Genomic DNA, 72,089 nt, shown 5'->3' with positions numbered 1-72,089 from the left:
CTTAATCACAAGACAGTTTAGGGATCTTCTGTTGAAGAGAAGTAAACGGTTTTAAAGAGACAAGCCTAGGTTGTCAGACAAACCTCGCGGTCGCATCCCTCCTAAAAACAGGGATGCTGACGAGGCTGATGACGAGGACATGCCTCAGTGCTTTACGTGTAAGGGTTTTGGTCATTTTTCTAATGAATACCCAAATCGTAGAAAATACACTGAGAACAAAGGTCTATCTTTAACACTTGATGAGATGTCTGAAACCTATGACTCCGATGAAGATAGGAAATCAAGTGTAAGGCTTCTTTGTGAAAACATCAATTTTGATACTTGTAGCAATACATATATCAACCTCGATGGGTTTGGAGGAGAAGAAGACCCAATCAAGCTGGAAGATTCAATTGACTCATCCTTTGGAAACTCTATCTGTGATGTTTCAGGATCTACTATGTGTTTAGTTGCTGACGCACCACATATGCCTGAATATTATCCAAGTTTGACGTGCTCGTTTTGTTCGATGAAGGGACACAAACTATCAAGGTTTTACAAGTACAAACATCAAGTGAGGCACGCCAACAAACTTCAACGAAGAGCAAATCATTTATCAAGAAAGATTAAACTTGCCCAGAAGACTGCTGAGGTATGTAAGATTTTATCTTCGTTTAAGAAGCCAGTTTCCAAAGCAAGACCATTTGAGAAGAAAGTATGGTCAAATCTTTTTGATATACAGAAGTCTGTGGATTCCTCTCTTGAGGAAAATGGTGGATAAATTGTTGTTCACCACAACACAGATTAATTGTGTTGTTTGGTAAATCTTGTCTCATGTGCCTGATCAAAAGAGACAAGATCATGAACGCACGGGCTTTAGGAAAGAGTGTTTTCTTAGATTTGTTGTTTTCTGTCTATCAAATAAAAGAAAGGGTTATTATTGACAATTCTACTCTTTATAGGGTTTAGAGTTGAACGACCACGAACCTGTTTTTAGGTTTCGAACCCTACATTTCTTTTTTCCTTCTTGACACTCTTTTTATCTCAAGACTGCTTAATGAGATTGTGAATTTCATCCAAAAAAATCAGTTGGTTATAACTGTTCTCAAAGCATTGTGTCTATGGAGAGAAAAGATGTCAACATGATTGCTAAGTCATCAATCAAGGAAAAAGAAAAATCTCATGGTTCTAGGTCTTTGAAAAGAAAAAGAACAAGAAAACCAAAGGTTGTACCTTCTAACTCTCAGAAGTATTCTGATGTTCTTGATGAGTTAAAGGAAGTAAGAAAGGAGATTCATGAAATAAAGGCTTTTGTTTCAAAGTCTTTGGAGATTCAGAGAGCCCTGGTTTGACATAATCATCCAAGACAGTTCGTTGATATTAACTCCTATCTTCGCGAAACATATGTTCCAATGGCTGTTGAAGACAAGGAGTTGGGGAATGATGCTGAATATCTCAAAGACATTATTGCCTAGGAAGTCTTCTTTTTCGATTAGTTGGAAGAATAGCTAGTGCTTTGAATAGCGACGATTGTGACTACACATAACTATTTTGTTTTCATCTTCTTATGTTTTTTTTTTAGGTTTTTTTGTTTAAAAATTCTAAAAATATTTGGAGGATGATTATGATTGCAGTATTATAATAGTTTGATATATTGTAATATTGTTGTGGGATATGTATTGTTTGCTTCCGTGAACTTGAAGGTCCCATATTGTTGTCAAAAGTAAAGTCGTTTATGATCGGTATTCTTTTATTGGTTTAAGGACGAATGGAATTTTGACAAATACAAAAGTTATGCCTATGCAGTCATGTATTTGATGGAAAATAGGATTAATCTTTTGTTTGTCAAGGATAAAGTATATTATATTGTTATGCATATAATGATGGAAAATAGAATAGATCCTTGTATGGTTATCCACGGTATTGATCTTCATTGATCCATATTTCTTGTTACCGTGAAGCCTCCATTGTGTATATTATGTTGAGCACGATACGACTAAGTCGATTATTCTTATTGGCTTTGTTGGTTGTACTGTAAGATGCTATATGTCGAGCATTAGGAACTAAATTAATCAACTAGTTTGGTTATTTAGTTTGTACTCCATAAGTTTCTTTCTTTCTTATGTTGAGTACATGTACGGTTAAGGTTGTCATATTCTATGATAAACTTAGTCGGGGTTCATAATTCTCTTATGTTGAGCCCAAAAAATAATTAAATTGATTACTTCGGTGATTAGTTTGGTTATTCGTATTCCAATTAGATTAATTATAGGTCCTCTTGTAATTAATCTAGTTGAGTTTTCATATATTCCACAACTCTTTATGTTGAGTATATGAATGGCTACACTATCATGTTTTATTGGTTAATGTAGTCTCGAATATTCCGTAAGGTTTTCCTTATATTGAGTATTCTTATCTTCCGTAAGGTTTTCCTTATGTTGAGTATTTGAACGGTTAAGTTAGTCACCTCCATATGATTAACTTAGTCGTAGCTTGTTTCTCCGTAGGTTTACTTATGTTGAGCACAATCAATTAAATTGATCACTTTTGTGGTTTGATTTAGTTGTGTATTCCAATTGAATTAATCATGGGTTACTTGTGATTAATTTGGTTGAGTTTTGGATATAGAAAATCATTCTTTGGTTTTTGGTGTCCAATTAAAAATCCTTCCTTTCTTTCGAAATTAAAGTCACTCTTGTTGTTCTCTCGGGAATGACATCAAATGGGGGAGAGTTCTTTTGAACTTGTGCTTAATGGTAATATCTTGCGGGGTGTGCGGCTGTGGAATTTTAAAGGGGTTATCTTGTATCTTTAAACTCCTTGATGAATGCTGTTAGCTTCATCTATAAGATTGCATCTAAATTAAGATGATGTGTGTTCTTTCTTTTGGTCTATGAAATGTCTTTTGTGGAAATTTCATTATGAACCCGTTCTTTTACCTTTGCCAATTTTATTGACAAAAAGGGGGAGAAATATTGTAGTTCATACTACTAATACATATGGTTTTGGATCATTGTGTAAGGGGGAGTGGTTTCCATGATCGAGGTAGAGTATTGACTAAGGGGGAGTGATATGTATCACCATAGTATTATTGTTAAAGTCGTGATGCAATTGGACTTTGATGTTTCATAATAGTACTATGACATTGTATAATAATGATCGAGAATCTTGATTTCTCTCATTGTTATTGCTACGGATCTTCAACAACGGTGATGCTAAACTTACAACCTTTGGGATCATTGGAGTACTTGGAAGGACGAAGATTTCAAGGAACGTTGAAGATTAGACTATGGAATAGGAGCCACTAAAGTTTATCTTTTTTGTATTCCATATGTATTAATACTTTTGTCACTAAAATTGACTAAGGGGGAGATTGTTAGAGCATAGCTCGGTCGACCTCGCATGTGTTACTATATCAAGCATGTTTGTCAATGTTAGTGATCAAAACTATAATTCTTGATTTTTAGCCTATTAGCTAAGTCTCGGACTAGGATAGGAAAAGTTTAGTTGAGATCAAGGACTTCATGGCGATTCAACGACAACGACAAAGATCTACACAAGGAACCGTGGAACTTCATCAACAAAAAGGTATGTGAAGACTTGAACTTATCTATCACTCAAAAGTCTATCTATTCTATCTCCTACTTCTTATGAGACAAAAATCTTATGCTATATAGACTAGATCATACACATTTGATATTTCGAGCTGAGTATTCAATGCTTATATTTTTCTCGAAATCATGTGTTGGTAAAGCGTTTCGCTTTGATCAGGTTTATCTTCACCTAGTGACGAAAGTCATGAAAAGTTTCAATCACTTTGAGAATTGCTCTGACGTGAATCGGTCTATGAATAATGGCTATATAGCGTCCTCTGAGGATGTCTCAATGGTTGAAATGAGAGTTTAGATTACATAACCATGTATTACTTGAACCGAAGTTTTCGAACTTTGTTGATCAAGAGAAGTTTTCGAACTTTGTTGATCAAGAGAAATCGACAGGATTGTGGAATTGGCCTTGCCAAGTTCGCGAACTCAGTTTTCAGATTCAGGTCTGCGAACTGACGGAAGTTTGCACACCGAAACTTTCTACTGGGATTTTCCAAAAATCGTTTGTGTGCTAAGTCCGCGAACTCAGTTCGCGAACCCAGCCCGCGAACTGGCGGAAGTTCTCGACCGAGAATTTCTGCTGAGTTTGGAAAACTCAACCGATTGAACTTAAGTCCGTCCGTCGACTTTATAAATCGTGAGGGTTCAAGTCCCTATATCCCCACAAAAAGTCTCGTTTTACTCCCTAAGATCTCATAGCAATTGAACAACTCTTAAATAGTTCATTTGAAGTCAATTGGACTAGTTATGGTGAAGAAGAACCAGGTTAATATGATATGCTCATATGGTTAACCTTTTGGTTACTGTGTTGGACCAACATACGCGTACACGTTTTGGCTTGTGTTTCACATACACAATAAAGGTTTACCAAGTGTGTATGACAAGCTTTGTTTTTCGATCTAACGGTTGAGAAATATTAGATTGAATCTAAATCAGGTTTTCATCTAACGGTGAATAAGGATTGCTTTGTACCTAAGGCAAAACCCTGATTTGAAAGGCTATATATAGAGTACTTCTAGCTAGAGAAAAACTTGATCCCCACACGTCTGTGTGATACTAGTTCGCTCGCTAGAGTCGATCTCCATTAACCTTTGATTTTCTTCTCTAAAATCAGGTTAACGACTTAAAGCCTTCATTGGGATTGTGAAGCCAGACCGATACTACTTTTATCGTAGTTGTGTGATCTGATCTTGCATTTTCTATCGTACGAGTACAATCGAAACGATTGGCTTGAGATTTGATTATCTCCGGTAGGCAAGATAAATAAGTCACAAACATCTTCGTCTCACTGTTTGTGATTCCTCGATAATCCGCTTGTGTAGTAAGGAAGGATTATTGAGAGGTGATTGATTAATCTAGGCTGTTCTTCGGGAATATAAGACCGGATTATCAATTGGTTCCTGTTACCTTGATTTTATATCTAAAGATGGAACAAAACCTAGGGTTTATCTGTGGGAGACATAATTATCCTTTGATAGACTTTTCTGTGTGAGACAGATTTATTTATTATCAAAGCCTACGATTTTGGGTCGTAGCAACTCTTAGATGTGGGTAAGATCAACTAAGGGAATCAAGTACGTAGCATCCTGTTGGGATCAGAGGCGTAGGAGTACAACTGTACCTTGTATCAGTGGGAGATTGATAGGGGTTCAACTATAGTTCAGTCCGAAGTTAGTTTGCAGTAGGCTAGTGTATGTACCGTCTTAATACAGTGTGTATTCAATCTGGACTAGGTCCCGGGGTATTTCTGCATTTGCGGTTTCCTCGTTAATAAAATTTCTGGTGTCTGTGTTATTTCTTTTCCGCATTATATTTTTATATAATTGAAATAATACAGGATGTGCGTTAAGATCATCCATTGGAAATCCAACCTTGGTTGTTGATTGATATTGATTGATCCTTGGATATTGGTCTTTTGTACCATCCAAGTTATTCCTTGTGTTTGATTAAAAAGACTCGCTATTGTTTTAGCTTGAGTATTAGTCAAAACAAGTGAGAGATATTAACTCCTTGAGATACTTTATTCTAGATTGAGTCTGACTGTCTAGTTGATTCTCTAGCAAAGTATTTCGGAGTTAGTCCATACAGATTGCTAATCGAATTATTGGGTGGTGTTGTTAGACCCCCGCTTTTTCAGGTTTCGCTCCCCGCACAGTATACTAGACCCCGTTGGTCGAAACCATGCTCAGCCAAGCTAGGCAAAGCGCACAAAAAGTGCGGTCGCGCCCTAGTACACCAGCCCTCTTTCCATCGACTAATCAGGCCGCTTCAAATCCGCCATCGCGCGTTAAAAGTGTGGTCATGCCCTAAGCTTGACGGTCCCCTACTTTCATTGACTAATCAGGTTGCTCCAAACCTGTCAGGGTCTCAAAAGAGGTCGATATACTATGCTAGCTTCCCAAACACGCTATCTTCCCAAAAACGTGCCAACTTCCAAAACGCGCCAAACATGTCGCACACGCATACTACACCCACTAATTAGAGTTTCAACACGCCAAACCCTAATTTGGGCAAGTTGCCACCAAACCGCAAGACTTGTGGCAACTTTTGGCCACAATGCCAAATCCCTTGGTTTGTGTCGCCAAACCCTAAATTGTGCTGATCTTATTCTTAAGATGGTAATTACACTAACATGTGATGATTTTATTATATGGAAACATGACAGAAAAGGTAAGTTTTCTGTTAAGAGTGCGTATAATACAATTTGCTCTAATGATGTTACTAATATGTTTCTGTGGATAACATACCTAGGGAAGTTTGGAAAAACGTATGGCAGAGTAGAACCCCACATAGAGTTTAACTTTTTATTTGGATATACATTAAGAACATAGGTGAGATCCAAAATTGTTGTGTACAAACCTGAAATCCATACTGAATGTGCTTTTAGTAAGTGTAGTCGTGAGACTATGCTTCACTTAATTTTTGAATGTAGATTTGCTAGAGATGTCTGGATGGTTGTGAACATTAACATATATCAGATTGCAGGTAATTTCTCAAGTGTTCAAAATTGGATTATAATGGTGTTATGGCTTTATGCTTAGATGAGAGAAACTATGTTTGCAGGCTAATGTGTACAATCTGGTATATATCGAAAGACATGTGTTCTCTTATATTTCATGGTACTAAGCCTAATGAGAATAGTAAAACTTCTAGAATTCATAATATGTTAAACTATTGCACTGAAAACTCAGGTATGCAAGAAAGTAATACGGCTAAGCTGCAGATTAAAGAATGGGTTCCTCCTGATAAGGAACTTGTGAAAATCAATATTAATGGTTCTTATATACATGGTATTGAAAAGGAAGTGTTGGACTAATTCTGCGTGATTTTGCAAGCAAATGTCTAGGAGCCAAAGGAATAAAGTTTCATGAGGAAGTGGATACAGATTATGGACCTGAGCGTTTTGAATGTAAAGCACTGGAGATAGCAGCAGATTGGATGGAGGAATTGAATATTGAGAATGTTATATTTGAAATGGACTGTGATAATGTGATACATTGTATGATAGGGAAGGAATCACAAGTACATAGGTTCAATTCAAGTATAATTGAAAGAGTTCAAATTAAATGCAATAGAAGTAGAAAACTTTGGTTTTCTAAATCTATTCATACGCTAGGAAATAATGTATCTCACTCTTTAGCTCGTAAAGTAAGAGATGAGGAAGCAAACTTTCAGTTTAATTCTGATGTCCCAACTTTCATTAGACAACTCCTGGAAGGGGATTACTGTAATATTTTGGAGCACCATATAAGAATTTCTATTGGACCGCATAAGGGAGAGTATTACAGGGCCTACGACCCATGGATGTATGTCCCAACTAGATATATAGGGTTTACCTTTACATGTATATAAAGGATATTGTATCTATATAACCCTATTACTCTAATAAGTAGAAACTTCTCTCTGTCTCTTTACTTTTCCTGTACTTCTACTGCAGTAAGTTCCATTTTTCATGGGATTTGTTGAGAGTGAATATTTAAGACTAGTGAAAGGGGAATCAAGGGACATTAATTCATTTGGAGGCAGGCACTTCTAAGAAATTGAAAACCAGAAGCATATCATACAATAAGTTTTTGAAATTGTTCAAATTTTTATTTCAATCTTCGTAGTCCTCCAAATTTGAAATCGTCACACCTTCTACGGTATAACTTGGTTAAAATAATGCTCGGTAATATAATATTTTAGCTAAAAATGATAAAATCATGGTCCTGATTCGTACTTTTGGTGATAAATAATAAATTCGATTTTCATAAGCATTAGTAAGTCCCAAATAATACTACTAAAAAACCAAAAACAAATTTCATAGTATTAAGTTTTCTCAAAATATGATTCAATATTGATTTGTTTTTCTTTAAAATGCATCAATTCGTAATAATTTGTAGTGCACTCAAAAAATCCAAAGTCACGTCGTTGTATTGCAACAAGAAAGTGTTAAAGTGTGATTGATATTTGGAGTGTTTGTATTTATATTGTAATAAATCAATAATATAATAATTTATGTAAAATTAGTCGATATTATAAGTATAACCTATAACTATTACTATTGTTGAACCTCCAATCGTGGAATTACTCTTTAAAACAGTAATATATTACTTAATCATAAAATAATAACTTATTAAATTACTGATAATATAATATTTTTTAAAAATAACAATTTTTTGGTTACAAGTCTATTATTTATAAACTAGAGAATGATCCGTGCCGTACCGGCACGGGTTATTTCACATTGTTTTATAATGGGGTGTTAGACGATATTTAAAAGTTTGTGAAAAAGGATCACATCAATGGACACTTAGAAAATGCTGTAAATTAAAGTAGTTTTTTGTATTGTTTTCAATGGACATTAAGAAGATCATATCAGTTTCATTAAGTTTAATTACCTTCCCTCTATTTACTATCAGTTTCATTGATCTAAATCAATGGAGGCTTCTGATCATTTGAGGACAGTTGATATGCAGCAGCAAGTCTTTTGCTCTTTTTCGTGAGTTAATTGTAACTTTCAGGGACTGCAAGTATTTTATTTGAAGTCCGCGATGGATACCTTGATACGCCGCACAAAGTAAAATTGGGTTGTTTTTTTTTGTGATTATTTGAGGGGCATTTCATTGAATGGGAGTGCTTTGGCTATTTCACATGGCAATCAACTATCCGTTTGTATACTTTATGATCACGGTGTTCAAATTTATACATTTGGGTCATTTAACATCTCTGAGTACTCTCTGTACATTTTATACATTTGGGACATTTAACATCTCCGACTCTCTGTACATTCCGGTTGAAAGGAGAAACAAAATACCCATTTGACAATGGTTTTTAGCAAATCCCAAATCGGAAAACAACACACATTAATAACTTGGTTAAATAAAGTAATTCACCACGGGAAGATATCAAAACACCTCCACTAAAAAATTCCAGCATCACCTCCATAAAAAAATTTCCAGCATTCACTTCCCTTAACACCCATAATAATTCAGTTTACATGGTAAAATTTCAATCAAAACCACTGTATTTCAATCAAACTTAGGTTCATACTTCAGACTCCAACTTCAGATCTGCTAAAGCTTACCAAGGAACTTTGGTGATTGGTTTGCAGTAGGCGAAATAACCTACATTACATGACAACAATATATTCGGAAATATACAAATACTAAATATGTGAGGGCGAGATGCCAGATACCACAACATCTTTTGCCACATCCTGAAGAATATAAGTCCTTAGTACTTCTGACTGTTTGTTCGATTTAAAATAATATAGTCTAGTGTTCTAGAGTTCTAGAGAGTAAGTTAATACCCCAGACCCTCTCAAGAGTTTGGATGCGCTGGGGCGAAAATTCCACGTTAGTGCAGACTGCAACAGAAAAATGAAGGAAGATAAAATTACATGAAGAATGAACAGAAATCAAATACTAACTTGAACTGAGATTTTTTTGAGCATAACATTTTGAAATATAATTTCTAGCAACCAAATAAAGAAAAACAGTATAACATATTTAAGGTCTTCTAGTTTAAAAATTAAGAACATAGACTAACATAATGAAGAACATGGACTAACATCAACTTGGTATTCTTAACATGTACGTCACACCCATCTTTTATCTCGTTAGATGAGTTCCATCAAGTTGGGAGCGGTCAGCTATTAAAGATCCAACGGTCATAGCTTCTAATGAAAGTCCATTAAATTGTAGTTCCTTTCGTCACCATGGCAAAATCAGGTTGGTAAATTCATAACTACCTAACAAACAGCAAGAACTATATTTCCAAGACCTACAACAACCGATGTGCCCTGCCAGGATCAACTTTTTTATTTTTTTGTGGTGGACATGTTTACCAAGATCCTTAAAAACAACATGTTAAATAAGTAACAACTAATTAACCTGGAAGTATCTAATGTTGTTCACTAACCTGACATTGTGCGTGACAATTAGAATCTCCTAAGATGTTCTACTCTTAGCCCTTGATTTTACTGTCATTCTTTTCACAAAGTATAACGTTCTCGGGTGTACGCTTAATGGAGATACATGTGATGAGCATTGTATTTAGTCGAACTTGTATATAGTAACTGCCGGAAGCTTCTGTTAGATCATCAAGGAATGTAGGATTGGTACCTGAACTCTTGAGGCTGTGGTCTGCATGTCACCTCACCTAGAGCTTGAGGTAGCTGCGTACTCGAAAACACAACACAACAGAATGGTTTGCAAAATTTTAAATCAAGAGAATAATTAGAAACTTACTATGATAACACAGAGCTACTTACGCCTACTTACGCAATTGCTGATGGAGTTAATTAATATTTGGGTCGTAGATTTTGGTATATGTTAGTGTTTGGGTCCTAAGTTTGTCTGTTATAGTGTTTGGGTCGTTGACCCTGTCAGTCAATCCGGTCAAGTGGTCAAACTGTTACCTCCGTTAGTTTACTAATTAAAAGACGTTTCTCTTCAAAGGTTCAGTTAGACCTCAACCTTACAAAGGAATTTATTCTTTCTTTCCCTCTTTTTCTCGAATCTATACTCAAAAGTTTGTACAACAGATCTAATTTTTTCGATTGAATAGAGATCTATACATGTACTTCATCTTTTTATACTTAAGATAGTTTATGAACTTCCATTACTAAAACAAGCCTCATCTTATTCGCATCTGAATTCTAACTAAAACTACTACACTGAAACAGAGATTAAGATGGGGTTTTGAATCTGTGTGATAGATAAGGAAAGTTGGTTTTATCTTAAACACAAGTTTTAAGCAACTTACAAGAAGTGTTGTAGCTGAAGATTTCATGGATGATTGGCTGAGATGAAGTCATTAGAATCCCTAATTGATTTGAATTAATGAGTCATATACGGAGTCTGAATTAGTTGAGAATGGGTTCTTTGAGTATTGATTGAATAGATGATCTTTTTTGATTTTTTTTTAAAGAATGACGATGATGATGATCAGGAATTTTTGAGCTCGGTTAATTAAGATTTAACAAACTAAAATTAACCATAACTAACAGTTGGACCAAAAATGTTAGTTGACTTAGTTGATTAACGGGATCAACGACCCAAACACTATAACGGACAAACTTAGGACCCAAATGCTAAGGAGTACTAAAATTCACGACCCAAACACTAATTAACTCTTGCTGATGACAGAGTTATCTAACTGTGCTTTTTCGACCCGTAGCGGACTGGCATTTGTCATATCCCATAATTAGGAACACTCCCAAAAACTGGTTTGCAAACTATTGAATGGTGAAACTACAGAATAATAGCACTCCATGCTCCTTGTACTTCAACCGTTTCGGTAGTATCCTACGATAAATAACTCCTTCGTCAAAACCTATGTCATGTGTATCTGAATGGCAATGAAGACAAATGTGAAGGTAAACAGAAAATCAAGAGTTGAAGTGTATCATATGGGTTAGAGCAGTAGTTCATGCAATGTATATTGCCTCTTATTAATCCGTAAATGTATTCTTTCTGGTGCACAATTAACATTTTAGCCTGCACACTGTTTTTTATTTGGGTTATTTGATTATTGGTACTTACATTTTGTCCAATGTTAGTAATTGGTTTAACATTTGTCCAATTTAGAATTTGGTACTTAAAAAATGACGTTGACCTTCGTTGACCGTTAATGACCCGTCTTTAATTAATTTTGTGTAATTTATTAATAGAGTTTAATAGTGTACCCTTAATGTGGGCCTAAGATCTAACGTTCTCAAAAATTGAATCACTGCCTACGGTCCAGATACAAGAGTTCATAAATAATTTTATATTACCAACCAGCCTCATTTCACGCATCATAATAATTTTAGTTTTTTTCTTCCACTGGTGTCCTTTGCGGCATTTATTTCCATCGCCATTAATACCAAAACTCAAGCTTGATCGTGTAAAGTCGCAGACGCCATTTAAATTCTCAGTTAGCCCCATTTTCTGTTCTTTCTCACAATCATCACTAAAAAGCACCTATATGTTTTCTTTCTTCCCCAATTAATTCCCTAATCACCCAGTAACAAGATAGATTTACTCAGCCAACTAAACTTGAAAATCACCTCTGCAAATGAGAACAAATACAAAAAAGATTAATCTCAAAGATCAAAAACCCTATTACCACAACTCAGTAAAGATGTATAAATAAGTTGATGGTTAATTAATTTGGGGATCTGAAAACCCTAACAAAGAAATTGAAGGCAATTTTGGGATCTGAAAATCCCCAATGGTTTGACAAGAGAAGAAGTAATAAGAACAATATTTTATAAAGATCTTTGTTGGTTTTTATTGAAAGAATTGAAGCGGTGATAAGTTTAATTGCATGGGTGGTGGTGCTGGTAATTTACGGTTCGTGGATGGGGGTGAATCTTTTTGATTTTGGTGTTTGTATAGTTTGTTAGAACAGGCGTAGCAATAGGAGTCTGAAACGGTGGAAGAATGGTTAGAAGATTAGAAACTGAAAATGGTGGTGGTAGCGGTGATGGGTATGGATATTGCTACTGAAGCGGTTGAAGAATGGTGAGAAGATAGAGAGGGAAAGTGGTGGTGGCGGCGGTGATAGTTTTGGAGAAGATGAGAAGATGGGTTCTCAAAATTATGGGATAAATATTAGGAAAGAGAGGTTATAATAGTCGATTCGCTTAAAAATTCTAATTTATTTTCTATTTTACTGTATTATTTTCTTTTTCTAATAGAAAGTTAGTATTTAACTGAGTCGACTAAAGTCATCGTTATTTTCAAGTATTAGACCCTAAGTTGGACAAATATTAGACCAAACATTAATATTGGACAAAATGTAAGTACCAAAAACCAATTAATCTTTTTTATTTTCAAACATAAATAAGGGAACCTAGGAATTCTCTTGAAACATTGTAAATCAATTCGATTTTCTGCGAATTTCCCAAGTTCTAAAAGTATGCCTTTGGTTACAATTTCTCCAATTCTCGGGTATGTTCTACAATTGATTTCAATGTCACAAACATGAAATGATTTAGTATTACAACTTCCTACGACATACGATCACTCAGAAACAATGGGGTTTTTTTCTGGTTAGGAAGGAATCGAGGGATGCCTCCCGCGCTTTTTTTATCCTAAAAAGATAAGTGAAAACCGAAAGTGAAAACTATTGTAAATCCTAATAGGGGTTCTACACTCTAAAACCCCACTCTGCAGGCATGCGAGAAAAAGAGAGTTTTCCTCTTCGAAACACCTACAAATGCAAGGGGAATTATTTAATCTCTATTTTATGACAAATCTGAATGGATGGCTCTTCTCCACTAACCATAAAGATATAGGTACTCAGCAGATCAAATTATGTGTTACTATCTACAACAAATTCTTAACTCCTACTCCACTTCGGCTGGTCAGGTCATCAACAAATACAAATCCACCCTCATTCACCACCCACACACCCCACAACATGCCCAATCCTGGCCAACAGGCTGCTTCATGTAGACATCCTCCTCCAAGACACCATGCAAAAATGCATTTTCAGCATCAAGTTGACGCAACTGCCAGCCATTCATCACTGCAAGCGATAGTACTAGTCTGATAGTGCATGGTTTGATCACCGGTGAGAAAGTTTCGCCATAATCCACCCCCTCTTGCTGTGTAAACCCTTTAGCAACCAAGTGTGCTTTATAGCGCTGTATTGAACCATCTGGGTTTCGCTTTATCCGGTAGACCCACTTAGACCCCACTACATTCATTCCAGACTCAAACTTAACAAGTGAGTAAGTACCATTTCGGATCAGTGCATTTATCTGAGTGTCCATGGCGTCTCTCCATTCTGCTATTTTGCAAGCTTTAGAGTAGCAAGTCGGCTCCATAAAATCTTCGTCATGTAGAGGATATTTAGTTGCAGCAAGACACAATTTATGAATTGGTTTGGTAATACCTGATTTTGCACGGGTGACCATTATGTGACCTTGTTGCACTTGATGATCAGCATGATCAGGAGACAAGGAATTAATCGCAGACTCGTCTGAAGCAGCCGGAGAAACATCTGGAGAATTTGGAGCATTTGCCTGAGTCTGCAGCTCTAACACTGGTGACAGCGGCTGCTGTAGCTGTAGCTGAGCAGGAGAAGAAGGGCTGAAAACTGCAGAGCTAAGAACATCTGTGCTTGATGCAGGAATCGGCTGACAAACGGTAAGAGCTTGCTGCTGCTGAGGAGAGAATGGGAATGTGCTTTCTTCAAATCTCACGTGACGTGATATATACTGCCTATTGGTTGGCAGATGAAGGCAAATATAGCCTTTATGCACTGCACTGTACCCTAAAAATACACAAGGAAGTGACCTGGGTTCTAACTTGTTTGCATTGTAAGGCCTTAGACAGGGATAAGCCAAGCAACCAAACACCCTTAAAAAGGTATAATTTGGTTTCATATTGTACAACAACTCAAGAGGTGTGAGGGAATTTGTTTTAGATTTAGGCACCCTATTGATAAGATAACAAGCGGTAGTAAAAGCATCTGACCAAAAATCTTTTGGAAAATGAGCGTGAAAAAGAAGTGCTAGACCACTCTCTGTTACATGTCTTATACGACGCTCTGCAAGACCATTCTGAGTCGAGGTGTGAGGGAAGGAAAATCTATGTTGGATGCCTGAACTATTTAAATATGAGGTAATTCTTTTGTACTCAAGAGCATTGTCAGATTGGAAAACTTTGATTTTGTAACCAGTTAAATTTTCTACTTGTTTGTGAAAATGAACAAAGATATTGTAAGCATCAGAACGATGAACCATTGGAAATACCCATGTGTAATGAGAGAAGACATCCATTAACAACAGGTAATAACGAAAACCATTCCTTGATAGTTGTGGAGAAACCCAAATATCAGAAACAATCAAACTTAAAGGAGTATCAAAGGTAGTAGTACTGAGAGAAAAGGGAAGTTTTCTACTCTTGCTAACATGACAAGAGTGACAAAAATCGAACTTCTTATGCAAAACAGGAAGAGAGAAATTCCTAATTATTTTTGAAACAGTTCCAAGCATGGGGTGACCCATGCGCTGGTGCCAAACAGGTAAACTGGCTGAGAGAAAAGACTGAGGCATGTTGGATGGATGAAAATCACCTACGCCATCGAATACATACAACCCATTCTCATTCCTCCCCTTTAGCAGCACTGCCCCTGTGCATTTGTCCTTCACAAGAAAAAAGCTTGTGTGAAACTCAAAAATCACGTTGTTGTCCTTACAGAATTTAGAAATAGATAGAAGATTTGTTTTAATCTTAGGCACATGATAAATCTGATTTAATATAAAGCAACGTGAATTATGAGTGAATGTTGCGTTACCAATATGTGCAATCTCCAGACCATTACCATTACCTACTCTAACTTGATCCGTGCCCTCATACTCATGCGGTATGCAGATGTTGTTCACATCAGGAGTTAGATGATGGGTTTCACCAGTATCAGTTACCCATTGTCTATTTGGTTGAACACCTGGTAAGGCTATATAAGACTCAGGCGTTTTTGCAGGTTGTTGAGCATCTCTGTCATAGCGAAACCAGCATCGATCTGCAGTATGGTTACGCTTTTTGCAAATCTGACAATAGACCGTGCCATTACCAGAATTTCTAGGAGGCTGTTGAGGCCGACGATTATTTTTTGGCGGATTTGGTCCTCTCGGTGTATTTTAAACTCCTCTTGGTGCAGGTATGCTAGCAGATGAGGAAGAGCTGACATAGTTTGCAACTGGTTCTTGCAACTGAGACAGTTGATGTTCTAACCTCATCTCAAAAGTCAGAAGATGAGTTATGAAGGTTGATATGTCCATTGTTTCAGCAGTACTTAAAGTAGTAACAATAGGGTCATATGTATGATTCAATCCATTGCAAATGGATTGCTTTTTCTCATGAGCCGGTACGGTGTATCCTGTGGCTGCAAGTTGATCAAACAAACGCTTAGCATCATTTAAATACACCTTCAGAGACTTATTACCTTTGTGCAGATTATGGAGCTGTCTCTTTAAATTCATCTGGTGAGCAAATGTTTTTGGAGCAAACTTAGACTCCAAGGTGTCCCATATTTCTTGTGCAGTCTCAAGTTCTGCAACTACACTGAGAACCTCAGGAGTTAAGGTAGAATTCAGCCAACCAACGATCAAAGAATCTTGGTGCTCATATGCAGTGAACGCAGGATTAACAGCCTCACTTTCTGGTAGAGTTCTTGGTGGTTTTTCTTTTGATCCATCAATAAAACCTGTTAGGTCATAGCCTTTCAGTATAGGCTTGAACTGAGCCTTCCACAATACATGATTAGTACCAGTATGTTTCAAGGTAACAAGGTGATGGATTTGAACCTGGCATAGAGTAGTTGTAACCTCTGCCATGGATTTGATTTGTGGTTGTATAGGTTTCAGAATAGGCGCGGAAGCCGGTTTTTGGATCTTGAGCCTGATACCAAGCTAGAAGATGAAGTTTGGGTGAAATTCTTCCACACTTAATGTGCAGATTTTAGAGTTTTATTTATACTCAAAAGATACTGCAATGCAGTTACAGACTCAATCAAAACAAAGACTTTTAACAAACTCAAGACTCTGATGTAACTGAGCGTAATCCTAGCCTTAGGAGTCTTCCTTGTTACTCGGTCTTCTGACTCTCTGATGGTGCTTATCTTGTTCTTGTTAACAAGGTGCAGCTGAGTCATTGTGCTGACTAACAAATTGTAAGAAATGATTTTCTAGTGTTTACACCCCTGACAACCATAAAATATAAGTTTCCATTGCTGTAGTATGGCTCATGGTACACCTATAAAAAGATTAAAGATCCAATGAGTTACTGGAGTTATAACACCTTTCGCATCACAAAAAAACCAAGAGACTTATACTGCAGAACACAAACAACATCTGGAAGTACACATCCCTAAATAACTTTAGAAGGAAAAAGATATTTAGATTTTAGATATCAGACATCACTACGCCAGAAATCACCTTTTACGACGGGCCAGGTCTGTCATTAGTAGAGATTATTTACGGACCGTGCCTGTCGGATAGCCTGTCGTTTTTTAAGGTGTCAAAAACAGTAACTGATAGTAACCGACTGTCAATAATTATCAGGAATAAACTACGATCTTTGCTTGTCGATAACAAAACTAGTGACAAAACCCCTAGGTGAGCAAACTAGTGATAAGAAAAAACCGGTCATATTATTTCTACCAAATAAAAACCGTTTCAAATAAAACTGGGACAAAAACCCCAAGTCAAATGATAATGAGCAAATTTAACTTTTTTTATTTTAAAAAAACCCAAATGTACCCTTTCATCTTTTCTTCTTCTTATTCTTCTCTGATTTCTTTTTTCTTTTTTTTTTCCTACTCCTTATCCCACCACCATCATCACCAGCAGCAACAATGGATCTCCACGAACACCAACAACAATTTTATTCTCCCCGACACACCACTTCCCTGTAATTCCCTGTAAATTTAGTTTGTTCATTGAGAAACGGTTGTTGTTATTAAAGCCGAGAGATCTAAATCGAGAAATTCTTTTCTCAATCGTTCATTTCAAGTCCCTAAAACTGAGAAAGGAAGAAGCAGCAGTTGCCGCTGTTATCACCTGAAATTAGATCGAGACAGAGATGAAGAAGCAGAAAAGAACGGCGCTGATTCAAGAGATGAAGAATTCGAGAGACGTTTTCTTTAAATCATTAGTTCATTCATTTCCCTAAAACTGAGAAGAGAAGAAGCAGCAGATGCCGCTGTTTTATCACCTGAAATTGAGAGTAAATCTCGTTGCTGTTGATCGAGAAATAGATCGAGAATTGGGAGATGTTAAAAGGGTAAGATAGAGATGATGGATTTGAAACAGATTTAAGATGGGTTGAATCTGAGATTTCAAGAAATTGGATCTGCATCTCGTCTGGGGTTGATTCAGAAATTGAAACTCAGAGTTGAGTTAGATTGATGTGAAGATGTGAATTAGGTTGTTGCTGGTGAAATTGAGGTTCTGACGATGGAAATTGGTTAGGGTTTGGTTTATGCTGCTCCTGTAGATATCTGAGATGAATGGATAAAAAGATGGGGATTGGGAGGAATTTATGGTTGAGAGAAGGCTTACAAGGAAGAAGTAGAAGAACTGAAGTTGTAGCTGGTGGTGATGATGAAGTTGCAGAACCAGTTGCTGCTACCACGACGAATTTGATATGAAATCGAGGTCTTGTTGTGATGAATTTATGAACAGGTTTTTCCTGAAATCGAAGTATCGAAGAGGATGATGATTGAATTGAAGTGGGGGTTTCTATAACTGAAGAATTATGTGATGTATGTGAACTGATGGTGCTATGGGTTAGGCTCTTGGATAGAGTTTGTCATAGAGAAGATTCAGTCGATGGAGGATTTAGAGATGGTTTTGGTGCAATGGAGTTGGAGAACGGCAGAAGCTTGAATATGAGATGTTGCAATGAGTAAGTTGTGGATGTTGTGCAATGAGTTTGTGGTTGCTGTGTGATTGTTAACAGGTTTTTGAGGCAGCAAAGAGATGCAGGTGGAAGTGGCCTGAGTTTGAAATGCAATTGGTGTTGTATATGAATGAATTTCAGGTTACCTGAGCAGCTGCAGGTGGTATATGCAAATGGGGTTGTGCAGGCGACTGAAATGGTGTTGGTCTGTGTTGCAGACAAGGAAATGGAATAGAAGATGGCAGTGTTGGTTTGATGGACAACGGCTGTGATTGAAGAAAGAAATAAATTGAATTGATGGCCTGGTGGTTGAAAGAATAGAATGAGGTTGTTGATACAATGATGTTGGCTTGAATGAATGATTGAGAAGATTCACAAATAGATGAATGCTAGGAAAAGCAGGAAAGTATTGTGGAGTTGTGGATTATAGGGTTGGAATTGGAAGTGCAGGTTAAGATGCAAAGAATAGGGCCTGGTGGATAGTGCAGCTGGAGTTGAAGCAATTGAAGGTGGATAGTGCAGCTGGGTTTTGCCTGAAAGTAGAGCTGTTTTTATGTAGAGCTGTGTTACAAGAGATGATGCTGTAAACTAGAGAAGAAATGAAGCTTAAATGAAGTGCAGCTACTGATGAATTCTGATGAAACCAATTATGGTTTCATCTTATTTATGATGAAACCATAATCGGTTTCATCGTATTTATGCTGGAACCAAAATAGGTTTCATCATTTTTTGTTGGAATCCTTTTTGGTTTCATCATTTTTTACCGTTGTTTATTTGGTTTCGTTTTCCATATGAACATTATACTTGTACCTTACTTTCTTACATACAGTTATTGGTAGTTGTACTTACCATCAAGATGTTTCTTTTATGGATGAACTAGCACAGACTTACAGTTGAAACTTCATTTAAACATGGTTCCTATATCACACATGAGTTTAAATCTCTTTTAAGTTTGGTTTGAAATCGAACACACAACTAAATCAATTCGACAAGAAAAAATGAATTCAACGGTTGAAACCATTCATAAGCAATTGAAATCTCTTAGAAAATATTATAAGCATTTTGACAGGAAATATATAATGTTGCAAAATGCTATCACAACTTTCTAACAAGTATTACAACTAGTTGATAGTTACACCAATGTTTTCATTGATCTGCTTTTTCCATCAGGATTTTGAATGCCAACTTTGCTCTCATGTTTCCCATCTTTTATGATATCCCCTCTTCAGAAACTTCATTTTCCCTTGAACAGGCTCTTCATGCAATAGCTGAAATGAACTCCAAAATTTCACCTGAAATTACAAACAAATATTTCAAGCACCCGAAAAAGAAATTGATTCACAAATTACAAACACACATAGTTGATTTTAGCATTTCAAAATCAACATAATTGGATTTTAACTTATCCTTTTTGCTCACAACATGTATAGCTTTTAGAATTTGTACGTTTCTGGTTGATTAATTGTGTCATCGATCTCTTAAACGTGGTCAAACCGAATCTGGAAATGGTGAAACCAAATCTGGTTACATCACATGAACTTTAAGTAAAAAAATCAACATAAATTGATTCCAAGCATATATAAACCATAATTAAAAATGATGAAACCAAATTTGATTGCATCAAAGAAACCAATTAGTAAAAACATCAACAAATTTGGTTCCAACTATAAGTAAACCATAAATGAAAATGATGAAACCATAATTGGTTCCATCAAAGACACTGAAATAAATAAATAAATAAATAACGCCAACAGATTTAGTTCCAACCATAAGTGAAAATGATGAAACCAAATTTATTTACATCAAACAACCATTAAGTAAACACACCATCAGAATTAGTTTCAAGCATATGTAAACCATAAACAGAAACGGTGAAACCAAATCCGGTTACATCAAACAAGCATTAAGTAAACACACCAATAAAAAATTGGTTTCAAGCATATGTAAACCATAAACAGAAATGGTAAAACCAAATCTGGTTACATTAAACAAAAGTTAAGTAAACACACCAACAAAAAATTGGTTTCAAGTATATGTAAACCAAGGTAGAAATGGTGAAACAAAATATGGTTTCATCATACAAACATCAAATAAACACACCAATAGAAATTTTAAAATTGAACCGTGAATAATAAAATGAAAACAAATGAAACTTAAACCTAATTAATAGCTACAAACACATGAAAACATATAAAAATTCACTGATGAAACCAAACCTAAACCTAATTGCAAAAATTATTGATGAAACCAAACCTAAACCTAATTATCAAAATCACTGATGAAACCAAACCAAAAATCATTGATTCATGTTGATTTCACCAAAAAAAAGAATAACACCATCAACACAGTTTTGAATTGACAAATGAGAAATACGACGAAATTTACTTCACAAAAAAATAGTGCATACAAAATTAGTTGATATGGTTCTTACCTTTTGGAATATTTTCTTCGATTTACTGTTTGGAATTTGTTCCACTGCTTTGTTTAATTTTTCATCTTTCTTTTTCTTCTGTTGAGTTTGTTTCTTCACCATCTTGTGTTTTGAGACGATTTAGGTCAGAAATTAGGTTTAGAAATGATTCGATTCATAATTATGTTTCACTAGTTGAAGTAAGTAAGAATTGAAAAAGAGAGAATCAAAAATCGGTGATGATTTTCACAGATCTGAGAATTTTTGGATTTTTAGGGAACGGAGTTTAATGGTTCTTTTTTGTTGGTCGTTTTCGGGTTTACGAATGAAGATACAATGGGTAGTTTATTCTTTAGTTATTTTGGGCTGAATTAGGGGAAGGGCAGTTTAGACTGTTTAGATTATTTGGGGTTTTTGTATTACTTTTATTTGGATGGGTTTTATGTGGATGGAGAGTGACACCTTTGGGGTTATAACTCGCGGACCGTGTCAATAATTACTGAATTATTGACGGGCATCACTTGTCAATTACTTCAAAATTGAATTTCCGCTATAAATAGTATTTTCTTATTGCTTAAATTGCAAATAAAAGTAACATGAAGAAAAAGAACACTTTTTAACTTCAAAATAAATTGACATATATTGTAAAAGTTCAATCTCGTAAGAATTCTTTGTCCAAACAACATGCAAGAAGACAACATGCAAGAAGACAACATGCAACAACATCAAGAAAAAAAAAAGAAAAAAGAAAAGAAAAAGGCTACCAGCACAAAAACAACAGTGGCACTGGTATGGTTTATTGCGAACTCTGAAACCATGGGCAATTGCTTTTGAAGAAAAAACTCTTACACTGCAAGCTGGTTTCCTTCTTCATGGCCTCCACATCTGCGCCGTCTCTAAAAATAACAAGCCTGACCTGACTCTCCAAACCGTTCCTTTCTTCGGGTACTATATCTTCTTTCCTGCAGGTGGCAAGCACAGATATATGAAAGTCAAAACAAAAAACCCGTCTCATACAATGCACATACATGAAAATAAAAATACAACATTACACACCTAATCCGATCTGCTTCTTCATACAATGCACATACATGAAAATACAAATACAAAATTACACACCTAATAAGAGTACATAATGGAAACAATTCCTTAAGATCCAATTAGAGAATGAAGAAGTGAGGATGCGAGCAACACACCTTGTATGACCTTGCAAAGAACAATAAATTCTTCAATGATATGAAACCACCACCCTTTATGAAAGGAAACAACCATTCACAGATTCAGTATATAATAACATTGAAGACACGACACATCTATAAGCAAACAAGGTAAAACAGAACATATCTGAAGTCTGTAGATGGGTCTTTTCATTGCCAGCCCATGCCCTTCCATTGTTTAGATGCTAACTCGTGAATTTCTTCACCAGGATATGAAGCGTCCCGCAAAGCAAAGCCCTCAATGTCTCCTGAAATCATATAATTGCAATAAGAAATAGCAGAAAAAGACTTCGCATAAGTGGATAGGTACAACAGAATCAGACACAGGGCAGACCCAAAATAGTAAGATTAAGGGACTAGACGTGTATTTAAATACAAGATACAAATGAATCAAATTCTATTCAATTAAACTTTTGCAGATGATGACATAAAACTTGGATTTATTCTCACTTGGTTTTCAAATGACGGGCGATCATCACTATATCTTCTACGGGCACAAGAGAGACCTTTACGCAGCCACGCAGCAGATCATGCCACAACATCAGGTGAACAGTTAGATTGGAACTTGCATACTCTTTTATATTTATACAATAGTAGTCACAAACCAAAAATTCAGAGCAACCGTAACCAAGTATCATTTACCAATTTGCTAATCTATGACATATGAGATACAACATAACAACAAAGAAGTTGGAAGCAGAAACATGCCTAGAAAAAATTTAATCACTATTCTGGCCCGTCATGGAAATCAACTAAATGGAACTCAATCACTAACCCTCATAAACGTCTATGTTGAATTCTTTCAAAATTACCTAACTAGTTCTTCCTTTGTAATTGAATATGTTAAGCAAACAACTACCATTCTGGAGATTTCTATAATAGAAGAACTTGTTCATAGAAAATAAACAATCTGACTACTATGACCTCAATAGCTTCCTCTCTCCCTCTTTCATCAACCAGAATAAAGCTTCCTACAAAGGAAAAAAAAACAATCATCAGCAAAAGCTAATTCATATCCAATTTGAGCTCTTGATTTGTTAGAAATCGGTTCATACACAAAACTAAAAGCACTTAATGTGTCATTTAATTTAAGTTTAGATATACCATGTGAATGCTAACTCATGAAAATTATAAAGAAGCGTTTGTTACATGAAAGAAATCCCCAAGGCGTCATTAGATTTGTTACATGTACGAGCATTACAACAATATTTGGTCGACAAGATGTCTATGTCGTAAAATGGAAGTAAGTTCCAAACTTGACAATGGTTTCAGAAGATCCTATGCAGAGAAAGTCTAATTCAGCGTCGGCAAACTTTGTACTACTGCATGTACAAGATAAAGTTATTACTAATGATCTACGGGACACGAGCTATAAGGATGTATAATTCTGTTTTACTGGTAATGCACCTTCAAAAGACCATTTAGCATCTAGCCTCAAGTCAACAAACTACAAAAGTTTTGAGTATCAAGCTCCCAGTTGATTTCTGGTTTGAAAGTTGCTTTCATTTCGTAAAGTTTGTCATAAACAACATCTTTGAATTAAGGATGAGCCTTGGACATCTCCATTACCAGTAATACGAGGAACAAATAATGTGATATGAAAACAACTTAAACAAGGATTCAAGTTTACTTTCATTTGATCTTCCCCTCCAATACCTAATGTCTGGTCAACATCACATAACAATCTACAGATGAGATTCCTTCTTCAGGTGTCAACCTTGCCACTTCATGGAACTTTCAAGTGACTTCTGAAATCAGTTATTGAGCAGAGTCAAACAAACAAGAAACCCCTGAATAGCTAAGCTTTATAAGGTGATCTGTCCTAGTAAGCTTGTCTAAGATCACCAGTTAAAATTTCTGATGGACACAAATAAGTTCAGAATCATTAAGATGGCAAAGCAAAATGGGAAAGTAAATCAAAATGATTTTTTAGCCCATGATTACAAAAGTTATCAATATAGGTCCCCGCAGATGATTAGGCTCACAAGGATGCCCCAAATTATGACAAAAAGTAGATTCCACTACTAAATCACATTTAAATCAAATGTTTGAAAACAAAACCAGCTTCCTCAATCAAAAAGAAAGAACACAATCTATTAAAGCCATCACATACTAGCTTCTAATCAATCGATCTCATCTCCACAAAAGCAATCTTCTTGTCATTGTTAGCTTGTTATCCTAGTCACTATAAATAACTACCCTATACTGAGCAATTGTGTAGTACATCTAAAATGTGATAATAGTCTAGATACTATTGAACTTCTCAATTCATATAACACTTACCCTATTCATCAAGAATACAAGCTTCCAAAAGCTGGGAGAAAGATGTTAACACTTAGGTGTGAAATGGAGTGATGAATCCAACATACACCACAACTTCTTAAACACAATTAACATTTCTTAATCGGATAACCTGTATTTTGGGATTGAAAGTTTAGCTGCTTACCATCATGATGATTATCAACAGATGCGTTGAACTCTGCTGTCTACTGAGATAATCTGACTTGAGAGCAGGAATACAGTTTATCCGAATCCTGAGCAGATACCAAAATACACCATAAATAGAGATGAATCTGCCAAAATTGCAACATTAATTGAAATTAATCTGTAAATTCTAAGCAATTAAATAAAACCTACAAAAGCATTGCCAAATTAAACACGATCATAATGTCATTCACATCCATCAACCTAAAATTCCCAAATAGATTTATACGAATCCTTTGAAAGGATTAAGCTAATTAAAACATTAGTAAACCTAAACCTCAAAATCCAGTAAACAACCACTAACAAAACTAAATTCAGCAAAAATAATACCAGATCACTTATTATCGAAATCGAAATTCCAGCTTCATCTTATTTCCTTCAAATCGAAAAATATACTGATCAAAAGCATCTCTAGTAACAAATCTCGATCTGTAGATCTCAAAGGTGGACTCGTATACTATGTTAAATATATCGAAACCTTAGAAGAGAGAACAAGGACAAGCGAGAAGAGAAATAAAATCTAGGTTTCTTTTCACTTTTATTACATTGTATGAATTCGATGGCTTTGGCCCATCAAAAATGAATTGATATGCCAGCCCTGTCAAATTTCTCGGATGACGCCTGTCAAATAGACCCAAATCTGGCGTAGTGCCTATTAAACACTTGTTGATGATTCTTGAGAAAGAAATCTTTGAACTTTAAAAATGTGAACTTGTGCCTAGTGATTAAAACAGAGTAGGTACCATACTATCTCTAGAAGCATCGTTTGTCCTCTCCAAGAGTGTTCACCAATATTCAATACCTGGTAGGTCTGCACACATAAAAACAATCAGAAAACCCTATAATAGCCAATTTGAAGACACCAAATTACTCTTGTATTCAGATACCGAAAATCAAAATTGCAAATACCCAAATCTAAAAAATTAATGCTCATCAAACAAACGCATTAAACTCTCTTGAAGGATTGTATGATTGATGACGAGGCTCGTAAACTCTTGAAGCTGTAGTCTGCCTGTTGCCTGCGAATCCGGGATGAAAATTTGAGGGTTTTAAAGCTATGCACACTAAACAGAAAAACAAAATTAGAATTCCTTCAGGGGATGGAAGATGGGACATTATCAAGTAACGTTATACCTTGGTAAACGATGACGATACAGAGAAAATAATACGTGCAACTGATGAATGAAAAAAAAAAGGAATTTCGATGGAGAAAAATTGTATTTTGGCTGGAACATCTTATCAAGCAGGGAATCAAACTGGAGATTGGTACTAAACAATAATAAAATTAGGGATTCACAGCGCAGACCTAATGAACGATTTTAAAACCAAATTGGAAAACTAAAATTAGGAATGGAAAACCAATAACCACAACACAACTTCTCACAGGATTGGAGATCGAAAGCTCAAGCAATTCAGCATGAACGAAAGCGAAAAAAAAAAAAAAAAAGAAAACAGACAGATATCATAAATTGATTCTAGGGAAAGAATACTCACATGTTCGACTGGAACTGATGTTTATTTCGATTCGCATTAGCCATTTTATAGACCTGATCCAATTAATGCAGGATGAGAGCATTTATTTTATTTTTTATTATGAGATGCAGGCAAAATTAACACGGAGAAAACCTTGATTGGGAATACCCACGAACAGAGAATAGAATCTAGGGTTTATGATACGTTACAGATTCAGGAAGTTAAAAGAGAAAATATCACAGCAACACGAAGAGATGTGAAGCGGAACCGAAGAAACTCTAACCTAAACAGAACGCTGGTGTGCATTACAATGAAGGCTGATTTTTATGATCCTTTTAAGTCGGTGAATGAATAATCATTACATCTATCATGGGATCGAGCGACGGGCAGCCATTGGATTATCCAATTCAGTACGTTATTCTAGGAACGGAGGGCAGATCTCAGCCAGTAGTTAGAATTTCCTATGTATCCTAGCCGCTGGGTGAAACAACAAACCCTCCCGTTGTATAATTATAGAAATTATACTGCACATAGGTCGGTTTTAGCGTGTTTGGATACCACAAGTTGAAGAGAATCAAAAGTGAAAAACAAAAACTTCATATCCAATCTAATTTCTTACTTTTTGACTTTTAGAAATCGAAAAGCTATTTTGCAACGCTGAATTGGGGGCCCTGGAAAATAATTAGGGGTCCCTAGCTACAGGAAAAAAAAAGTTATGAAATAGTAATTGAGGGTTATCCCATATCCCATTTTTTTAAATGGCTAAACTACCCCCAAATCATTAGTGGTAATTGAGTTGATTAGTTGTTAATTAGCTTAGTTAGATTAAAATCAGATTTAGGGATAAAAATTTGATAATAGAAAAATTGTGTTTTTGTGTTATGGAGAAGAAGGAGGTGAGTTTTTGGGGGAAAACTTAGAGTTATTTGAAATGTGTGATTATAGTGGAGGAAGTGATGTTGATGAAGGTTTAAACAACATACATGATTGTGTTGATGGTGAAATTGTCTCAACTAATCCTATGGATTGGATGTTTGATGAATAGATGTTAATAGAGGAAGCTTTGATAAATGATGGAAATAAAGATCCGATTGCTCAAAATGAAAGAACCAATCCTCCATATGAAGAAACCGAAGCTCAAAACAATCAGGTAAACTTCCTGTACTCTTCAAATTGTATGAATGGTGCTCCAAGTGGTCGAATCATGGACACCATGCAACTACTCAGAATGAGGGTCGTTAGGTCGAGAGGGTAATAAACCAACGACCCTGATGAGTCATCAATGATTTGTCACAACAGTTGACGATTCCAACCTGCAATTTTTACAAGTTATGAAAAATCGTCAACCAAGTGTGATAGCATTGACGACTCCAGCTAGTTAGGTCATTTAGACTCGTTAACTTAATATGTTTACAACCGGACGACTCTAAAAAAAAATAAAAAAGTTCAAGGATCGTTAGAAAACAAAAGAAGCTAAAACGACCCTTATGCTATGAGTCGGTTAAGTTATGTGGTTGTCCACCACTGTGGGACCCATGTTAACTCCACTTAAATGACACCTAAGCGAGCACTTGTCATCTGCGGGTTAATACTAATCTCTTAGGTGGCCATGTTTATCTCTTATAGGTGTTATCTATATTATAAAAAGAAATGGTGTGTGTAGCCTTACAAATCCGACCATCGATTTCGTCATCCAATGGCTCGGATCGATTCGTTATATGTTTTATATAGACGTCCGTCCGATCCCGTTTTTAACATATAATTTTGGACGTCGCGGATTATGCCCGGCCCAACCAAAATTCCCTAATTTTACTTGACCAATTTTTAGGTTTCATGAACCGCACACTAACCTTACCGTGACCAATTAAATTCGTGGTCTACTCGATTTGATTAGCCTGGACGCATGCATACACATTTGAGAACCCATTACTAAATTTTGTAATGGGCTAGACAGCTATTACTAAATATCTATGTACATGGGCTCCACAGCGCTCCCAAATTTTGTATGGACGCATGCATAGGGGTGAGCATTTGATACATAATCCGTGGATTTAACCGGGACCAACCGTTCATTTGTGGATGGGTGTCCGGACCGTTCGTTAATGGGTTGGATGCGAATTGAATTTTTGAAATCCAACGGATAAAGGATCGGGCCCGGATGCAACCTTTATATGTTCTATATAGACGTCCGTCCGATCCCGTTTTAACATATAATTTTGGACGGCGCGAATTATGCCCAGCCCAACCAAAATTCCCTAATTTTACTTTGACCAATTTTTAGGTTTCATGAACCGCACCCTAACCTTACCGTGACCAATTAAATTCGTGGTCTACTCGATATGATTATCCAGGACGCATGCATACACATTTGAGAACCCATTACTAAATTTTGTAATGGGTTAGACAACTATTACTAAATATCTATGTACATGGGCTCCACAGCTCTCCCAAATTTTGTATGGACGCATGCATAGGGGTGAGCATTTGATCCATAATCCGTGGATTTAACCGGGACCAACCGTTCATTTGCGGATGGGTGTCCGGACCGTTCATTAATGGGTGGATGCGGATGGAATTTTTGAAATCCAACGGATAAAGGATCGGGCCGGGATGCAACCTTGAAAATCCGTTGGACATCCATATCCGTTAAATTAAGGACATTTATATCTATATTATAAAAAGAATTGGTGTGTGTAGCCTTACAAATCCGACCATCGATTTCGTAATCCCACGGCGCCGATCGGTTCGTTATATGTTGTATATAGGCGTCCGTCGGATTGTGCGATTTCCGAATTTGAATGTGTTTCCATAAGATGTAATCGCGGTTATACATCAAAAAAAAAAGTCCTTTGGGGGTTTCCTAAATCAGTCAAATCATTAAAAAATAAGTTATTCTAAAACACGGATTATCTTTTGGAATTCAAGCTCTCCGTCTTAAGAAGTTCAAAAAAACAAAAGATTCCTTATGTTTTGGTTTCCTTATTATCGGTGAAAATTCCAAAAGCAACACAAGCTCATCCTATTAATAGGGCGTCTCTGATCTCAAGACGGAGATTTTGTCATCCCATTTTGTGTATCTTTATAATTACAACCATCGATTTTGTCATCCCACGGCTAGGATCGCTCAGTTGTATGTTTTATCTAAAATATATCGTCGTCCGTTGGATTCGTTGGGTTTCCTGATTTCGGTAAATTTGGGTAGGTTTCCGTAATGTCTTTTTCCTGCTAAATTTCAAAACAGAATTCCAGAACAGGGTTTAATAAGGAAACGAAGGCGGTAGAAGTTCGAGTCTAAATAAAGTACCACCAACGTTTCAAACCCTATAAAAACTATGCAATTTGATTGGCATCTTCCCCAGTTTTTTGTTTCTGCATATTTCTCTGCAACATTGGCAGCAGACATGGAAGACGGGTATGTGTAGCCTGAATACTTGATAGCATGATAAAGCCGTAATGGGTTTTTTTTGGATTGAAATTCTTTGTACCGGAATCGATTTGTAGCAAATATCGAGTTGTAACAAATATAGCATTGTTTGACGGTGAAAACAGGAAAGAAACTTGATCTTGTTGCCGTCTTTTTAAGTGATTAATGGATGAGTTATATGATCAAGAGATATGGGTTTGCTCCCGTTTTTCATGTTTCCGGTTTCTCATGTTTCCGGATTTCCTTAATCCTTATGTATCCTATATCGACGACTGGTGATCTTCAAAATAAATTTCCGTATCTCGACCAAGTACTTGACTACTACTTATTTACCCTGCCCACCAGTCTCTTATTTTGTTCCTTAAATAATGTCAACATTACTAGAGTCCCTCTTATAACATAGTTTCGTATTGTACAGGTGATAAAGGAGTCAATGAGATTCTACCCTTCATCCCCTTTTATTGCAAGAGAAGCATCAAAACAAGTGGGGATATGAGGATATGTCCTTCCACAGGTAATATACATCTATGATCTATCTACTTAGGGATTTATTGTGTTTGAAACATGTCTGCATTTCGACCAGTTAGTGAGCTACTCATTGTGGTAATAACTGTAGGGTACATGGATCTGGTTCTCACCTAGGATCCTAACCAAAGACCCTAAGAATTTTCCAGAACAAGACAAGTTTCGGCCAGAGAGATTTGACCCAAACCGCGAGGAAGAGAAACAAAGACATCCATATGCTTTGATTCCGTTTGGACTTGGACCGCGATAATGTATTGGAGTGAAATATTCCACGCGAGAGATGAAGCTGACGCTAATTCATCTCTACCAAAGATATTTGTTTAAACATTCTCCAAGTATGGAAAGACCTGTTGATCTGGAGTATGGAATCATTCTCAACTTCAAATATGGCGTCAAGTTGAGAGTTATTAAAATAAGAAGTTAGCTTGATATTTATAGATCTGTAGACCTAAGGAATTAACATGGTGGGTTAGGCATTCATAACTTGAAACTGGTGAACAAAGTATTAACGACCAAGTGGATATGGTGATATTCAAAAGAAAGAAGGCTTTTTGGGGTAAAGTTATGGCAAAGCAGACGAAGACGGACTCAAGATATCAATTACAATATATATAAACTCGGTTTCTCTCTGGTCAATTGCTATCTATTTTGAAAACATGGATAAACAATGGGAGGAGCACTCACATTTTGGAGAGATCGGTGGGTATCGAACAAATGCTCAAAGGAAAAATATCCAAAATTGTTTAGATTAAGTTCGAATAAGACGCTATGGTTGGTGATTTTTACAATTCTAATAGTTGGAACTGCAATTTAGACTAGCAGTTGATCCAGCGGAAATCAATCATTTGCTTGAGCTAAGACATTACGCGCAAAGCATTTATTTGAAACTTCGTGTTGGAGGGTAACACCTCCACTTCACGTGGACTGTAAACAAAGGCATATACATGCATTTATAAAACGGATAATGTTTTTAAAAAACTTCCGTCTAAAGTTTCTTTCATTATATGGCCAATCAAACATAACTCTCTCCCATCTAGAAGTTCGCTGCAAAGAGACTTCTCTTTCGAATCAAGTCATAGTTTTTAGCTTGGAAGAAATTTATTATTGATTTTAGTTCTTAGTCAGAAGGTTTTATATGTTTAGAAATTATGAAGTATCAAAATATACAGTGGAGAGTTAATAGTACTGGTGGTTAAACAAACTCTACTGATATTGGGTCAATGTTCTACCCTAGACATTAAACCTAATCACGAGTTACCTAAATGTGGGCTCAATTTTCAGACCCTAAACCAATTTAAACCGACAATCCACTGTCGGGGCCTCTAAGTTGAAATTCGACCAACACAACACCGTTGTTGCAGACCCGGATAATCTATAAGCTCGACTCACGGCTTACCTAAATGTAGGCTCAATTTAAACCCTACACCAATTTGATCTGACCAATACAACACCTAGGAAATGACCATGTTATTCATTACTCCAAAACAATTTAAGGGGCCACGGCCGGGGTAATGGGCTATGGTCGTGGGGTATTGGCCAATAACTTATAGTGCTCACGGTTAATTTTAACGTGGGGACTACGATTAACCTTAAATTTTCTGATCCATGGCAGGGGCCTAAACCTCTAGATTTCTAAATCACAAACCAGACTAATTTGACCCAACCAACAAAACATCCAAGGCATAGTCCCGACTATTTTACAGGTTCAACCCCCGGGTCGTAGGATAACTAAACGCAACCCCGATAATTACACCCCGACTAAAATTTTGTGGGAGGATACTAACCGTTCGACCAAACAACAAACAAAAATCAAAAAAGGTTGAGCCCCGGCTGTAGGCCGGGGTGATACCTAGTAGTTCTAGAAAATGTTATGGATCATTTAGGAATTTTTAAGATGTTTGCTTGGGGTGACGTACATCACATTTTTATATTTGCATACATATATAAGATATATAGGTTTTATAACGAGTCATTTGTGTTAGTTTTATTTTATTTACTATAAATTTTAACTAAAACAAATCTATTGGATTATCCGTATCCAATCCGTCCATCCGTGCATCAATTGGATGCAAATCCGTTGGATATGGATTGGATGCGGATGCCAAATTTGAAATCCGTAATGCAATGGATTGGATGCGGATGAGGTGAAAACCGGTCCATACCGGCCCATGCTCACCCGGCATGCATACAGAGTTGCTAGACCTGCTTTCCAAAAGAACATCTACTTATCAAGTCAATAACTTCATTCCTCGTGTCGGTATTGGTGCATGCGGAGGACGACACGTTAATCATATTTAATATTAGTAAAGGAGATTCAATAAGCTAAGGTTCACGACAAACTTAGAGTATTACTACCCCATTACGGCAGTATCCTGTGCTAGATTTAATTAGTTGATTTATCTCAGTTATATTTTTCGTATAAGATATGTATTAGAATTCTATTTACATAATGGTTTCTAAATTAACTACGTTTAGAATATAGGAAACACGAAAAGAAAAAGAAAAGGAAAAAAAATATAAATTTTAGGAAATTAGGAATATAGGAAATCAGTAAATCAAATCTTAATTAGGGGATTACATTTGACTATTGATTTTCTAATTCACGGCCCCGGCTGCTATGGCCCGACTGACTAAACACGACCCGATCATTACATGTTGACTAAATTTTAATGCGGAGACTATATTTAACTTTAGATTTTCTAATCCACGGTCGGGGTCGTAGGCCCCGGCTGCTATGACCCGAGTGATCAAACACGAAACGATCATTACATGCTCACTAAAATTTTATGTGAGGATATTGACCGGCCGGCCAAACAGTAAACAAAACTCAAAAAAGGTTGATCCCGGCCACAGACCGGGGTGATACCTAGTATATATAGTGCCTAGGGAAGTCTAATTTGGAATGTAAGGCTAATTAATGGGTACTAAGAAATGAAACGGGGTCATAGTTCCCATTCCACTATCAATCTCTCTTTCACTTTCTATAACTTGTGTTTCATTAATAATTACTAGTTCTCTTTGGTTATTTTCTTAACCAAGTAGTGTTTGTATACCATACCAAATATCAGGTCGTATAAAATGAGAGAGTATGCTCTTCAGTGTTGTCGTGTATTTGCCCGTGCAATTAAGGCACTATTTTCATACAAACCAGACAATAATACGAAACCTTAGAAATAATTGATGATTCTGATTATTCATTGACGATTCTCAAAGTAAAATTGACGATTCAATTGCTTTCTATTGACGACCCTTACATTTTTGTTGACATAGGAATTGTATATAAAGGGTACTGAGTCGTTAATTTCATAAATTGGTCGTCAACATACGATCGTTAACACATTATTAATTAATTGACGACCCTTTCATTTTTTTTCAAACAGAGAGGTGGTTTGGCATGAACACAGAGTCGTTGATGATTAAAAAGGGTCGTCGAAAGAATTGTTTTCACCTACACCTAATGGTTAACGACTTATCATGAATGAAACATGCAGTTCAAGAATCGTTAAGAAAAAAAACTTCGTAACCAACGATTCAAAACTATGGAAAAAATTATTGGTAGGGTCGTTTTCACCTCCACCCTAATGGTTAACGATTTTTCATAAATTCCTCATGCAGATCAAAAATTGTTGAGCAACAAAACTTCGATGTTAACGACCTTTTTTTTTTCTGAAACTGCAATTATAAATTGGATGAATTTTTTTTCTCCACAGTCGTTAATGGAGAAAATGGAGACAATAGGGAGAGGGAGGGGAGGAGAAGAAGAAGAGTTTTGGGTTGGAATGAAAATTGGGAGGCCTATCTTAAGTGTTAATAGGATTTTAGGGTTAGCTTTTATAGAAGGGTAAAATGGTATTTTCACCATCATTTTGAAAGCCCCCTTACTTTTCTGGTGTGGGTATAAATTTGGTGAGGCTCCCAATTATTTTCCAGGCCCCCAATTAAGCATCCAAACTATTAGAAATGAAATCACAATTATTTTTTTGACTTTTAGTTAATGTTAAAAACTTACATTATAGTTTTGTAGCCAATGTACAGTTAAATAGGTCCATCACACAATGCGACTGTTTCACAGTTAGCTCGGTTAGAGACTTGGAGGTTGTACCAAGAAGTCCCAAGTTGGATCCTAGTTGCATTGGCGTAGGGAAAGTTTGCTTGCCAAAGCTAAACAACGGCAGTTTAAACACGGCCCAAGCACAACAAAAATTCCTGCATTCCCTCATCATTGATGTGCCCCTTGGACCCAAAAGTAAAAAAAAAAAAAAAAGGCATGTCGATTATGCACCTCCAATTTGTTTTTGTTATCCTAAAACCAAAATTTACTCAACTAACCACTACTTTTCTTCCTCCCCAGTATGCACGCGATACATATGCTAGAGAAGTCTGCAAAAAACAACAACACAGCTCCAGGCCAAACAATAGAACTACACAAAACTAAACTACCAATATCACACACAAACCTCAAAAATAACACCAAGAAATATAGTTACTCTCAGAGGAACGTAATACTTAGCTTTCTCCAGAATCCAGGAAAGATATGAACAAGCAACGCATCACTTGAAACACTTGGCATCCAACAATGCTTCCCCCTCAAAAGGTTCTTGATCTTCAATCATCTGATTCACCCTTTCCTTCTGGTTTTCATCAGCAATATCAACCTTTGTCCACTCGTACAGTTCCATATCATAGCATTCATCCATAATGAACTGGGGTATCTCTGGCCCACGGAACAACCACAATCCCTTCACTTTAAAGGGCGCCTCTGAACCTATGATAAGCATTTTTCCATATGCATATTTGCGGCTAAATCCATACGCTGCAAAAAACCACCGACCTTGTTCAATGTGACGAAAGAGACGGTGTTCTCCTCATTGTATTTGTATTCGCAGAACCACAGAGAGTATCCCTCTGGATCATACATGTCCCAAAATCCTGCAAAATAAATGAAACGCCAAATATGAAGAATCATTCTAGAGAAAGACAGTAACAAAAAGCAAACAAACTATATGCATCTTTTTTTATATTAACCATGCAGAGAAGACCCCTTTCATATTACATCTCAGCACAATCAGCTACATAGTCTGCTCTCGAAGGAAAACCCAACGACGGGAATAGATAAATGCGCAAACTCGGAACCATAAATAGGCCATATTTAAGGCACAAGTAGGGCTTCTAGATTAATAAGACAATACCGGTTGAAGATGTTGTTAGAAGTTGTCGATGTTTTAAGAAGATTCTAAAATATTCTAGAATTGTCTAGGTGTTTCCTGATTTTGGTACAACTAGAAGGTTTCCTAGTTTGGTTAAACTCTAGGTTTCCTGATTTAGTTAAATTTTAGGTTTCCTAGTATAACTCATATACTTGGAAGACAAGTTTGTAACCTATATAAATAGGTGTACAAGTCTTAAGGAAAAAACACACACAACAGTTTAGAGAAGAATTCTCACAGTTAAAGAATTTTAGGGTTTAAAACGTTTGTTCATAGAGAATTAGTTTGATGTTTGTGAACAGCAATCTGCTGCTCATAGTTGTGGTTTAATTCTCTGTAATTTGTTCTAATAAGAGTTGATCGTAGTCGTTTGTGGACGTAGGCATATTGCCGAACCACGTTAAATCTTGTGTCTTTCTTTGTTTCGTTAAGTGCATCTTATTTCTGTTTTCTTTAGTTCTACGTTGATCCAAAGAACTATTAGTGTCTTGTGAGGTTAATCCTAACAAGTGGTGCGGTGAGCGTGGAGAGGATCATAGTTAGAAGTGAAGATGTCTGGTTCTACATCAAGTGGATTTTCGAAGGTGCATGGATTTGATATTATCCAATGCAATGGGAAGAATAATTTCACATCATGGCAAACTGATGTAAAAGATATTCTTGTTAGTATGAAACAAATCAAAGCAATCAAAGCGAAGCCAGCAACGTTACCAAAGGATTGGACTGATGAGAAGTGGGCTGACCTTGATTTGATGACGTGTTCAACTATTCGTTTATGTTTGTCAAGGGAGATCACTCATAACTTTTCGAGTGAAACCTCTGCAAAGACGTTGTGGGAGAAGTTAGAGAAGCTTTACTTATAAAAGGATTTGACTTCAGAACTTTACCTGAAGCGTAGACTCCGTGCCTTTAGGATGTCCACGGATAAGTCTATGATTGATCATATTAATGAGTTTAATAAGATCTGTTCAGATTTTTCCAATATCAATGTCACTATCTCTGATACGGATAAATCCATGATACTATTATGTTCTTTGCCTCCATCGTATGATTCTTTCGTTGACTATTTGATGAATGGGAAAACCGATGAAGACGATGTTGATGAAGAGAAGTTGGTTTTCGATGACGTGGTCTCTGCTTTACAAGCTAAGGCGTTAAGGAAGCAAGAGTTCAGCGATGAAGCACAAGTCGAGGGCTTGCTTGTTGATAGAGGAAAGAATGGTAATGGTAATAGGAATTCAAAGCCAAAGAATCGTTCTAAAAAGAGCAATATTGAGTGTTATTATTGTCATAAACCAGGTCATATTAGGGCTGATTGTCTCAAGCTTAAGGCAAGAGATGAGAAACGTGAGAAATCAGATTCAAAGAATATTGTTGCTTCTATTGCAGAAAGCAGTGAAGTTTTAGAAGACCCAATGTGTGGTTTTGATGAGGAAGTGTTAACCGTTACATCAAAAAGTTATCTCAATGATGGTTGGATGCTTGATTCCGGTGCTCGTACCATATGTGTCCTTCAAAGGATTGTTTCACTACTTACGGAGAAGTGAATGGTGGTACTGTTATGATGGGAAATTCTAATGCCTACAAAACAGTTGGAGTTGGTACGGTACAAGTTCGTTCCCATGGTGTTATCACACCACTTTCATAGGTTAGACATGTTCCAGATTTGAGGAAGAGTTTGATTTCGTTAGGAATACTTGAATCTCTTGGATACAAGTATGTTGTTGAGTATGGATTCTTGAAGGTCTTCTACAATGGTAGTTTGAAGATGACCGGTGAAAGACATGGTAATTTATATTTTCTACAAGGAGATATAGTTTGTGGTGGAGCTATGGTTTCTCAATCAATTGATGAGAAACAGGTGGAGTCAACACGTTTATGGCATATGTGTCTTGGGCATATGAGTGAGAAAGGTATGTCCGTGTTGAGTAGTAAAGGCTTGCTTGGAGGTGAGAAGACTTGCAAGCTTGATTTGTGTGAGGATTGCATCTTTGGGAAGCAACGTAGGAGCAGTCTGTACACCACACACAAGGTATGTTAGATTACATCCATTCAGATGTTTGGGGTCCCTCTCGTACGGTTTCTAAGGGAGGTGCTAGGTGGTTTGTGACCTTTATCGATGACTTTTCGAGGAGAGTTTGGCTTTACACCATGAAGCATAAGAATGAAGTCACCGAGGTGTTTAAGAAGTGGAAGACCATGGTAGAGAAACAACTTGGTCGTGTGGTTAAGAAGATACGTTCCAATAATGGCGGTAAATACATCGAAGACCCACTAAAGGAGTTTTGTGAGGAACAAGGTATCGTTAGGCACTTCACAGTTAAGGGTACACCACAACAAAATGGAGTAGCAGAGAGAATGAATCGAACGCTACTTGAGAGAGCACGGTGCATGTTGTCAAACGCAAGTTTAGACAAGATTTGGTGGGCTGAAGCAGTGAATACGGCGTGCTATTTAGTGAATCGATCACCATCAACAACTATTAAGTGTAAATCACCTATGGAGGTATGGACCGGTAGTTCCGAGAACTATTCTAATTTAAGGGTGTTTGGTTGTCCAGCCTATTTTCATGTAAAAGAAGATATGTTGGGTGTTAGCGCTAAGAAAGCAATTTTCTTAGGATATCCATTAGGTGTGAAAGGATACCGTTTATGGTGTCCAGAATTGAATAAGTTCATAATTAGTCGTGATGTGACCTTTAATGAGAAATCTATGCTTGATTCAAAGAAGTTCACAGGTTGGGAATCTCAAATTGAAAGTGAGAGTAGTAGCGGTGTTGAAGATGATTCGATGCAGGTGGAGCAAAGAGTTCTTAGTTTATCTACTATAGATGAAGAAAAAGAAACTCTTGTAGAAGATGAAGTTGAGTTTGAGGTTCCTAGTGAGGAATCTACATAGCAAGAAGTTGAGAATATTCCGTCCTTGACGTCTCAACGTGAGAGACATCCACCAACCCGTTATGGTTTTGATGAGTATGCGTCTTACGCATTATCTGTTTTTTGAGGATGAGCCGTTTACCTTTGAGGAGGCAATGAGTAATACTCATGCCATTGAGTGGAAAACTTCCATGGATGAGGAGATGAAGTCTCTTCACAAGAATCACACTTGGGAACTTGTTAAGTTGCCTAAGGGTCGAAAGAAGATTGGGTGCAAGTGGGTCTATACGGTAAAGGATGGAATTCCAGATTCCAAGGGTATTGTTAGTGGTGTACGATACAAAGCAAGGTTAGTGGCTAAGGGATATGCACAAAGGGAAGGTGTGGATTATAATGAAGTTTTCTCTCTGGTAGTTAAACACACTTTTATCCGAGTCCTTTTAGCATTTGTGGCGCAGTTTGACTTAGAGCTCGAGCAATTAGATGCCAAAACAACACTCTTGCATGGAAATTTGCAGGAAGACATTTATATGTCACAGCCCATTGGTTATGAAGTTGCTGGTAAGGAAGATTATGTGTGTCGACTTGAGAAATCATTGTATGGCTTGACGTAATCACCAAGACAATGGTACAAGAGGTTTGATACGTTTATGTTGCAGCAAAAGTATACTCGTATTAAATACGATCAGTGTGTGTACTTTAAGAAATTTTCAGATGGAAGTTTTGTTTATCTTTTACTCTATGTGGATGACATGCTCATAGCTGCCAAGAGCAAGTCAGAAATTAATGTTTTGAAGAAACAATTGAGTTTAGAATTTGAGACGAAGGATTTGGGTCCAGCTAAGAAGATTTTGGGTATGGAGATTACTCGAGATAGATCTAAGGGGAAGTTATGTCTTACTCAGAAATCCTATCTTGAGAAGGTTCTTCGTCGCTTTGGAATGCATAACTCCAAAGCTATTAGTGTTCCAATACCGCCTACAGTTAAGTTATCAAAACAGTTATGTCCTACTACAACTGAGGAGAAGGAGTTTATGTCAAAGATTCCCTATGCTAATGCGGTAGGTTCTTTGATGTATGTTATGGTTTGTACTCGCCCGGATATTGCGCAAGCTGTTGGTTTAGTTAGTCGTTATATGGCTAACCCTGGGAGAGCACATTGGTATGCGGTGAAGGGAATTTTGAGATATCTTCAAGGGACCTTGGATATTGGTTTAGTGTTTGAGAAGGAGCAGAATTTGAAGGTCTGTGGATCTGTTGATTCTGATTATGCGGGTGACAGAGATAAGTGTCGTTCCACTTCGGGGTATTGTTTTACATTGAGTGGAGGACCTATTAGTTGGAGGTCTATGTTACAACCAATTGTAGCATTGTCTACTACAGAGGCAGAGTACATTGCTATGACAGAGGTTGTTAAGGAAGCTTTGTGGCTTCGTGGTTTAGTTAAAGACTTGGGAATTATACAACATAGTGTTGTTGTGAACTGTGATAGTCAAAGTGTTATTCATTTAGCTAAGAACCAAGTTTATCATGCACGCACCAAGCATATTGATATTCGTTATCATAACGTTCGAGAAGTGGTTGATGACGAATTAGTACAACTATAAAGGTTGATACTGATAATAATCCAGCAGACATGTTGACGAAAGTCGTTCCGAAGGCCAAGTTTGAGAGGTGTCTCAGCTTGATCAATATTGCTCGTTGTTGAGGGCCTAGGGGCATCTGAGGCTACGATTAACTTGTGAAGATCAAGCTCAGTTTGGTGGTAACATCTGCAAGGTGGAGAATTGTTAGACGTTGTCGATGTTTTAAGAAGATTCTAGAATATTCTAGAATTGTCTAGGTGTTTCCTGATTTTGGTACAACCAGAAGGTTTCCTAGTTTGGTTAAACTCTAGGTTTCCTGATTTAGTTAAACTTTAGGTTTCCTAGTATAACTCATATACTTAGAAGACAAGTTTGTAACCTATATAAAGAGGTGTACAAGTCTTAAGGAAAAAAAACACACAACAGTTTAAAGAAGAATTCTCACAGTTAGAGAATTTTAGGGTTTAGAACGTTTGTTCATAGAGAATTAGTTTGATGTTTGTGAACAACAATCTGCTGCTCATAGTTGTGGTTTAATTCTCTGTAATTTGTTCTAATAAGAGTTGATCGTAGCCGTTTGTGGACGTAGGCATATTGCCGAACCACGTTAAATCTTGTGTCTTTCTTTGTTTCGTTAAGTACATCTTATTTTTGTTTTCTTTAGTTCTACGTTGATCCAAAGAACTATTAGTGTCTTGTGAGATTAAATTAATCCTAACAGATGTGGCATTAGCTATCAACCAAAGCTAGTGTACTGTGTATAGTTCATATATTGTAGGATTTTACTTCTAGAGTATTTGCTGAGACGAGCATGAAGATGTTAGTATATTACAAGGGTGTTAAGATTATCTTGTTTGCACTTAACTACTGCCAAATCAACCCTGTTTAACAAATCAACCCTGTTTAAATTTATAAGATGTTTGACAAACTGGGCTAAGAAGTTTGACAAAACTGGGGCAGAACCTTATACACTCAAGTAGATTGTAGTGAGCATGACCTACTCGTGAAAGCTTATATAACTAATCATGGAGTCTCAGCAAGTAAGGATTGATTAGACATGGAATCGTACATCAATCCTGGTGGCGCAAATTACAATGTAGGTATCAAGTTAATAGTTAGATGAAAAGATATTACCTTTGATAGCTACTTCACGGAAATTGGTTTTGGTATTTGAGTAAAGCCTCTTCCGCTCATCCAATATCATCTTACTAGGAGGCAGCAAATCAAGAGGATTCTTTGCCTTAGGCTTTGGTGCCTCATCCTCCCCAGGGGTTTCTTCTGCTATAGGCTTGCCAGACTGAGTCTTTGGTTCACTTTCTTCCTTCGCTTTTGTTGCTTCATTAGTCGAAGCAGGACTTTTTGCAGATGGAACTGGTGGAACAGATTCAGCCTGCTTTACCTCGCCCAATAATTTGATGAAAGTTGGTTGGTTAACCATCGTCCAATAATATCTTTCAACGTGGGGGAACTCCAAAGTAAAGCTCTTTGTCATGAGATAACGGAAACCCATCGCCAAATTGCATGTCATGATTATATCAGCAAGCGTAATACCATGACCAACCAGATAAGTGTTAGAAGCAAGATACGAGTTCAGAGCAGTCAACGCCCTCTTTAGAGCAGCAATGGTAGCTTCCTCAACCTTGTAACAGGAAACAAACATTGCACTTAAGTTCATCTAGCACATAAGTAGCAAAGGAGGTCCAGGTGGAAAAATGGAAATCTGAAAGAAGCTTCAACTAACCAGTGGTATATACGGAGCATGACCAAATCGTGGATACAACCAACGGTAAATATTAGCATCAATCTCCAATGAGGAAAAATCAATCCATTGCTCAATACGACCCTATTTCAAGCAATTACCAGAAAGAATTGCACATCAATTATCAAACTGAGATAAATGACGAAAAGAAGAAGATTAAGAAACAACCCCTCTGGAAACCTATGCCTTACATATTCAATCAAGGATGAACCAAAGAGAGGATTGTCTTCCTTCAAGCGAGCAACTGAAGTAAAAGCAGAAAATAGTAAATTGCATACAGGTTTGCAAAGCCATCATCCCTAAGTTCTGAAAGGAAGAGGGGTGCCTCACCATATCGTGCTATTGAGTTACTCTCAAAAACGGGACCATCCGGAGTTTCCAGAACAGGAACCTACAACCAACAAGCAACACGAATGAAGACAAGTGTGAAAATAAGTACAATTTTCTCACTAGACAATAACAATGTACCTTTCCAATTGGGTTCATCTTAAGAAACTCTGGAGTCTGTGTGGCATTCTGGACCACTTCGATATCAACACCACTGTATTCTGCTGTAATTCGCCCCTTCAAGACATTTTTATTTGTGCCGGACCCATGTAAAATCTACAACACAGTTTGGGCAAACAACTATAAATGAATGCAAAAGAAGCCTAGATGAAATCCAGTTAAGCTGTTCCAATCTCACACCAATTTCAAACAAAACACAGTAAAAATTACCAGCGGAGACATATCTTAAACAGTGATTTTTGAACTTTGACACTAAATCTAATCTCATTTGCTAAGGCTAATTGAAATACATAATTTTTTATCTTTTTTTCAGCTAAGTCAATCATCATACTTTAATTGGGCGTCAAATCAAATCTAATCAGGGAAAATTACTGTGATTAGAATCCATAAGAAACTAAAACGCAATTAACAATAATGAAATCTCAAGAGATTTGTTAAGGAAATACCGTGATTTGTTAAGGAAATACCGTAACTAAATCAGTCTAACTGTTAAGATAGTCTTATACTCTTACCAGACGAGCCATAGCTTGAATCAACGATGATTTGAGCTGATTGAAAAGAGGTAACAGGACTCACAGTACAGAGATCTCACAAGTAAGTTGAAACTGAAATGCTTGGGCGGATTCAGGGTTCATAACTGGGAATGGAGAGAGTGTTGCGAGTTCGAATCTCGCATCTTCTTCGTAGAAACGGGTTTTCCGTAACATTGGGCTGTGACTTGTGCGACTGTTAGTATAGAAAGCAAAGGGGATTACGGAAGTAGAGCCGTAGAGGAACCAAAACTTTCATTTGATTTGCATGTGTGCATATGGTGGTAAAAGAGAAAAATCCCGAAGAAGAATAGCAACACGTTGCACATGGAAATAAAGAAGAAAAATCAAGGATCGAAATCAAAATACTTAAAATGTTGGAAAGTTTGGGCAGCAAGTTTAGTTATTATTGACTGAAGATTGAAAATTGACCAGAGAATCGGACTATAAATAGAGAAGCTGAAAGAGAAAAGCAACACAAGTCCAGAAGGTGTTAAGAGAAAAATGGAATCAGCAAAAGAAAGACAAGATAATGCCATGGAGAGAATACCTCTAATGAATTTTCAGCTTTCTCACGGAGTTGTATTGGCACCGTTAGGAAGGTTAAGATCTTACGATTACCTACCTTCCGCAACCACATGCCATCTTGTACTACTCTCAGAGAACCACAGATGGTGGATTTCTCATTTCAGAAGCCACTGCTATATCCGAAACTTCCCTTGGGTATTTTCTACGAAATCATCAATCAATCTATCTTAGTTTTTGTCCATTGGAAGTTCTACTAATTTTAGCTTGGTGTTTCCTGGAATTGAGAGATATATGTATGATCATTTTTTGCAGGTATCCTAGAACGCCTGGAATTTGGACCAAGGAACAAGTGGAAGCATGGAAACCAATTGTGAAAGCAGTCCATGAAAAGGGTGTGTTAACACAACGTGACTTAACCCTCAAGTTAACTCAACCTGTATATTTGGAAGTCTCTGTATATTAGGGAATTGTGTTTATTTGGGAAAGATAGTATCTTAACCCTCAAGTTAGTTATGCATATATATGCATTGAGTCTCTGTATATTCTGAATATATTGAAATTAATTGAAACTGTCTTGTTTAACCTCGTCACCTTGTTTCTCTTCTCTTTAAGTTAAAACCTAGTAGTTAACCCTTTGACCTAGGAGTTCTATCTTGGTATCAGTAGATTAGTCGATCATATTTTAGTCATGACAGAATCATCAACCACATCTTCTACAGCCTCTTCTACAGTTTCTGCTATAATCAACTCTACCTTGTCTTCCCTGCAGTCCTTTACGATGTCTTCCTTTCAGTTCTCTCAGCCACATCACATGATCACCGTAAAGCTAGACGACACCCATTACTCCCTGTGGCGTGCTCAATTTCTTCCTTACCTTCAGGGACATGACTTGGATGGTTATGTCACTGGTGCAACCCCATGCCCAACAGAAACTCTTACTGCTGATCTCCCAAATCCTGCCTATCTTTCCTGGAGAAAACAGGATAAACTCTTAGTTAGTTGGCTGTTTTCTTCTCTTACCCCGGCTACTTTTCGTCATGTCCATCGATTAACAACGTCTAAAGAAATCTGGTCATCTCTGGAATCTCTTTATGGCTCTAAATCTGATGCTCAAGTTCATCATCTTCACTGTGAACTGCGAGCATTACGTAAAGGTTCTCAAACTATGCGTCAGTACATAGACCGTGCTCGTGATCTTGTGGATAGCTTGGCAGCAGCAGATACCATTGTCACAGACAAAGAGTTTCGTCATTGTCTCTTAGTTGGCTTGGACAGTACTTATGATGCTATTGTCACATCACTAACCACCACGATGAGTTCGTTGTCTGTTGAAGATTTTCTCACTTTTCTCCTGACATTTGAACTACGTATTGATCAACAGACAAAGCTTTCCAACTCTCAACCAGTTGCTAATCTCGCTGCCCAGAATCGACAATCTTCGTATCATTCTTCTTCATCATCTGGATCATCTTCATCACCCAACTCTCAGTTCTCTTCCTTTCGCTCTACTGGTAACAACAGAAATCAAAATCACCATGGGCCTGGTTCATCTCAGCCTGCTCGTTTTCAGAATCAACGTGGGCCTGCTTCACCTGACAATCAACGTGGGCCTATGATCTCTGATTCTTCTTCTCCTCGTTGTCAACTTTGTGGGCGTAAAAATCATGAAGCCCAAGACTGCTGGAATCGTTATGACAAGAGTTTTCGACCACCTAAGCGTCAACCACCATCCTCTGCACCTCGGACTTATGCTGCTTATGGACCTGGGTTTTCATCATCACCTTGTTGGACGCCTGATAGTGGTGCTACAGATCACATTACCAATGATTTCTCTCGTCTTCAATTTCCTACTGAGTATACTGGCCCTGATCAAATTCAGATGGGTAATGGTTCTTCTATACCAATCTCTAATGTTGGTTCCTCAATTTTAGGGACTCCCAACCGTAAGTTGCAGCTTCGTAATGTTCTCTTTACACCCAAAATCTCTCATAATCTCTTATCTGTTTCTCGTTTCACTACTGATAACAATGTCTTATTTGAATTTCATCCAAATTTTTGTCTTGTGAGGGATCGATGTACCGGGAAGATTCTTCTTCGCGTCATTAGGAAGGGTGGTCTCTATCAACTTGATGTTTCATCTCCAGTTCCTCAGGCTTACATAGGAGAACGTGCTAGTACAAGCCTGGAATGCTAGAATGGGTCATCCAATGATGCGCACAGTTCGCAAAGTTATTTCTCAGTTTTCTCTTCCAGTTTCAAATCAAACTATCAGTTTTTGTTCTTTTTGTCATGAGCATAGAAGTCATAAATTACCTTTTCAATCCAGTACAACAGTTTATTTGAATCCATTAGATTTAATTCTCTCCGATGTATGGGGACCCTCTCATGTTTTATCTAATGAAGGATATAAATATTATATTATATTCATTGATGCGTATAGTCGTTTTACTTGGATGTTTCCTATGTCTCAAAAATCTGATGTTTTCTCTATATTTTTCTTATTTCAAAAGCATGTTGAAAATCTTTTTGGTCGAAAGATAAAAATATTTCAATCTGATAATGCTGCTGAATATCGCAAACTCACTCCACATATTCAAGAACTTGGAATTTTTCATCGTTTTTCATGTCCACATACTTCTGAACAAAATGGTTTGGTTGAACGTCGTCATCGTCATATTCGTGAAACTGGTCTTACTATTCTTAACATGGCCTCTGTGCCGTCTTCCTATTGGTATGACTCCTTTTACACTGCCTGTTATTTGATGAATCGTGTCCCTTCGACTTCTGTTAATAATTCTTCTCCATATGAAGCTCTTTTTGGTATTTCACTTGATTACACTTCTCTTCGTGTATTTGGCTGTCTATGTTATCCTCACTTGCGTCCGTATAGGTCTCATAAGATGGATGCTTTGTCTTCTCCATGTGTTTTTATTGGCTATAGCCCCTCTCATAAGGGTTATAAGTGTCTTCATATTCCTACGGGTCGAATATACATCAGTCGACATGTTGTTTTTGATGAGACTACCTTTACCTTTGCATCCGTGTCGTCACCTTCGCCGTCGTCGACTTCTTCACATGTAATTCTTCCCTTGTCTGCTCTTCATAATTTTGTGCCGTCGTCAGTGCCTATTAATCATCAGCCGCCAGTCTCCAATCATCAGCCGTCAAATTCTGTCTCCAATCATCAGCCGCCAAACTCTGTCTCCAATCATCAGCCGCCAAACTCTGTCTCCAATCATCATCCGCCAAACTCTGTCTCCAATCATCAGCCGTCTGTCTCTGTCTCCAATCATCAGCTGTCACACCTGCTGTTACTTCTCAGCCGACAACATCCTTCTCTAATCATCCGTTGCCGGTTTCTGTCTCTCATTCTCAGCCGTCACCTGCTGTTAGTCTTCCGCTGTCGCCAACACCTGATGCTGTCGATTCATTGTCTCCTGTTCCTGATTCGTCCGACTCTCAGTTATTGTTGCCGTCTTCTTCTGCTGCTCAATCTGTAACTTCAACAGATGCTTCCCCTGTTACACACCCGATGACTACAAGAGCTAGAGACGGTATTTTCAAACCAAATTCACGTTATGCTCTCATCTGTGATTCCGTTCTTGAACCGTCTTATATTTCTCAAGCTCATAAGGACCCTGACTGGCGTACATCCTCCGACGATGAGGTCAATGCATTACTTCGAAATGGTACTTGGTCTTTAGTCCCGTATCATCCCTCTATGAATGTTATTGGTTGTAAGTGGGTTTTTCGAATCAAGCGTAATCCAGATGGTACCATTGCACGTCGTAAGTCTCGCTTAGTTGCCAAAGGATACAATCAACAAGAAGGAATTGATTACTCTGAAACGTTTAGTCCGGTTGTTAAACCATGCACTATACGTATTATTCTTACATTGGCTTTATCCTCCAATTGGCCCATTCATCAACTTGATGTGCAGAATGCTTTTCTTCATGGAGAACTTCAAGAGGAAGTCTATATGAAACAACCTCCAGGTTATGTTGATTCTCGTTTTCCTACACATGTTTGCAAATTACATCGTTCTCTTTATGGACTTAAACAGGCTCCTCGTGCGTGGTATCACAGACTTAGCAATTTTTGTTGCAAATTGGTTTTGTCACTTCCAAGTGTGATTCGTCCTTGTTTATTCATACTGGGACTCATGGTGTGATCTATTTGTTGGTGTATGTGGATGATATCATTGTCACTGGCTCTAGTACTGCAGGTATTTCCTCTATTCTCTCTCGTTTGCAGCAAGAATTTGCAATTAAAGATCTTGGTTAATTATCCTATTTTCTTGGGATTGAGGCAATTCGTACTTCTTCGGGGCTCTTTCTCTCGCAACATCGTTATGCTCAAGATCTTCTTATTCGATTAAAAATGGATGGCGTTAAACCAATTACTACTCCGCTAAGCACTTCTGGTGATGTTTCCTCTGATCGTAGCACTTTATTAACAGATGCTACTGAATATCGTAGCATTGTTGGATCTTTGCAATATTTAACTTTTACTCGTCCGGATCTTGCGTTTGCTGTCAATAAGGTTTGTCAATTTATGCATGCTCCTACAGAGTTTCACTGGGGATTAGTTAAACGTATTCTTCGTTACCTCAAGCATACAAGTGCATTTGGTATACTCCTTAAGCCATCCCCTTCTCTACAATTATCTTTCAGTGCATATACTGATTCTGATTGGGCTGGTTCTCTTGATGATCGTCGTTCTACAAGTGGATATTGTGTTTATTTGGGTGGTAACATTATTTCTTGGAGTGCTCGTAAACAAAAGACTGTTTCTCGTTCTAGTACTGAAGCTGAATATCGAGGACTTGCTATTGCTACTGCCGAAATTATGTGGATTCAGTCGCTTATTTCTGAGCTTCGTATATCCACACGCTCTCCTCCCATATTATGGTGTGATAATCTTGGTGCAACCTATCTCACAGTTAATCCTATATTTCATGCTCGGACGAAACATATAGAAATTGATTATCACTTTGTTCGTGATCAAGTAGCTTCCAAGCTTCTTGATGTCCGTTTTATATCCTCTAAAGATCAAATTGCGGACATATTCACCAAACCACTTTCTAGTGATCGGTTTTCTCTGTTAAGGTTCAAGCTTACGGTTCAAGATAACCCGTTACGCTTGCGGGAGGGTGTTAACACAACGTGACTTAACCCTCAAGTTAACTCAACCTGTATATTTGGAAGTCTCTGTACATTAGGGAATTGTGTTTATTTGGGAAAGATAGTATCTTAACCCTCAAGTTAGTTATGCATATATATGCATTGAGTCTCTGTATATTCTGAATATATTGAAATTAATTGAAACTGTCTTGTTTAACCTCGTCACCTTGTTTCTCTTCTCTTTAAGTTAAAACCTAGTAGTTAACCCTTTGACCTAGGAGTTCTATCTGGGTGGAATGTTTTTCTGCCAGCTATGGCATGTGGGGAGGGTTTCGTCTAATGGTACTTTATTACTTCTTGTTATCAACTCATCGAAACAGGAAAGGAGGGTTGCAATGAAGATAACATTTTCATTTTTATGTGACTAGATTATCAGACAAATGGACAAGCTCCGATTTCTAACTGACAAGGGAGTAAAACCTGGAAATGCTCGAGCGGAATCAGGGGATTGTATGCCTCCTCGGAGATTAAGTGTCGATGAAATTCCACAAGTTATCAATGATTATAGACTTGCTGCAAGGAATGCAATTGAAGCTGGTAATGTGACCTTTTGCTTTTCGAACGAGGAATGAACGAGAAAAATGTACACTAACTGAAAATGGAACATGCTCGATATATGTAGGTTTTGATGGAGTTGAGATCCATGGTGCACATGGATACCTTATTGATCAATTCATGAAGGACCAAGTTAATTACCGGACAGATGAATACGGTGGGAGCATAGAAAAGCGTTGCCGTTTCGCTCTAGAAGTCATCGAAGGATGATCACCATTGAAAATGTTTTAAGAACCCTCAGCAGATTCATACCCGAATTCCCTAGGCCTTTACATGGCTGAATCATTGAACAAGTATGAAATTACATATCTTCATGTGGTTGAGCCAAGGATGATCACCATTGAAAATGTTTTAAGAACCCTCACAGTCTTTTACCCATGAGACGGGCTTTTAAGAGATCTTTCATTGTTGCTGGAGCTTATAACAGGAAAGAAGGTAACAAGGCAATCGAAGAAAATCATACTGATCTAGTTGCTTTTGGATGTTTGTTCTTAGCAAATCCTGATTTACCTAGACGGTTTGAGCTTGATGCACCTCTTAACAAGCTGTTCTTTAATTTTGTTCCTCAATTAATTTTCAGAAACCACATGTAACTTTCTAATTTATATAAAAAAATAACAAGTTAGGTGCAGTGAATCTGTCTGGTTACCTTACTTGATACTCCCTCCGTCCCTTTATTAAGTGACCTACTTGATTTTAGATTTTGTCCCCCTAATAAGTGACCTATATCACTAAACAAGGAGATTTTTCTAAAATTATCCTTTTAGTTAACAAAATTAGTGACAAAACCCCTAGGTGAACAAACTAGTGATAAGAAAAAACCGGTCATATTATTTCTACCAAATAAAAACCGTTTCAAATAAAACTGGGACAAAAACCCCAGGCCAAATAATAATGTGTAAATTTAATTTTTGTTACTTTAAAAAAAGACAAACATGCCCTTGACCTTTTCTCCTTCTTCTCTGATTTCTTTTTTTTCTTTCTTCCGTCTCCTTCTCCCACCACCATCATCACCAGCAGCAACAATGGATCTCCACGAAGACCAACAATAATTTTATTCTCCCCCGACACACCACTACACGTCCGTATCTCACCACTACCACCACCCTCCTCCGCCTCCTTCAATTCCTTCACCACCAACACCATTTCCACCACCGTAAACATCACCACCCCCAACTCCTCGCCAAGAATAGAATAGCACAATTCCATCATCGAACCCACGAACACCAGTATATCACCACTACTAAACCCACGATAAGGTTTTTCATACCTTTTATTCTGTATATATATACTGATGTGAATCTTCATCGTTTCTACATGAAATCTGTACAAGGTATTCTTCTTTTCTAATCTATTTTAACACATAATAATTTCTATGATTCAATTTGTTATCAAGCAAATCTGATTTGGGTTTTTTACAATTTCTATGAATATATTTGTTATCAAGCAAATCTGATTTGGGTTTTTTTACAATTTCTATGATTCAATTTGTTATCAAGCAAATCTGATTGGGATTTTCTTTTACAGAGGGTTTGCTACGAATCAATTGCAAGTTGCTGGTACCATCTTCATCCTCTTTCTTTTCCTTATCATCTTTATTTATGCATGAACATTTATCATTCTTCGTATTATTGTGTATGTTGTCTTTTGATTTTTTTCAATTGCATGTTACTGATATCATCTTCATAGTTTGATAATTTAGGTTTTGATAGTGATTGTTAAATTTGTAATGAACATCTGTTGATAGTGGTTGTTAATTCTATAACGAACATCTAATAGATCCAAGTTAGAATAATATACCCAATTTGGGAAAGAAACTTTTATATTTGGTTGAATCAGTAAGTGAGCAAGACTAGCTTGTGTTTTTGTTTTCATTAATTCATTATGCTCATGACAAGCTTTGTTTGAGTAATTATTAGCTCTCTGCCCAAGTTTTCAGGTTATAGAATCCAGTAATGAGACCATATTGTGTTGCGTGGCCATTATTAACTTTCATGAAGAGTTTGTTTAGCAATAGCTTACATAGTCGGTTAATTATAGAGTATGGGGAGTGATCAATCATCCAACCCCCAAACTGGAAGGACAACTTGGACTCCTCCCATGGATCGACTTTTCATGGGTCTAATGGCAGACCAAGTACATGAAGGACAACTACTTGATGGTCAGTTCAGCAAACATGCTTGGACGCACATTGTCGATAATTTCAGGAAGAGTTTTGGTTCTTCTTTTACCAAGGATGTGTTGAAAAACCGTATGAAAACTTTGAAGAAAAACTATGTTGCTGTAATTACTCTTAGAGGTCAAAGTGGATTTGGATGGGACCAGTCGCGAGAAGTTGTGGTTGCTGATGATGTTGTATGGGATGAATATATCAAGGTGTGTTATGTTATTCTGTAACAATTGAATGAATTTGGATTTTTCGTTTTGTATTGATGAGATGTGGTGTATTTGTTTCAACTGAGGAGTCTAGTATGCTAATAAGACAATTCAATAATTTCAATTGCAGAAGCATCCTGATGTCAAATGCTGGAGGACAAAGTCGCTTCCACACTTTGATGATTTAGCTGATATATTTGGGGATAATCGGGCCAATGGAAGGTATAGGCGCTGTTGGAATGACAACACTGTGCACGATGATGATGACCAGCATGACAGGGATCATGAAAATTTAGAAAACACGCAATCTCCAGACCGTTTTACAAACGGTACTCAAGAACAAAGTGAGAATGCATATGCATATAAAGATAAGGTTGAGGACTTGCATACATCTGATACTCAAAAAAGGGCTCGAGCTTCAATAGGTCCAAATTCACGTTCTTTTAGAAAGACCAAAAAGAGTACTGGAGAATGGTAGATGCAATTCATGTAATGGCAGCGGCTGTGAACAATGTTGCAACCAAGAAAGAAGAAAACAAAAATTCATCATCTTTAGAGGGAAGTTTAGTGTCCGCACTCGAGGATGTACCAAATTTGGATGATGATACTTCTGTGCAGGCGCTAGATTTATTGGAAGATGAAAAGAAAGATTAGATATGTCATGTCATATAATTTTGAGGTGGTTCTTATTCAGTAATCGTCAATTTACCGCTATTCTCATGGAAACTTGGTGTTTATTTCTTCAATTTCTGCAGATATGTCGGCAAAATTCTCACAAACTTTACAAATCAGTGATCTCAATGATTACATCGCACCATCAAAGGCTTGCATAGTCTCTCTAATGGGACTACGACTGCTAAGAAGCAGGAGACATCCCAGGTGGTGGTGACTTTAGTTTCAATAAGAATTTTATTGATTTCTAATTGTTATATCAAATGATTTTTTTTGACTAATTCCTGTTTTTGTTTTTACAGAACCAAGTGGTGATTGCACCTTCTGTCAAACAATTGGACATGAAACCAGTTAAAATTTCATTGAAGGACTGCTTGGAATGCAAGTACGATGTCTATTTTATCCGTATAGCTTGTTTTTTTTTTTCTTTTAATCATTTGTTTATAGTCAGTAACATATGAATTGGTATGAAGTAAAGCAAATAGGCTAAGCATCATGGGCATGGGTACACAATTTACACTCACGATTGAGTGATGGGAAATAGCTAGTTACTTACTTAGAGTAATCCCGAAATAAAGAAAAATATAGAAAGATAATCTTATTATGTTAACCTAGGAGAGGGTGGTTCCACGAAGAAAGAGTTGTGTTTATGTCTCCTTTAGTTATAATTAGCTCGTTAATTGCTAGACTTTGGTCGTAAAGAAGGAACATTTTTATTTTTGAAAGACATAGTGGAAGGTTGGTTGTTCTTGTTGGTAAATGAGTATGTTGCACCAGTCTAAGGAACAAAGTCATGTTCATGTTTAAGATTTAGTTATGATGATTTAGGAGCTAAATATGTAACATATTGATTTTTGATGTAGCATAGAGCATGGATCTGTGTTGCTGTGTTGTTGCTGTCTTGGCTAGGGCTACAAGAATGAGAAGAAGATGGTCAATGAAGTAGATGGTGCTGTTATGGATAGACGGAGGATGAAAGTAGAGCTGAGTTATAGCAGATGATGTTGTAAACTAGAGAAGAAATGAAGCTTAAATGAAGTGCAACTACTGATGAATTCTGATGAAACCAATTATGGTTTCATCTTATTTATGATGAAACCATAATCGGTTTCATCGTATTTATGATGAAACCAAAATCGGTTTTATCTAATTTTTGGTCAGTGGTGGTGGTGGTCGTCGGCGAGTGTTGGCGATGTTGCTGGTTTTAGTCGGTGGTGGTCGGCGGTGGTCGACAATGGTGGTGCTGGCAGTTGATAATATGTGTTGTAGCATAGAGCATGGATCTGTGTTGTTGTGATGTTGCTATATCCAAGAGAACTGCAACATAAGATCCTTGTTGAATTTTTCTTGTAGTTGAATTCTGATGAAACCAATTAGGGTTTCATATTATTTTATGATGAAACCAAAATCGGTTTCATCGGATTTATGATGAAACCAAAATCGGTTTCATCTAAATTTTGGTCAGTAGTGGCGGTGGTGGTCGGTGGCGGCGGTGGTGGTCAGAGGTGGCGGTGGTGGTCGGCGGTGACGGTCGGAGGTGGCGGTGGTGTTCGGTGGTGGCGGCGGCGGTGGTGGTTGGTGGCGGTCGGAGGCGGCGACAACGATTGGAGGTGGCGGCGGCGGTCGGAGGTGGTGCGGCGGTGGTGGTCGGTGGCGGCGGCGACAGTGGTGGTCGGTGGCGGTGGTAGAAGGTGGCGTTGCTTGTTGGTGGTGACAATATAATAAGAATTAAAGTGGGGTTGATTTTTGTTTTTGTTGGGGTGATTTAAACTAAGAGGGTAATATAGACCAATTATATTAAATGGGGTTTTTGTGAACAATTTGTTTTGTTGGAGTTTTTGTGTATGGATAGTGACATCTTTGGGGTTTTAACTCGCGGACCGTTTAGTTAATTATAAAAAATATAAGAAATATGCATAATTTGATAGGCATGTTTATAAAATGTTTTTAATAAAATTTGCGAACATCCATGGAGTAGTTTGAGAGATAAATCATTTCTAAATTTCACTAGTTATTATCCATAAGGGTATAATTGTAAAAAATACTTAAAAGTACTTTTTTCCTTACGTGCCTTAAAAATTGTGCAAACTTAAACTAGGTTACTTAACAGTGGGACGGAGGGAGTACAAAACACAGTGAATTATGTAGTGACTGTGTAGTGATTTCTGGCTGTTTTCTTGAGCAATTACAGGAAAGACTGCCCATGCCCAACAAATGTACCCTCTCTTGGCTGCCAAAGAGGGTACTCAAAGCAAAAAAGAATATAAAAGAGGAAAAATGATCCTGATTTACATTCAAGAAAAGCACAATGAAGTGTTTATACTTAGATTCCACGAAACCTTAAACCAAACCCTAGTGTTGACAGTAACATATCATACTTTGAAGATGAGAAATAAAAGAACTAGAATAGAACCAACTAAACAGTGTGAGGGAAAAGTAAAAAACATATTTCCACTCTGACGACCACCACGAAGACGCGGGACAAGGTGAAGAGTGGATTCTTTCTGAATGTTGTAATCAGCAAGAGTTCTTCCATCTTCCAATTGCTTTCCAGCAAAAATCAACCTCTGCTGATCAGGTGGAATCCCTTCCTTATCTTGAATCTTTGCTTTCACATTGTCAATGGTATCATAACTCTCAACCTCCAATGTGATTGTCTTCCCAGTAAGCGTCTTAACGAAAATCTGCGTACCACCACGTAGACGAAGAACCAAGTGAAGTGTTGATTCCTTTTGGATATTGTAATCCGCTAAGGTTATTCCCTGCGAAAATCAATCTTTGCTGATATGGAGGAATCCCTTCCTTATCCTGAATCTTAGCCTTCATATTATCAATGGTGTCAGAACTCTCTACCTCCAATGTGATCGTCTTCCCAGTAAGGGTCTTAACGAAAATCTGCATACCACCACGTAGACGAAGAACCAAGTGAAGTTTTGAGTCCTTCTGGATATTGTAATCAGCGAGTGTACGGACATCTTCAAGTTGCTTGCCCGCAAAAATCAATCTCTGCTGATCAGGAGGATAACTTCCTTATCCTGAATTTTCACCTTCACATTATCAATTGTGTCAGAGATTTCCACTTCAAGGGTAATAGTTTTACCAGTAAGGGTCTTCACAAAAATCTGCATTCCTCCCCTGAGACGCAGCACCAAATGAAGTGTAGACTCCTTCTGGATATTGTAATCAGCTAGTGTACGTCCATCTTCAAGTTGCTTTCCGGAAAAAATCAATCTCTGTTGATCTGGAGGAATTCCTTCCTTATCCTGAATTTTCGCCTTCACATTATCAATTGTGTCAGAGATTTCCACTTCAAGGGTAATGGTTTTTCTAGTAAGGGTCTTCACAAATATCTGCATACGACCACGAAGTATAAGGACAAGATGGAGACTAGACTCTTTCTGGATGTTGTAATCAGCTAAATTCCTGCCATCTTCGAGATGTTTACAAGCAAAAATCAATCTCTGTTGGTCTGGGGGAATTCCCTCCTTATCCTGAATCTTTGTTTTTACATTGTCAATAGTGTCGGAACTTTCGACCTCAAGAGTAATGGTTTTCCCAGTTAAAGTCTTAACGAAGATCTGCATACCACCATGAAGACGTGGCACAAGATGGAGAGTAGATTCTTTCTGAATGTTGTAATCATCAAGAGTTCTTCCATCTTCAATCTATTTACCAGCAAAGATCAATCTATGTTGATCAGGGGGAATTCATTCCTTATCCCGAATCTTGGCTTTAACATTGTCAATGGTGTCAGAACTTTCAACCTCAAGAGTAATGGTCTTCCCAGTTAGAGTTTTCACGAATATCTGCATCTGCATTAAACAATTACCATCCAGTCTAAGTAATCCATAAGAAATTTTTAATCCAAAACCACACTACATAATCCACACAGAGAATTAGTCTAAACCGATGGCAAAGATTCCTAAGCATTGTCAATATAATTACAAGAGGTGCTCAAATCATAGCATATAAAAATCCTAATCTTCAAACGGAATCTAATAATAATCATCATTAAATCAAAACATAATAATAATCATCATTAGATCAAAACAATAGCTGTGTATTTTCTAGTATCCACTTTTCAAATTTCTGATTTTCATGTTACCTATGTCCAATATGATGAAATCGAGATTAGAGATAAAATATTATAGATCTTAGTTTTACGATCCAGGTAATCAATATGAACTATCCCAGAATCACACTAAATTACATGCACAAAACATTAACCTAATCTTGAATCATATCAGAATCTAACACAATCGCCATTCAATCAAAACCAAAACAACAATAAGTCTTACGATCAAAGACGAATCCCTTGTTGAAATACAGTAAATATAACAGACCGAATCATCAAATCAGACTACTGAACCATATTAAGATTCAAACAAAACAATCAAATCCAACAACACCGAATTGTAGAGGCAAATACATATATAATTGAGATAATAACCTAATCAATATCAAAAGAAAACATCAAGTATTCAAAATCAAAACTAAACATCATAACGAAAGAGCCCTAATTCATGCAGAAACAGAGAAATTGTATATCCGCATAATCAACAGCAAACGCTTACCTTGGGTGAGAGACGGGGATTAAGAATTGATGATCTTTGTCAATTAGAAACGGAATGAAAAGAGATTAGGGTTAGGGATGGGTTAGGGATGGGCAGAGAAGAAAATATCGATAAAGGCAGTTGGATTTATTGAGACATTTATATCTATTTATAGGACTTTGTAATAGGCAAGGTATAAAGAGAATGCCAATGACGTTATTTCCGTTACGGGGTTAGGAATCTTCGGGAAGCCATAAAGAAAGAACCCTATTATTGGGTCTTTGAAAGTCAATGGATTTTGGGGGCTTTTGAGGGTCATGAATAGCAATGAGGTTATCCCTTAAATTTCACTATTCATAAAAAAAAAAACTTTAATCTTTAATCTTCTCATTCTTCTTCACCTTCTCCTTCTCATTTACAATCATGGTGATCATGATTTCATCATGATGAAGATCATAAAAAATAAAAAACTTAATCTATTATCTTCTCCCCATCCTTCTCTTCTCATTCATAAATTGTGAAAAGATGATGAGCATAATTTCATCATGATGAGGATGATGATCATCAAAAAAACCCAAAACTATTTTCTTCTCCTTCCCCTTATCATTCAAAGATCATGATAAAGATGATGATCATCATAAAAAGAAAAAACTAATAAAATCCACTATTTACTTTTGTTTTAAATGGTTAAAAAAATCCAATTCGATGAATTTCGGGTAAAAAAAAACAGTTTCTGAAAGCATTTACGGCTGGGAGTTCTTAGATTCCCAATCGTGAATCAAAATTACGGCTAGGTTTTCCCATCCTTAACTGCACTTCGGCTTGGTTTTCGGCTGGGATAAATTGTCGACCCAACCGTAAAACGAAAAACGGTTGGGAAATAATGGTGTTCCAAGCCGTATTTTATATTTACGGCGGGGAAATAAACAACTCCTGGCCGAAATCAATTTTATGGTTATTTTTGTTTTTAGAACCAATTAAGGCTGGTTTTCCCAGCCGTAACAAAAATTTCGGCTGGGTTTTCCCAGCCGTAACTGGTTCTGAAAACCAAAAACATCATAAACTGATTTCGGCTGGAATAAAATATTTACCAGCCGTAAATTATTTTAACGGATGGGTCGACAAAAACTCCCAACTGATGGCCAGAAAAACATAGCTTACGGCTGGGAAACATGTGTTTTCCCAACCGTAATGTGAGATTCACGGTTGGAAAAGTGTGAACTCCCAGCCGTTACAGTTTGAGAAACAATTTTTTTTCCTCAAATTAATCGAAATAAATTTTTAAGTCAACCAAAAAGAAAAATAAATGGTGGGTTCCTTAGTTTTGATTCTTTTCATCATCTCTACGCGATGGAGAAGATGAAGAAGAAGATATGAAGAAAATAATAGATTTTAGTTTTTTTATAATCAACATTTTCATCATGATGCGATAAAGAATCACGATGTGATGGAGAAGAAGAAGACATAGAAGAAAGAAAGTTGAATTATAGATTAAATTTTTTAATAATTTCATCATGATGAAATTATGATCATCATTTTTGTTATGATGAAATCATGATAAGAAAAAGAAGAAGAGTAGTTGATTTTTATTTTTTTTATAATATATTTATTAGTTAGGTTTTCCCTCATCCATATTAAGATGTTAGAACTCAAAAAAGCCCCCAAAACTAGTCAAAACCCGTTGACCTTAAATCCCCAATAATAGGCTTCTAAAGAAAGGAGGAAACTACTTTACCGGGTTAGAGCAAATTCTATGGGTAGTGTCAGAGCAGTTCCTATGGCAATGAACAAAAACAAAAGTTTGTTGAGCCACGTGGATGAACAAACTGCATTCTCCACTATGGGAAACAAGGCAAAATGAACAATTTTGATATTTTAGGGTCTCACTAGTGATTTTATTAATATAAACTAATAAGAGTTGGGTACCATTAATGATTTGTTAATATAAGTTGGGTCCCACTAATGATTTTATTAATATAAATTGGGTCCTATTAACGATTTTATTAATATGATTTTATTGATTTTACTATTTTATTATTTAATAGTAAAACAAATAATAAACAAATGGGCGACATCCTACCTGTCTCCAGCAACATCCCCTACAACTCGGGCGTCATCTTACCTGACGCCAGAGATATGGATGATGACTCGCGTCTTTTCTCCTGACGCGCGTCGGCTTGTGTGTCTCGGTGTTCAAATGAACAAATCAGTTCATTTGAACACCCATTTTCTTGGTTTGTTCATCCCATAGTGGGATCAAAATGAACAAACTTTGAGTTTGTTCATTCCATAGGAAATGCTCTCACTCTTTTATTTGAAAGAGTGCACTACCAATTTGGTCTAATATGTTATGGGTATTTTTTACCCCACTTCCACCCCCAACACGTTCATACACTCGTTCATGTGAACGAGTAGTTGGTAGCTTAACACTAGACGGGGGACAGTCTCCCGTGTATCAAAAAATTTGGGTTGGAAGGGGGACATTCCCCCGTCCATATTGTTTTACTCTATCTCACGGGGGACTGTCCCCCTGTGAATGCTTAGATTCTGGTTTTTAAATTTAAAGTTTTCCCTCCCTATATTATTATACTATTAAATCTTGAAATTTTTTTATTAACGGGGGACTGTCCCCCGTTTGGTTTCAAATTTCTTTTCTTACGGGAAACCGTCTCCCGTATAGTGCTCTTTTTTCATTTTTCCCATAGTGGGTTCACTCGTTCATATGAGCGAGGGGTCCTTCATGTGGGCGAGTTAGTCTCCATTTAGAGACTACCCATAGAATATGCTCTTAGGAATCTTCGGGAGCCACAAAGAAAGGAGCATACAAAGTTTAAGGTTGGGATATCCATCACATTGGGTTTAGGTTAAATGGGTAAGACTGGGTATGGTGGAGGTTCCTAAGCTCTAAAACCATGGCGTAACGCCACTCTTCCCGAGAGGTTCGCTGTTCGTTGAGAGTCTCTGGGGGAAGAGCAGCGCAGACGGATAACCATTATTCACTTTGAAATTTTGCTTTAAAAAAGTGAAAAACGGTAAATGGTTATTTGTTCTGTATAAACGGATAATCATTATCTGTTATATTAAAAGGAAACGTCCATCCATTAGTTGTTTTTTGAGCCTTTTTTTGTGTATATTCGGGTTATACTAATTTTCTTTTTGGGCTCATTGAGACCCCTTAATGACACTTCTTTTACACTGGTCTGGATGAAACAAAAGGTGTGCTCCACGTAGAAGGAGTTTGTTTCGGTTTAAAAAAGAAAATGTTTGCGATGAATGATGCTTGTCAAAACTTGAGGAGAGTGGTTAATGGTGTTATGTGCAAATCAAATATTGATAACGCGTATTACAATCGAGATATGAAAGTTTAAACGAGGATTATCAATTTCATTGAATTCAACTAAGAGGTTTAATTAATTTTATTAATTTCAAAATAAGACATAAGATAGCACACCGATTGATCACCTATTCTGAGTTCCAAACCTAACTCATTTTCCCTGGCATTGCGGCTGCACTTAAAGGTGCATCAAGTATTTAAACCGTTAGGTGATCCTATCTGCCGAGTGGTGTCCGAAGAGCGTTTATAAGAGGTACACCCACAAAATATATCATCTAGGTACAGTTGGCTTAATCTTCGTCTCCATCTTGAAGAGGATCATGGGAGTGCTTGAATTTTAATAAGTTCTGGGAAGTTTTCCTTCATAAAAACCGAATATTTACCAATATTTCGAAAGTAGATTATTTTTAATATTGATCCTACAAAAAAATATACAAAAGTAGGTTAGTATATTTTTTTTAAAATAAAGAATATACAATTAAGAGGTTGGCGTAAATGAATACAACTTACAAGTCTTCACCTGTCCATAAGAGAGATCTGTAACATGTTATGTTGAACATAAATTATTTTTTGTATGCGTACATATTATCTTACTGTTTTTTATTTCAAAAACCCTACACTTTATATTTGCTTTTGTTCTTCGATGAACATTTATAAGTTCTTGTGTTTAATTATCGAAAACCTGGCTTCAGACACAATTAGACGAAACTAAATCGCGTTGAATCTTGGGGAGAATCGTAACATTGACTCCAAGTGATAACATGCACACTTTTTTTCAGCGGAATACAAAGGCATTATTAATGTTGTTCTTACAAAAACCTTGAGATAAAATTAACTAAGATTTTCAGAGGATATTGAATGATATAAAGAGGAAATGTAATGATTTGGTGTATGTCGTTCGGAGCAGAACAAGTGAATTTGTTGGAACCAGACTGTGATCATGTGACTTTAAATCACATACTGCAACAGGTTATTGAAATGTCTTTCCGTTTCAATGCAATAGCCCTACACTAAAGTATTGAAGTGTAAGATTCATGCACATTTGTAAATTGCTTGAATGAGCTAACAGAAAACTCTAACATGTTGGTGACCTTAGATCACTTCCTTGACAGTTAATTGAATTGTCATTCCATTTCTTTTATTTCACTTTTTTGACTTGTCATTCACACCTTTTTTTTCTTCGTATTAATACGAAGATATGTTACAATATAAAAGATTGTCCCTTATGAAGAAAAAAAAGGTTAAATTTATTGTCCTAACTCACTTTCGTGAGAATCAAGGTTACAATTAGCATGTATGACAAGCATTTCGACTACCAGGAGATCCTAGTGGACGATTTTTATCTCAAAGGGTTTACATATATTTACCTACAAAATCTATTTCAATATGCCCATTTCTCTAATCATTCGTCACCGGCGACGGACGAGATTTGTAGAAGATTGACTTGCATCAGAATTATGACGTTGTGATAGAACTCTCAGCACAAAAGAGTTGAATCTTTCCATCACCTAATTAATCCTTTCCATGTATGTCATTCTTGAGATATCTCGCTCTAACTTCATCGTCAGTTTCACCCCTTAGTCGATATTGATTGACATTGAGTACTAAAGAAGTGAATCCGTCAACTCCATTAGCCATGCTTACATATCGACAGAACAACCCAGCTCTATTACGGTTAGTTGGGTTGTCGGTGAAAAGGCGAGGGTACCCAAATATATCTCAAGCTAAAACTTTTCCTACCTAGAAGTCCTTTCCTCCGAAAGTGATTGTCTATGGATACGAGATCGACACAATACAACTAATTGGTTCACACTCTGTGTGATTGTCTATGGATACGGAATCGAGACAATACGACAACAAAGTGTGTTACTTGATAAAAAGGTTCGGACTTAACCAAACACAATAGGATTAACTTATCAAGTAATATGATATTAACGTTTGTGTGATTTACTTTAATTATAATAAAAATAATTATAATGCGGAAATATAAAGTAAATGACACGACAAGATTTTGTTAACGAGGAAACCGCAAATGCAGAAAAACCTCGGGACCTAGTCCAAAATTGAATAATCTAAGGATTAAGCCGCTATACAAAGTGACACTTACTTCGTATAGTTGAGACCAAGTACCTAACTCTATAGTATACCCAGTTCCGTCTGTATTCCTACGCCTCAAACACGTACTTGGAACAATCCCTTTGGTTCGTATTCCAAACAGTAAAGGAACAAGAAATATGTCTGGTAACAACTCTCTTCAACCAAGTGATATGAGTCGAACAAAGGCTCTTCCGTTTATCTCAACGTAAACTCTTTTTTCAGGTCTAGATCTATCTTACGTTTTAATCACCCGAAGGCGATCAATTAAGATTAAGCCAAAAACACCTTTAATCCACAAAGGAACCGTGTTGATGCCGATATACTACAATCAATCAATCCAATCTACCACAAGGATAAACCGATTATCAATTGGATCCTCTTTTCCCAAACAAGTATTGTGCACACCAAAGATTATAAATCCAAGTCAGATCTTCAATATCTTCTTCGTTTTCAAATATTCTTTAATCTTCAATAAAAACCTGCACACAATAACTTGAATCTCTTGTGATCAATCACGCACAGAACGGAGTCTGTTAACAATGGATTATCACAAGATTGTCTTTAGATCTACAAACAGTCTAAAGATCCCTGTCGAAACTCTGTACTAGTTTGAGTGAATCTTATATCAAAAGAGAAGATTCTCAAGCATAAACAAACACGGTGCAAACAGATTTAAACCTCCGTTAGTCAATCAAATCAAATCGAAAACAAAGATAAACCGCAATTATCTAGTTTCCCACCAACGGGTCGCGCTAGAGCTTCTCAATCCCAAATAAGACTTTAAAACGAGCGGCCGTAAGAGATTTCACCTAATTAGATTACTCTCCTCTCCGATAGGCGGCCACATCAGTAACAATGACAAAAGAGGAAGTCAAATTGTTACGAAGGATTAGTTTGCTAGTGGAGGCAAACTTCGGTATTTATAGATAAGGAAGTTTGGACACCAAGGAATTTCCAAAACCGAAAATATTCTCAAGATATTCATAAATGCACAGATTCGGTTTTCATAATTCCTGGAAATGCTCTGTCAAAAAATATAATCGAAATCTCTTGGAAAATATAATTAGTAAATGCACATTACTAATTCCATAAGTTTCCATCCAAGATAAATTAATCACCTTAACTAAAAGATTCTTAACTTATATGTTTCGATCCTGGGATTCACTTCCATTTAGCCTTTAAGGAATATCTTTGAATAATTAAAGCAATTAGGCATTTAACACGTGTTCAAAGTTTGTCGACATCTTTACTTTGCAAGTTCTCTTTCACACTTGCAATCTTGAAACCGATTTTCCACACTTACAAACAAGTTTAGAATTGGTTCATCTGACTTTCAAGAACTATGTGATTGATCAAACCAAACATTCAATCACACTCATGGGTTTACGGTTCTACCAAAACAAGTTTCGATTCTACCTCCATGTGAGTACTAAGCATAATCACACTAGCTTACCAAAAGATATGTTTGACTAGGTACTAGGATCGGTTCCCCACATATATATGGTATTTAACTCATATGTGTTGCACCCCTTCACAGGATCGGTTCCCCTCTTCACTCTAAATTTGTTGCACCCCATACAAGGATTGGTTCCCTTATTTGCACTGCACCCCTTACTAGGATCATTTCCCTTCACTCCTTACAAGGATCAGTTCCCCTTATACATTTGGAAGATTCATAACCGATACATACCAAGGTGATTACTTAAGATTGGTTTTACTAATAAAAGTTCTACCAATACAAAAGTCAGGACTTTCTGAACAGTTCTACCAAGAACACAACAAGTTGTGAGCGGTTCTACTTTATCACACATATTGGTTGTTCATAAGATATGCAATGAATAACAAAACCAATAACTCATGGCCATTTCCTTTTCGGTTCACAAAACGAGTCTATGAACTTACTTCCTTAGAACACATCCAAGCATTGTTCCCTAGGATGAAATCCTCACCTTATTCCTATACATAATCACAATAGCATTCAAATGATTATGACGATGTCTTATCTACAAAGTTTAATGGTTAAGCAATAAACCTCGTATTGTATTCCTTAATACTATGTCTATCTAGAGTTCAAACATGCTTCGCAGTTATGTTTTCAATATGCACGACTTGAAAGATACGATAGGGAATGAAACAGTTCAAGTCAAATATCACTAACCTCAAGTGGAAGGATGATCGTTGTTGTTGTAGCTCCGTACTTCTTCACATCTTCAAGACTTCGCAATACTTGTAATGTCTCATATCGTAAGCCTTTCAAGCTAACCTATACGAAGTATAACTCTAGTACAAATCAAGCGACTCTTAATATGAGTTTTGATTCACTAAAATATGACAACCACACTTGACATACCAACGCATGGTGGGTTCAACCGAGCAATGCTCTAACAATCTCCCCCTTTGTCAATTTTAGTGACAAAACTCTTACATCAATATGGATAAACAAATTACATCCGCTTGACTCCTGATTCAACAACACAGAAAACCTGCTTACATTCAATCCTTGAAAATGTCGCTGTTGACATCATAATAACAAAGCAAAATACTCCCCCTAAGGAAGATAGGTATATATTCAATCCGCACGGCTTTGATATGCCAAACAATATGACATGTTACTCCCCCTTAGTCTGTGCTTTCACTCTTTCGTTGGATAATAATACTCAAGCACCAATGTTCTTTTCCCTAGTGATACCAATCAATATAAATATCAATGCCAGTATCACCTGTTTACTCCATATATTTCTCCCCCTTTTTGTCACAAAAATGACAAAGAAACGAAAAAAAAATAAAGGACAACACGAAAAGAATCTTATAAATCTCAAAAATACACTTGCAAACCTGTAGAGTTAGGCACGAGGGTTCCACACATCACGTTATGATAACCATTATCAAAACCGAAACTACAAGTAGTTTTATTTTGATATGTTACCAAGGAAATAATTGCCCGAAATAATTTTTCCCATTTAGTTTAGCAAACCAAAAACAACTAATCAAATTAGCTCCTTTGCTAAACCGATTGTTCAAAAACAACCGCTTAATTCGATAAGACCAAAATAAAGTATAAAACTCCATTTTTCTCATCAGGTTCTAATTATCCACAATTTAGACCTTTCAATTTCAAACAAACCAAAAACTAGGTTAGTTAACTAGTATTTCTTTGTTTAGGTATTCGATTAGACTTGAATAACCGAAACCTCACTTCGATAAGACAAACTAAGATCAGAATTAACTTAGTTTCTTATCCGGAATCGAATTGTACTAAACAACCCGTCCCCTAAGCAAATTATTTCGTTAAGCCCTAAATAATTCATACAAACCAATATAAATCAACTTGCAAAATTATTCACCTCAACCGGAAGCAATTGAATCAACATAGACGTTATAAGCACCGCAATTGCACTGCAATTTTGTAATCCTAAACCGGTGATAATTTACCAAAGCAAAAATACCAAAGGTTTTTCTTAACCGGAACCAATTGAATCACCATATATCAATTGTACCGCACTTTTGTAAGTCTAAACCATCGATACCCAACAAAAGTAAGACAACAATGGTTTTCCTTAACTGGAACCAATTGACTCAACACACACATCAATTGTACCATAATTTTGTAAGCCTAAACGATTGATACCACACAATAAAGCAAGATAACAATAGTTTTTCTTGACAGGAATCAATTGAAAAACACATCCAGACACATATAATGGAATAACAAATCAATTGCACATAAATTTCGTTAAGCAAAAGTAATACATATATATAATATAAACTCAGGCTTTTCTTAAATAGGAAAACAATTAACTAACAACATTGTTACCTCAATTTCGCATCCACTCCTCCAATATGATTGCATCTTCGTCCAGGGAGGATCGATAACGAAATATCACCTCTCGTTGTCACCCTTATGCGCAAGCAAAAAGAATAACAACACACCTCAACCTTTACCAGAGAAAGGTTGAAAACCGGTTTTGAACTATTTCAAGCAAAAGCCGAAAACTGTCGAAACACATATGTTTTTATGCTAAACCAAAACGGTTCAACATATTGTGACTTTTTCACATACTGTTTCTAAGAGAACCCCTCATAATCCTTTGATGAAGCCTACCTACTTGGGTTGGAACTTAATCCCGCTAAATCAAAAAGTCACCCAAACCATGAGGGTTCCATATGAGATCGAATATCAAGGTAATAAAACAGAAATCAAACATCTCATAATCATACATAGCAATAATATAAAAGCAATAAAGCACAAGCTATGTAAACCAAAAACTATCACAAGAAAAATTACTCAAAAATAAATAATTTTATTCATAATAGTTTTATTCATAATAGACCAAAACAATCAATGAAAGAAATCACAAATTGATGTCTATTATACTAGATTAAGTTCAGCAGAAATAACTTAATCTCTAATGATCTTTTAACAGAGATTTCAAAGATCATCTCAATATCCTCAAAAATTTCAGGATCTTCATCGACAGCATCTCTACTGATATCACGGATTTTGCACACAGTACCTTAGTTATGTTCACAAGCTAAAGCATTAACCTTTCGATTAACATTCCTTGCATACTCCCTATTGCCGATTCCAAATTTAATCAGCTTCCTTTGGTTATGGATAACAGTTCTTAGTAATCCTTCCTTTTTATGATGAGTTTCGATGGTACTGAGGAGCACTTGTCGAAGATTGATGATATCAACCTTTGCATCCAAACTGTTTTGGACAAGAAGATGAGTCATACCATCCTCTTCACAATTGAGGCTTTCACAACCAGATTTCTTGACGGTATTATCAAGATGTAGATTATCCTTACAAGTCATTCCACTCAAGGCTTTCAGAAGTCGAACTTGAGATATAGTTTGAGAGTTCATTCTCTTGTAAAAGTTCTCTGACACTTTGAGTACTTGTATGTGGAATACCTTTAACACATTCCAAACATAGATATCAGCCTTAAATAAATAATTCTAACAAGATTTGAAAAAGATTTTCGAATCTAATGTGTTACAACCACATAATATTTTTCTAGAGAATATCTCCAAAAATCAGTATTCGCAGATACTTTCAAATCCATTTTACACAAGTTGTTGTAAGACAACTTTTCTACCAAAGAGATAACATACCTTTAAGGTAGATTGTGTAGTCTCTCTATGTTGAATAAGAGATGTTAGATGGATATCATCAACCCAGGTATGTGTACTTCCTTTCATCCGAAGATTGGGAAATAAAGGAAGTATACTCCAATGCGATTACGCAATGGGATGAGGAAAATCCTCATCATACACTTTGGGAGGATATCTTTCTCCTTTTTGAACATGATCATGTTCTTCTTCATGGGTTCCAAACCCATTCTCTTGGTTAATGGAATTGCAAGATACAATATCCTTAATTACTTCTTCTGCCCAGGATGGTATGTTCCTTGAACTTGAAACCGTAGTATCTAGATCTGCTCGTCGATAGTTTGCTAAAGCGTCTTTCTGAAGGTATTCTATATCCCTTCTTATGATTTTCATTCCATGATTGAAATGATTTTATAAACATTTGTTTAGATCTACCTCATGACAGGTTCGAAGAAGAAGATATTCATCAAGAGCTTTGTTCCTTTTCTGTTAGAGATCCAGTGAGCGAGTGAGCTTTCACGTTCCTTAGTCTGTTGGTGAACTTTGTTGTATAAAAACAAATTTTGTTCCTCATAATCAATCAAATTATTTTGAAGACTAAGTATCTCTCGCTTTCCGTCACATATTCTTGCACTCAACTGAACGAACAGATCTACAACATCATCTAGATTGTCAATCGATTTGCCCTTTTCTGAAATTTCTTCAATATGTTTGAAAAAGCTTTCTACCACTTTACCAAATGTAGCACTTGGGAAATCACGAGAACCGAATCTCTTCATAGATGATTTTTCACCATTATCAGGACATGAATCCGAATCTTGTTTCTTGAGTTTCGAACTCATTTTTTTCTGATCAGAAACTTGATCTGTAATCAAAGTGCTAGTCAAAGACTTTTTCTTTGATTTTCGACAAGACTTTCGGAGACCAATTTCCATTGGTTTTCTTTGAGATCTTACTCTCATTATCTTGTCTAACTTTAACTGAATCAACATCTGGATCCATTCTTATAGGTTGGATCGCACCAAACACAGATTGTTAGATCTTTTCGTGTTTGCCTGCTCTGATACCAATTGAAAAGGCGAGGGTACCCAAATATACCTCAAGCTAAAACTTTTCCTAATATAAGTCCTTTCCTCCGAAAGTGATTGTCTATGGATACGAGATCGAGAATACAACTAATCGGTTCACACTCTGTGTGATTGTCTATGGATACGGAATCGAGACAATACGACAACAAAGTGTGTTACTTGATAAAAAGGTTCGGACTTAACCAAACACAATAGGATTAACTTATCAAGTAATATAATATTAACGTTTGTGTGATTTACTTTAATTATAATAAAAATAATTATAATGCGGAAATATAAAGTAAATGACACGACAAGATTTTGTTAACGAGGAAACCGCAAATGCAGAAAAACCTCGGGACCTAGTCCAAAATTGAATACTCTCAGGATTAAGCCGCTATACAAAATGACACTTACTTCGTATAGTTGAGACCAAGTACCTAACTCTATAGTATACCCAGTTCCGTCTGTATTCCTACGCCTCAAACACGTACTTGGAACAATCCCTTTGGTTCGTATTCCAAACAGTAAAGGAACAAGAAATATGTCTGGTAACAACTCTCTTCAACCAAGTGATATGAGTCGAACAAAGGCTCTTCCGTTTATCTCAACGTAAACTCCTTTTTCAGGTCTAGATCTATCTTACGTTTTAATCACCCGAAGGCGATCAATTAAGATTAAGCCAAAAACACCTTTAATCCACAAAGGAACCGTGTTGATAGGAACCGTGTTGATGCCGATATACTACAATCAATCAATCCAATCTACCACAAGGATAAACCGATTATCAATTGGATCCTCTTTTCCCAAACAAGTATTGTGCATACCAAAGATTATAAATCCAAGTCAGATCTTCAATATATTCTTCGTCTTCAAATATTCTTTAATCTTCAATAAAAACCTGCACACAATAACTTGAATCTCTTGTGATCAATCACGCACAGAACGGAGTCTGTCAACAATGGATTATCACAATATTGTCTTTAGATCTACAAACAGTCTAAAGATCCCTGTCGAAACTCTGTACTAGTTTGAGTGAATCTTATATAAAAAGAGAAGATTCTCAAGCACAAACAAACAAGGTGCAAACAGATTTCAACCTCCGTTAGTCAATCAAATCAAATCGAAAACAAAGATAAACCGCAATTATCTAGTTTCCCACCAACGGGTCGCGCTAGAGCTTCTCAATCCCAAATAAGACTTTAAAACGAGCGGCCGTAAGAGATTTCACCTAATTAGATTACTCTCCTCTCCGATAGGCGGCCACATCAGTAACAATGACAAAAGAGGAAGTCAAATTGTTACGAAGGATTAGTTTGCTAGTGGAGGCAAACTTCGGTATTTATAGATAAGGAAGTTTGGACACCAAGGAATTTCCAAAACCGAAAATATTCTCAAGATATTCATAAATGCACAGATTCGGTTTTCATAATTCCTGGAAATGCTCTGTCAAAAAATATAATCGAAATCTCTTGGAAAATATTATTAGTAAATGCACATTACCAATTCCATAAGTTTCCATCCAAGATAAATTAATCACCTTAAATAAAAGATTCTTAACTTATATGTTTCGATCCTGGGATTCACTTCCATTTAGCCTTTAAGGAATATCTTTGAACAATTAAAGCAACTAGGCATTCAACACGTGTTCAAAGTTTGTCGACATCTTTACTTTGCAAGTTCTCTTTCACACTTTCAATCTCGAAACCGATTTTCCACATTTCCAAACAAGTTTAGAATTGGTTCATCTGACTTTCAAGAACTATGCGATTGATCAAACAAAACATTAAATTACACTCATGGGTTTACGGTTCTACCAAAACAAGTTTCGGTTCTACCTCCATGTGAGTACTAAGCATAGTCACACTAGCTTACCAAAGATATGGTTGACTAGGTACTAGGATCGGTTCCCCACATATATATGGTATCTAACTCATATGTGTTGCACCCCTTCACAGGATCGGTTCCCCTCTTCACTCTAAATTTGTTGCACCCCATACAAGGATCGGTTCCCTTATTTGCACTGCACCCCTTACTAGGATCGGTTCCCTTCACCCCTTACAAGGATCGGTTCCCCTTACACATTTGGAAGTTGCATAACCGATACATACAAAGGTGATTACTTAAGATTGGTTTAATAATAAAAGTTCTGCCAATACAAAAGTCGGGACTTTGTGAACAGTTCTATTAAGAACACAACAAGTTGTGAGCGGTTCTACTTTATCACACATATTGGTTTTTCATAAGATATGCAACGAATAACAAAACCAATAACTCCTGTCCATTTCCTTTTCGGTTCACAAAACGAGTCTATGAACTTACTTCCTTAGAACACATGCAAGCATTGTTCCCTAGGATGAAATCCTCACCTTATACCCATACATAATCACAATAGCATTCAAATGATTATGACGATGTATTATCTACAAATTTTAATGGTTAAGAAATAAACCTCGTATTGTATTCCTTAATACTATGTTTATCTAGAGTTCAAACATGCTTCACAGTTATCTTTTCAATATGCACGACTTGAAATATACGATAGGGAATGAAACAGTTCAAGTCAAATATCACTAACCTCAAATGGAAGGATGATCGTTGTTGTTGTAGCTCCGTACTTCTTCACATCTTCAAGACTTCGAAATACTTGTAATGTCTCATATCCTAAACCTTTCAAGCTAACCTATACGAAGTATAAATCTAGTACAAATCAAGCGACTCTTAATATGAGTTTTGATTCACTAAAATATGACAACCATACTTGACATACCAACGCATGATGGGTTCAATCGATCAATGCTCTAACAGTCGGTTTCAGTACAGAGTTTTCATGAATGGTATTATAATGAGTTTTAATGGGAACACTATTTTGTCTGTGCTTTTCACCCCTAGCCGGATTATATAATGCCAAGTTTCGACAAAGAGATAAATATTCCTTTAAAGTAAACTCGTCATGATTAATGTAAGGTTGAGCCATCTTTCAGAAAGTTTGAGTAAAATCAATAGTTTTGTGTATGATATTATTTGTCAAAAAGTTGTAGCTTTGAAATATGGATGGGTGGGTTTATATAGGAGGCTGCATAGAAACAAATATATTTTTAAACTTCCTCCAACAACTATGTCAGCGGATTTTTTTTTTCCGAACAAAAATTTCATCATCTTTATCAACCAATTAATATTATTTTTTTGAAGAGAACGACCAACAACTTTATCAACATTTTTTTTTTTGAAACAGAACGCCTATCATTTGTATCAACAATTACATTTTTCGAACAGAACCGGTCCAACAATGTGATACCAACACTTATCACGCCTCCTATAAAACCACATAAAACTACACCATTTTTTCTGCAACTCTTATGAACACTTCTAAGGCATCTTTGACCACTACATCACTTTATGTTTGTGAATCATGATTCAAGTCTTGAGTGTTAAATGAACACGATTAGGATTATATGTTCATATGGAATACTTGCCATGAACTATTATTGTACACTTTTCCAGGTACCATAGTGTAAATTTTTCTATGTAATTTCACGATAAAATTCTCACATGCTTACATGAACTCCTAACAAAAGGTTCATCTCAACTAATTAAGAAAGTGTTTGCTTGAATCTCAAGTTACCTAAGATTGAATGAAAGCTACATATAGTCCTTAAAGTCTATAAATAAAGAGACTCAAACAACTGGGAATTTCAATCCATGACACTTTTGTGTCCTAGTTGCTTGCTAGAGGCGTCCTCTATAAACTTAGGTTTTCTGTGAGAAACATAATTAGTTTTACGACTTAAAGACTTCAGTTAGGCATTCATGAAGCCATGTCCGACTATCTTTACCTTGATAGTTCGTGTATCCTGATTTTGTTCTTATTGATTGTCGAGATTTTTTTCAATCTCCAATCAGGAACGAGATAGATAAAATCACAAAATTCTCTTCATCATAGACTTTGTGATTCCTCAAGATAGATATCTAAAACTCTTCTTTCGTAAGTGGTTTAATATTTTTCTTGAGAGGTGGTGTAGAAATCTAGGCTTCTCAGGTAACTCAGTGTAAGTTTCAGATTCGTGAGGTTTGCTAGCTTTGTCTATTACAAACAGATTTCCAAGCGTTGATCTAAACGGTCTAAAAGGAAATCAAATAGGATTATT

The 72,089-nt window shown here is 36.7% G+C and overlaps 1 protein-coding gene, 1 long non-coding RNA gene and 3 pseudogenes across 13 annotated transcripts; 2 read left to right on the top strand and 3 right to left on the bottom strand.

Annotated features, from left to right (window-relative positions):
* Positions 1 to 21,489: 21,489 nt before the first annotated feature.
* LOC113356107 lies at positions 21,490 to 26,352 on the bottom strand. 12 transcript variants are annotated; one of them, XR_003362840.1, is made up of 8 exons: positions 26,069 to 26,352; positions 25,484 to 25,593; positions 24,905 to 25,385; positions 24,537 to 24,663; positions 23,721 to 23,838; positions 22,541 to 23,061; positions 22,070 to 22,338; positions 21,490 to 21,835 (listed from the first exon to the last, which is right to left on the bottom strand). It is a non-coding gene; the product is annotated as an uncharacterized LOC113356107 (long non-coding RNA). The 12 variants fall into 12 exon arrangements; XR_003362842.1 differs by lacking the exon at positions 23,721 to 23,838 and having other exon boundaries at positions 22,541 to 22,596; positions 22,903 to 23,061; XR_003362845.1 differs by lacking the exon at positions 23,721 to 23,838 and having other exon boundaries at positions 22,541 to 22,596; positions 23,015 to 23,061.
* Positions 26,353 to 34,036: 7,684 nt separating this feature from the next.
* Positions 34,037 to 42,782, bottom strand: LOC113356106 (annotated as a pseudogene).
* Positions 42,783 to 42,954: 172 nt separating this feature from the next.
* LOC113359419 lies at positions 42,955 to 49,320 on the top strand (annotated as a pseudogene).
* Positions 49,321 to 50,770: 1,450 nt separating this feature from the next.
* Positions 50,771 to 51,581, top strand: LOC113359418 (L10-interacting MYB domain-containing protein-like). Its single transcript, XM_026603057.1, has 2 exons — positions 50,771 to 51,103; positions 51,234 to 51,581. Exons 1-2 carry the CDS (start codon positions 50,771 to 50,773, stop codon positions 51,579 to 51,581), a joined length of 681 nt encoding a protein of 226 aa, XP_026458842.1.
* Positions 51,582 to 54,068: 2,487 nt separating this feature from the next.
* LOC113356105 lies at positions 54,069 to 56,462 on the bottom strand (annotated as a pseudogene).
* Positions 56,463 to 72,089: the final 15,627 nt, after the last annotated feature.

The sequence above is a fragment of the Papaver somniferum genome, chromosome 3, assembly GCF_003573695.1.
Source record: "Papaver somniferum cultivar HN1 chromosome 3, ASM357369v1, whole genome shotgun sequence".
NCBI classification, from domain to species: domain Eukaryota; kingdom Viridiplantae; phylum Streptophyta; class Magnoliopsida; order Ranunculales; family Papaveraceae; genus Papaver; species Papaver somniferum.
The sequence above is the reverse complement of the archived record's forward strand: the minus strand, read 5'-3'. Positions and strand labels throughout refer to the sequence as shown.

What these genes read in the sequence shown, in the direction of transcription:
- LOC113359418 (XM_026603057.1), top strand. Translation starts at nt 50,771, where the DNA reads ATGGGGAGTGATCAATCATCCAACCCCCAAACTGGAAGGACAACTTGG. An exon ending in TATGGGATGAATATATCAAG is followed by an intron (nt 51,104 to 51,233) that starts GTGTGTTATGTT and finishes TTTCAATTGCAG; the next exon opens with AAGCATCCTGATGTCAAATG.